Source organism: Pristiophorus japonicus, unplaced genomic scaffold (assembly GCF_044704955.1).
Source record: "Pristiophorus japonicus isolate sPriJap1 unplaced genomic scaffold, sPriJap1.hap1 HAP1_SCAFFOLD_569, whole genome shotgun sequence".
Classification (NCBI taxonomy): Eukaryota; Metazoa; Chordata; class Chondrichthyes; family Pristiophoridae; genus Pristiophorus; species Pristiophorus japonicus.
The window spans coordinates 49,499-121,587 of record NW_027254477.1 but is presented as its reverse complement, the minus strand read 5'-3'; the positions used below and the strand labels follow the sequence as shown (position 1 = coordinate 121,587).

Genomic DNA, 72,089 nt, shown 5'->3' with positions numbered 1-72,089 from the left:
CTGTGCCCCGGGGGTCTCACACTGTATCCCGGGCATCTCACACTGTACACCAGGGGTCTCACACTGTGCCCCGGGGGTCTCACACTGTGTCCCGGGTGTCTCACACTGTACCCCGGGGGCCTCACACTGTGCCCCGGGGGTCTAACACTGTACCCCGTGGGTAGGTCTCACACTGTGTCCCCGGGGGGGGGGGGGTGAGGTCTCACACTGTACCCAGGGGGGCTCACACTGTATCAAGGGGGGAGGTCTCACACTGTGTCCCGGGGGTGGGGGTCTCACACTGTACCCCGGGGGTCTCATACAGTGTCCCGGGGGTCTCACACTGTGCCCCGGGGGTCTCACACTGTGTCTGGGGGTGTCACACTGTGCCCCGGGGGTCTCACACTGTACCCTGGCGGGGAGAGGGGTCTCACACTGTGTCCCGCGATCTCACACTGTACCTCGGGGGGTCTCACACTGTACCCCGGGGGGTCTCACACTGTGCCCCGGGGGTCTCACACTGTACCCTGGGGGGGGGGGGGGGTCTCACACTGTGTCCCGGGGTTCTCACACTGTACCCCAGGGGTCTCACACCGTGTCCCGGAGATCTCACACTGTACCACGGGGGGTGCGGGGGTCTCACACTGTGTCCGTGGGTCTCACACTGTTCCATGGGGGTGGTCATCCCACTGTGTCCGGGGGTCTCACACTGTACCCCGGGTGAGGGGTCTCACACTTTTTCCTGAGGGTCTCACACTGTACCCCGGGTGTCTCACACTGTACCCCGAGGGGGGGGGTCTCACACTGTGTCCCGGGGGTCTCACACTGTACCCCGGGGGGTCTCACACTGTGTCCTCGGGGTCTCACACTGTACTCCGGGGGTCTCACACTGTACCCCGGGGGGGGGTTTCACACTGTGCCCCGGGGGTCTCACACTGTGTCCTGGTGGGGGCGGTCTCACACTGTGCCCCGGGGGTCTCACACTGCGTCCCGGGGGGGGGTCTCACACTGTGTCCCGGGGGGTCTCACACTGTGTCCCGGGGGCGGGTCTCACACACTGTGTCCTGGCGGTCTCACACTGTACCCTGGGGGTCTCACACTGTGTCCCGAGGTCTCACACTGTACCCCGAGGGGGGGGTCTCACACTGTGTCCCGGGGGTCTCACACTGTGCACCGGGGGGTCTCACACTGTGTCCTCGGGGTCTCACACTGTACCCCGGGGGTCTCACACTGTACCCCGGGAGGGGGTCTCACACTGTGTCCAGTGGTCTCACACTGTACCCCGGGGGGTTCTAGCACTGTGCCCCGGGGGTCTCACACTCTGTCCCGGGGGTCTCACACTGTACCCCGGGGAGTGTCTCACACTGTGTCCTGGGGGTCTCACACTGTGTCCAGGGGGTCTCACACTGTAACCCGGGTGGTGTGTCTCAAACTGTGTCCGGGGGTCTCACACTTTACCCCGGGGTGTTCTCACACTGTGCCCCGGGGGTCTCACGCAATGTCCCGGGGGTCTCACACTGTGTCCGGGGATGTCACACTGTGCCCCGGGGATCTCAAACTGTGCCCCAGGGGGGGTCTCACACGGTGTCCCGGGGGGGGATCTCTTACTGTACCCCGGGGGTCTCACACTGTGTCCCGGGGGTCTCACACTGTGCCCGGGGGGTCTCACGCTGTGTCCCGGGAGGAGTCTCACACTGTTTCCCGGGGGTCTCACACTGTGCCCCGGGGGGGGGGGTCTCACACTGTGCCCCGCGGGGGGGGTCTCACACTGTGTCCCGGGTTCTCACACAATGTCCCGCTGGTCTCACACTGTGTCCGGGGGTCTCACAAAATGTCCCGGGGGTCTCACACAATGTCCCGGGGGTCTCACACTGTGTCCCAGGGGGGTCTCACACTGTGTCCCGGGGGTCTCGCACTGTGCCCCGGGTGGGGGGGGTGTCTCACACTGTGTCCCGGGGGTCTCACACTGTGCCCGGGGGGTCTCACACTGTGTCCCGGGGGTCTCACACTATGCCCCGGGAGGGGGTCTCACACTGTACCCCGGGGATCTCACACTGTGTCCCGGGGGTCTCACACTGTACCCCGGGGGTCTCACACTGTATCCCGGGCGTCTCACACTGTACACCAGGGGTCTCACACTGTGCCCCGGGGGTCTCACACTGTGTCCCGGGTGTCTCACACTGTACCCCGGGGGTCTCACACTGTGCCCCGGGGGTCTAACACTGTACCCCGGGGGTAGGTCTCACACTGTGTCCCGGGGGGGCGAGGGGGTGAGGTCTCACACTGTACCCAGGGGGGCTCACACTGTATCAAGGGGGGAGGTCTCACACTGTGTCCCGGGGGTGGGGGTCTCACACTGTACCCCGGGGGTCTCACACAATGTCCCGGGGGTCTCACACTGTGCCCCGGGAGGGGGTCTCACACTGTACCCCGGGGATCTCACACTGTGTCCCGGGGGTCTCGCACTGTGCCCCGAGGAGGATCTCACACTGTGTCCTGGGGGTCTCACACTGTGCCCCGGGGGTCTCACACTGTATCCCGGGCGTCTCACTCTGTACACCAGGGGTCTCACACTGTGCCCCGGGGGTCTCACACTGTGTCCCGGGTGTCTCACACTGTACCCCGGGGGTCTCACACTGTGCCCCGGGGGTCTAACACTGTACCCTGGGGGTAGGTCTCACACTGTGTCCCGGGGGGGGGGGTGAGGTCTCACACTGTACCCAGGGGGGCTCACACTGTATCAAGGGGGGAGGTCTCACACTGTGTCCCGGGGGTGGGGGTCTCACACTGTACCCCGGGGGTCTCATACAGTGTCCCGGGGGTCTCACACTGTGCCCCGGGGGTCTCACACTGTGTCTGGGGGTGTCACACTGTGCCCCGGGGGTCTCACGCTGTACCCTGGCGGGGAGAGGGCTCTCACACTGGGTCCCGCGATCTCACACTGTACCTCGGGGGATCTCACACTGTACCCCGGGGGGCCTCACACTGTGCCCCGGGGGTCTCACACTGTACCCTGGGGGGGGGGGGGTCTCACAATGTGTCCCGGGGGTCTCACACTGTACCCCAGGGGTCTCACACCGTGTCCCGGAGATCTCACACTGTACCACGTGGGGTGCGGGGGTCTCACACTGTGTCCGTGGGTCTCACACTGTTCCCCGGGGGTGGTCTCACACTGTGTCCGGGGGTCTCACACTATACCCCGGGTGAGGGGTCTCACACTGTGTCCTGGGGGTCTCACACTGTACCCCGGGTGTCTCACACTGTACCCCGAGGGGGGGGGGTCTCACACTGTGTCCCGGGGGTCTCACACTGTACCCCGGGGGGTCTCACACTGTGTCCTCGGGGTCTCACACTGTACTCCGGGGGTCTCACACTGTACCCCGGGGGGGGGGGGGTTTCACACTGTGCCCCTGGGGTCTCACACTGAGTCCTGGTGGGGGCGGTCTCACACTGTGCCCCGGGGGTCTCACACTGCGTCCCGGGGGGGGTCTCACACTGTGTCCCGGGGGGTCTCACACTGTGTCCCGGGGGCGGGTCTCACACACTGTGTCCTGGCGGTCTCACACTGTACCCTGGGGGTCTCACACTGTGTCCCGAGGTCTCACACTGTACCCCGAGGGGGGGGTCTCACTCTGTGTCCCGGGGGTCTCACACTGTACACCGGGGGGTCTCACACTGTGTCCTCGGGGTCTCACACTGTACCCCGGGGGTCTCACACTGTACCCCGGGAGGGGTCTCACACTGTGTCCAGTGGTCTCACACTGTACCCCGGGGGGTTCTCACACTGTGCCCCGGGGGTCTCACACTCTGTCCCGGGGGTCTCACACTGTACCCCGGGGAGTGTCTCACACTGTGTCCTGGGGGTCTCACACTGTGTCCAGGGGGTCTCACACTGTACCCCGGGTGGTGTGTCTCAAACTATGTCCGGGGGTCTCACACCTTACCCCGGGGGGTTCTCACACTGTGCCCCGGGGGTCTCACGCAATGTCCCGGGGGTCTCACACTGTGTCCGGGGATGTCACACTGTGCCCCGGGGATCTCAAACTGTGCCCCAGGGGGGGTCTCACACGGTGTCCCGGGGGGGATCTCTTACTGTACCCCGGGGGTCTCACACTGTGTCCCGGGGGTCTCACACTGTGCCCGGGGGGTCTCACGCTGTGTCCCGGGAGGAGTCTCACACTGTTTCCCGGGGGTCTCACACTGTGCCCCGGGGGGGGGGGGGGGTCTCACACTGTGTCCCGGGTTCTCACACAATGTCCCGCTGGTCTCACACTGTGTCCGGGGGTCTCACACAATGTCCCGGGGGTCTCACACAATGTCCCGGGGGTCTCACACTGTGTCCCAGGGGGGTCTCACATTGTGTCCCGGGGGTCTCGCACTGTGCCCCGGGGGGGGGGGTGTCTCACACTGTGTCCCGGGGGTCTCACACTGTGCCCGGGGGGTCTCACACTGTCCCGGGGGTCTCACACTATGCCCCGGGAGGGGGTCTCACACTGTACCCCGGGGATCTCACACTGTGTCCCGGGGGTCTCACACTGTACCCCGGGGGTCTCACACTGTGCCCCGGGGGTCTAACACTGGAACCCGGGGGTAGGTCTCACTCTGTGTCCCGGGGGGGTGAGGTCTCACACTGTACCCAGGGGGGCTCACACTGTATCAAGGGTGGAGGTCTCACACTGTTTCCCGGGGGTGGGGGTCTCACACTGTACCCCGGTGGTCTCATACAGTGTCCCGGGGGTCTCACACTGTGCCCCGGGGGTCTCACACTGTGTCTGGGGGTCTCACACTGTGCCCCGGGGGTCTCACACTGTACCCTGGCGGGGAGGGTGGTCTCACACTGTGTCCCGGGGGTCTCACACTGTGTCCGGGGATCTCACACTGTACCCCAGGGGGGGTCTCACACTGTGTCCCGGGGGTCTCACACTGTGTCCCGGGGGTCTCACTGTACCTCGGGGGTCTCACATTGTGTCCCGCAGTTTCACAATGTACCCCGGGGTGGTCTCACACTGTTTCCTGGGGGTCTTACACTGTACCCCGGGGGTCTCACAATGTGTCCCGGGTGTCTCACACTGTACCCCAGGGGTCTCACACTTTGTCCCGGAGGTCTCACACTGTGCCCCGGGGGTCTCACACTGTACCCGGGGGGGGGTCTCACACTGTACCCCGGGGGTCTCACACTGTGTCACGGAGGTCTCACACTGAACCCCGGGGGGTGTCTCACACTCTGTCCCGGGGGTCTCACACTGTACCTCGGGGGGCGCGGGGGTCTCACACTGTGTCCGTGGGTCTCACACTGTACCCCGGGAGGTGTCTCACACTGTGTCCGGGGGTCTCACACTATACCCCGGGTGGGGCGTCTCACACTGTGTCCTGGGGGTCTCACACTGTACCCCGGAGGTCTCACACTGTACCCCGAGGGGGGGGTCTCACACTGTGTCCCGGCGGTCTCACACTGAACCCCGGGGTGTCTCACACTGTGTCCTCGGGGTCTCACACTGTACACTGGGGGTCTCACACTGTACCCCGGGGGGGGGGTTCACACTGTGCCCCGGGGGTCTCACACTGTGTCCTGGTGGGGGCGGTCTCACACTTTGCCCCGCGCGTCTCACACTGCATCCCGGGGTGGTCTCACACTGTGTCCTGGGGGTCTCACACTGTATCCCAGGGGTCTCACAATGTGTCCCGGGGGTCTCACACTGTACCCCAGGAGGGGGTCTCACACTGTGTCCGGGGGTCCCGCACTGTGTCCCGGGGGTCTCACACTGTGCCCCGGGGGTCTCACACTGTACCGTGGGGGGGGGTCTCACACTGTGTCCTGGGGATCTCACACTGTACCCCGGGGGTCTCACATTGTACCCCGGGGGGTGGTCTCACACTGTGTCCCAGGGGGGTCTCACACTGTACCCCGGGGATTGTCTCACACTGTGTCCAGGGGGTCTCACAATGGACCCCGGGGATCTCACACTGTGTCCCGGGGGTCTCACACTGTGTCCCGGGGGTGGTCTCACACTGTGTCCCGGGGGGAGGGTTCTCACACTGTGTCCCGGTGGTCTCACACTGTGTCCGGGGGTCTCACACAATGTCCCGGGGGTCTCACACTGTATCCAGGGGTCTCACACTGTGTCTGGTGGTCTCACACTGTGCCCCAGAGGTCTCACACTGTACCCCGAGGGGGGGTCTCACACTGTGTCCCGGGGGTCTCACACTGAACCCCGGGGGATCTCACACTGTGTCCTCGGGGTCTCACACTGTACACTGGGGGTCTCACACTGTACCACGGGGGGGGGGGTTTCACACTGTGCCCCGGGGGTCTCACACTGTGTCCTGGTGGGGGCGGTCTCACACTTTGCCCCGGGGGTCTCACACTGCATCCCGGGGTGGTCTCACACTGTGTCCTGGGGGTCTCACACTGTATCCCAGGGGTCTCACACTGTACCCCAGGAGGGGGTCTCACACTGTGTCCGGGGGTCTCACACTGTGCCCCGGGGGGGGGGTCTCACACTGTGTCCCGGGTTCTCACACAATGTCCCGCTGGTCTCACACTGTGTCCGGGGGTCTCATACAATGTCCCGGGGGTCTCACACAATGTCCAGGGGGTCTCACACTGTGTCCCAGGGGGGTCTCACACTATGTCCCGGGGGTCTCGCACTGTGCCCCGGGGGGGGGGGGTGTCTCACACTGTGTCCCAGGGGGTCTCACACTGTGCCCGGGGGGTCTCACACTGGGTCCCGGGGGTCTCACACTGTGTCCCGGGGGGTCTCACACTGTGTCCCGGGGGGTGGGGGTCTCACACTGTGTCCCGGTGGTCTCACACTGTGTCCGGGGGTCTCACACAATGTCCAGGGGGTCTCACACTGAGCCCCGGGGGGGGTCTCACACTGTGCCCCGTCGATCTCACACAATTTCCCGGGGGTCTCACACAATGTCCCGGGGGTCTCACACTGTGCCCCGGGAGGGGGTCTCACACTGTACCCCGGGGATCTCACACTGTGTCCCGGGGGTCTCACACTGTGCCCCGAGGAGGGTCTCACACTGTGTCCTGGGGGTCTCACACTGTGCCCCGGGGGTCTCACACTGTATCCCGGGCGTCTCACACTGTAAACCAGGGGTCTCACACTGTGCCCCGGGGGTCTCACACTGTTTCCCGGGTGTCTCACACTGTACCCCGGGGGTCTCACACTGTGCCCCGGGGGTCTAACACTGTTCCCCGGGGGTAGGTCTCACACTGTGTCCCGGGGGGGGGTGAGGTCTCACACTGTACCCAGGGGGGCTCACACTGTATCAAGGGGGGAGGTCTCACACTGTTTCCCGGGGGTGGGGGTCTCACACTTTACCCCGGGGGTCTCATACAGTGTCCCGGGGGTCTCACACTGTGCCCCGGGGGTCTCATACTGTGTCTGGGGGTCTCACACTGGGCCCCGGGGGTCTCACACTGTACCCTGGCGGGGAGGGGGGTCTCACACTGTGTCCCGGGGGTCCCACACTGTGTCCGGGGATCTCACACTGTACCCCGGGGGGGTCTCACACTGTGTCCCGGGGGTCTCACACTGTGTCCCGGGGGTCTCACTGTACCTCGGGGGTCTCACATTGTGTCCCGCAGTTTCACAATGTACCCCGGGGTGGTCTCACACTGTGTCCTGGGGGTCTTACACTGTACCCCGGGGGTCTCACAATGTGTCCCGGGGTTCTCACACTGTACCCCAGGGGTCTCACACTGTGTCCCGGAGGTCTCACACTGTACCCCGGGGGGTGTCTCACACTCTGTCCGGGGGGTCTCACACTGTGTCCCGGGGGTCTCACACTGTGCCCCGGGGGTCTCACACTGTACCCGGGGGGGGTCTCACACTGTGTCCCGGGGGTCTCACACTGTACCCCAGGGGTCTCACACTGTGTCACGGAGGTCTCACACTGTACCCCGGGGGGTGTCTCACACTCTGTCCCGGGGGTCTCACACTGTACCTCGGGGGGCGCGGGGGTCTCACATTGTGTCCGTGGGTCTCACACTGTACCCCGGGAGGGGTCTCACACTGTGTCCGGGGGTCTCACACTATACCCCGGGTGGGGGGTCTCACACTGTGTCCTGGGGGTCTCACACTGTACCCCGGAGGTCTCACACTGTACCCCGAGGGGGGGTCTCACACTGTGTCCCGGGGGTCTCACACTGAACCCCGGGGGATCTCACACTGTGTCCTCGGGGTCTCACACTGTACACTGGGGGTCTCACACTGTACCACGGGGGGGGGGGGTTTCACACTGTGCCCCGGGGGTCTCACACTGTGTCCTGGTGGGGGCGGTCTCACACTTTGCCCCGGGGGTCTCACACTGCATCCCGGGGTGGTCTCACACTGTGTCCTGGAGGTCTCACACTGTATCCCAGGGGTCTCACACTGTACCCCAGGAGGGGGTCTCACACTGTGTCCGGGGGTCTCACACTGTGCCCCGGGGGGGGGTCTCACACTGTGTCCCGGGTTCTCACACAATGTCCCGCTGGTCTCACACTGTGTCCGGGGGTCTCATACAATGTCCCGGGGGTCTCACACAATGTCCAGGGGGTCTCACACTGTGTCCCAGGGGGGTCTCACACTATGTCCCGGGGGTCTCGCACTGTGCCCCGGGGGGGGGGTTGTCTCACACTGTGTCCCAGGGGGTCTCACACTGTGCCCGGGGGGTCTCACACTGGGTCCCGGGGGTCTCACACTGTGTCCCGGGGGGTCTCACACTGTGTCCCGGGGGGTGGGGGTCTCACACTGTGTCCCGGTGGTCTCACACTGTGTCCGGGGGTCTCACACAATGTCCAGGGGGTCTCACACTGAGCCCCGGGGGGGGGGGGTCTCACACTGTGCCCCGTCGATCTCACACAATTTCCCGGGGGTCTCACACAATGTCCCGGGGGTCTCACACTGTGCCCCGGGAGGGGGTCTCACACTGTACCCCGGGGATCTCACACTGTGTCCCGGGGGTCTCACACTGTGCCCCGAGGAGGGTCTCACACTGTGTCCTGGGGGTCTCACACTGTGCCCCGGGGGTCTCACACTGTATCCCGGGCGTCTCACACTGTAAACCAGGGGTCTCACACTGTGCCCCGGGGGTCTCACACTGTGTCCCGGGTGTCTCACACTGTGTCCCGGGGGTCTCACACTGTGCCCGGGGGGTCTCACGCTGTGTCCCGGGAGGAGTCTCACACTGTTTCCCGGGGGTCTCACACTGTGCCCCGGGGGGGGGGGGTCTCACACTGTGCCCCGGGGGGGGGGTCTCACACTGTGTCCCGGGTTCTCACACAATGTCCCGCTGGTCTCACACTGTGTCCGGGGGTCTCACAAAATGTCCCGGGGGTCTCACACAATGTCCCGGGGGTCTCACACTGTGTCCCAGGGGGGTCTCACACTGTGTCCCGGGGGTCTCGCACTGTGCCCCGGGTGGGGGGGGTGTCTCACACTGTGTCCCGGGGGTCTCACACTGTGCCCGGGGGGTCTCACACTTTGTCCCGGGGGTCTCACACTATGCCCCGGGAGGGGGTCTCACACTGTACCCCGGGGATCTCACACTGTGTCCCGGGGGTCTCACACTGTACCCCGGGGGTCTCACACTGTATCCCGGGCGTCTCACACTGTACACCAGGGGTCTCACACTGTATCCCGGGCGTCTCACACTGTACACCAGGGGTCTCACACTGTGCCCCGGGGGTCTCACACTGTACCCCGAGGGTCTCACACTGTGTCCGGGGGGTCTCACACTGTGCCCTGGGGGTCTCGCACTGTGTCCCGAAGGTCTCACACTGTACACCGGGGGTCTCAGACAGTGTCGCGGGGGTGTCACATTGTACCCCGGGGGGGGTGTCTCACACTGTGTCCTGGGGGTCTCACACTGTAGCCCGGGGGTCTCACACTGTGTCCCGGGGGTCTCACACTGTACCCCGGGGGTGGCGGGGATCTCACACTGTGTCCGGGGGTCTCACACTGTAGCCCGGGGGTCTCACACTGTGTCTGGGGGTATCACACTGTACCCCGGGGCAGGGTTTCACAGTGTGCCCCGGGGGTCTCACACTGTGTCCCGGGGGTCTCACACTATACCCCGCGGGGGGGACTCACACTGTGTCCTGGGGGTCTCATACTGTACTCCGGGGGTCTCACACTGTACCCCGGGGGGGGGGGTTTCACACTGTGTCCCGGGGGTCTCACACTGTACCCCGGGGGGGTCTCACACTGTGTCCTTCCCGGGTGTCTCACACTCTGTCCCGGTGGGGGAGGGCGGTCTCACACTGTGTCCCGGTGGGGGGGTCTCACACTGTACACCGGGGGTCTCACACAGTGTCCCGGGGGTCTCACACTGTACCCCGGGGGTCTCACACTGTGCCCCGGGGGGGAGGTCTCATACTGTGTCCCGGGGGGGGAGGTCTCACACTGTACCCCGGGGGGTCACACACTGTGTCCCGGTGGGGGGGGTCTCACACTGTACCCCGGGGGTCTCACACTGTGTCCCGGGGGTGTCACACTGTACCCCAGGGGTCTCACACTGTGTCCCGGGGGTCTCACACTGAACCCCGGGGGGGCGGGGGTCTCACACTGTGTCCTGGGGGTCTCATACTGTACCCCGGGGGTCTCACACTGTACCCCGCGGGGGGGGTCTCACACTGTGTCCCGGGGGTCTCACACTGTACCCCGGGGGGTCTCACACTGTGTCCTGGGTGTCTCACACTGTACCCCGGGGTCTCACACTGTACCCCGGGGGGGTGGGTTCTCTCACTGTGCCCCGGAGGTCTCACACTGTGTCCTGGGGGGGGCGGTCTCACACTGTGCCCCGGGGGTCTCACACTGCGTCCCGGGGGGATCTCACACTGTGTCCCGGGGGGTCTCACACTGTGTCCCGGGGGGGGGGGGTCTCACACACAGTGTCCTGGCGGTCTCACACTGTACCCCGGGAGTCTCACACTGTTTCCTGGGGTCTCACACTGTACCCCGGGGGTCTCACACTGTGTCCCGGGGGTCTCACACTGTACCCCAGGGGGGGGGGGTCTCAAACTGTGTCCGGGGTTCTCACACTGTACCCCGGGAGGGGGTCTCACACTGTGTCCAGGGGTCTCACACTGTACCTCGGGGGGTTCTCACACTGTGCCCCGGGGGTCTCACACTCTGTCCCGGGGGTCTCACACTGTGCCCCAGGGGTCTCACACTTTTTCCCAGGGGGGTCTCACACTGTGTCCCGGGGGTCTCACACTGTGCCCCGGGGGGGGTTGTCTCACACTGTGTCCCGGGGGTCTCACACTGTGCCCGGGGGGTCTCACACTGTGTCCCTGGGGTCTCACACTGTGTCCCGGGGGGGTCTCACACGGTGTCCCGGGGGGGTCTCACACTGTATCCCAGTGGTCTCACACTGTGTCCGGGGGTCTCACACAATGTCCCGGGTTCTCACACAGCGTCCGGGGGTCTCACACTGTACCCCGGGGGTCTCACACTGTGTCCCGGGGGTCTCACACTGTGCCCCGGGGGGGGGCGGTCTCACACTGTGCACCGTCGATCTCACACTATGTCCCGGGGGGGGCCTCACACTGTGTCCCGGGCGTCTCACACTGTGCCCCGGGGGGGGGGTCTCACACTGTACCTCGGGGGTCTCACACTGTGTCCCGGGGGTCTCACACTGTGCCCCGAGGAGGGTCCCACACTGTGTCCTAGGGGTCTCACACTGTGCCCTGGGGGTCTCACACTGTATCCCGGGGGGGGGGGGGAGTTCTCACACTGTACCCAGGGGGGCTCACACTGTATCACGGAGGTCTCACACTGTACCCCAGGGGGGTCTCACACTGTGTCCCGGGGGTCTCACACTGTGTCCCGGGGGTCTCACACTGTACCCCGGGGGTCTCACACTGTGTCCCGCGGTTTCACACTGTACCCCGGGGGGGTCTCACACTGTGTCCCGGGGGGGGGGGGGCTCACACTGTGTCCTGGGGGTCTCAAAATGTACCCCGGGGATCTCACACTGTGTCCCGGGGGTCTCACACAGTGTCCCGGGGGGGGGGGGGTCTCACACTGTATCCCGGGGGTCTCACACTGTGTCCGGGGGTCTCACACAATGTCCCGGGGGTCTCACACTGTATCCGGGGGTCTCACACAATGTCCCGAGTGTCTCACACAATGTCCCAGGCGTCTCACACCGTGTCCGGGGTCTCACACTGTGCCCCAGGGGTCTCACACGGTGTCCCGGGGGGGTCTCACACTGTACCCCGGGGGTCTCACACTGTGTCCCGGGGGGGTGGTCTCACACTGTGTCCCGGGGGTCTCACACTGTGTCCCGGGGGGGGGTGTCTCACACTGTGTCGCGGGGGTCTCACACTGTGCCCTGGGAGGGGGGTAACACACTGTGTCCCGGGGTGGGGGGTCTCACACTGTATCCCGGGGGTCTCACACCGTGTCCGGGGGTCTCACACAGTGTCCCAGGGGTCTCACACTGTGTCCTTCCCGGGTGTCTCACACTGTGTCCCGGTGGGGGAGGGCGGTCTCACACTGTGTCCCGGTGGGGGGGTCTCACACTGTACACCGGGGGTCTCACACAGTGTCCCAGGGGTCTCACACTGTACCCCGGGGGTCTCACACTGTGCCCCGGGGGGGAGGTCTCATACTGTGTCCCGGGGGGGGGAGGTCTCACACTGTACCCCGGGGGGTCACACACTGTGTCCCGGTGGGGGGGGGTCTCACACTGTACCCCGGGGGTTTCACACTGTGTCCCGGGGGTCTCACACTGTATCCCGGGGGGGGGAGGTCTCACACTGTACCCAGGGGGGCTCACACTGTATCCCGGAGGTCTCACACTGTACCCCAGGGGGGTCTCACACTGTGTCCCGGGGGTCTCACACTGTGTCCCGGGGGTCTCACACTGTACCCCGGGGGTCTCACACTGTGTCCCTCGGTTTCACACTGTACCCCGGGGGGGGTCTCACACTGTGTCCCGGGGGTCTCACACTGTATCCCGGGGGGGGGGCTCACACTGTGTCCTGGGGGTCTCAAAATGTACTCCGGGGATCTCACACTGTGTCCCGGGGGTCTCACACAGTGTCCCGGGGGGGGGGGGTCTCACACTGTATCCCGGGGGTCTCACACTGTGTCCGGGGGTCTCACACAATGTCCCGGGGGTCTCACATTTTATCCGGGGGTCTCACACAATGTCCCGAGTGTCTCACACAATGTCCCAGGGGTCTCACACCGTGTCCGGGGTCTCACACTGTGCCCCAGGGGTCTCACACGGTGTCCCGGGGGGGGTCTCACACTGTACCCCGGGGGTCTCACACTGTGTCCCGGGGGGGTGGTCTCACACTGTGTCCCGGGGGTCTCACACTGTGTCCCGGGGGGGGTGTCTCACACTGTGTCGCGGGGGTCTCACACTGTGCCCCGGGAGGGGGGTCTCACACTGTGTCCCGGGGGTCTCTCACTGTGTCCCGGGGGTCTCACACTGTGTCCCGGGGGGGGTAACACACTGTGTCCCGGGGTGGGGGGTCTCACACTGTATCCCGGGGGTCTCACACCGTGTCCGGGGGTCTCACACAATGTCCCGGGGGTCTCACACTGTGTCCCGGGGGTATCACACTGTGCCCCGGGGGGGGAGGGGGTCTCACACTGTGCCCCGGGGATCTCACACTATGTCCCGGGGGGGGGATCTCACGATGTCCCGGGGTCTGACACTGTGCACCGGGGGTCTCACACTGTGCCCCGGGGGTCTCACACTGTGCCCCGGGGGTCTCACACTGTGCCCCGGGGGGGGGGCGGTCTCACACTGTGCCCCATCGATCTCACACTATGTCCCAGGGGGGGCCTCACACTGTGTCCTGGGGGTCTCACACTGTGCCCCGGGGGGGGGGAGTCTCACACTGTACCACGGGGTTCTCATACTGTGTCCCGGGGGTCTCACACTGTGCCCTGGGGGTCTCAAACTGTGTCTGGGGCTCTCACACTGTGCCCCGGGGGTCTCACACTGTACCTTGGGGGGGAGGGGGGTCTCACACTGTGTCCCGGGTGTCTTACACTGTGTCCCGGAGGTCTCACACTGTACCCCAGGGGTGTCTCACACTGTGTCCCGGGGGTCTCACACTGTCCCGGGGGTCTCACACTGTACCCCGGGGGTCTCACACTGTGTCCCGCGGTTTCACACTGTACCCCGGGGGGGGGGGTCTCACACTGTGTCCCGGGGGTCTCACACTGTATCCCGGGGGGGGCTCACACTGTGTCCTGGGGGTCTCACAATGTACCCCGGGGATCTCACACTGTGTCCCGGGGGTCTCACACAGTGTCCCGGGGGGGGTCTCACACTGTGTCCCGGGGAGTCTCACACTGTGTCCCGGGGGGGGGGTCTCACACACGGTGTCCTGGCGGTCTCACACTGTACCCCGGGAGTCTCACACTGTTTCCTGGGGTCTCACACTGTACCCCGGGGGTCTCACACTGTGTCCCGGGGGTCTCACACTGTGCCCTGGGGGTCTCGCACTGTGTCCCGAAGGTCTCACACTGTACACCGAGGGTCTCACACTGTGTTCGGGGGGTCTCACACTGTGCCCAGGGGGTCTCACACTGTGTCCCGTGGGTCTCACACTGTACCCCGAGGGTCTCACACTGTGTCCGGGGGGTCTCACACTGTGCCCTGGGGGTCTCGCACTGTGTCCCGAAGGTCTCACACTGTACACCGGGGGTCTCAGACAGTGTCGCGGGGGTGTCACATTGTACCCCGGGGGGGTGTCTCACACTGTGTCCTGGGGGTCTCACACTGTAGCCCGGGGGTCTCACACTGTGTCCCGGGGGTCTCACACTGTACCCCGGGGGGGGACTCACACTGTGTCCTGGGGGTCTCACACTGTACTCCGGGGGTCTCACACTGTACCCCGGGGGGGGGGGGGTTCACACTGTGTCCCGGGGGTCTCACACTGTACCCCGGGGGGGTCTCACACTGTGTCCTTCCCGGGTGTCTCACACTGTGTCCCGGTGGGGGAGGGCGGTCTCACACTGTGTCCCGGTGGGGGGGTCTCACACAGTGTCGCGGGGGTCTCACACTGTACCCCGGGGGTCTCACACTGTGCCCCGGGGGGGAGGTCTCATACTGTGTCCCGGGGGGGAGAGGTCTCACACTGTACCCCGGGGGGTCACACACTGTGTCCCGGTGGGGGGGGGTCTCACACTGTACCCCGGGGGTCTCACACTGTGTCCCGGGGGTCTCACACTGTATCCCGGGGGGGGGGGGAGGTCTCACACTGTACCCAGGGGGGCTCACACTGTATCCCGGAGGTCTCACACTGTACCCCAGGGGGGTCTCACACTGTGTCCCGGGGGTCTCACACTGTGTCCCGGGGGTCTCACACTGTACCCCGGGGGTCTCACACTGTGTCCCGCGGTTTCACACTGTACCCCGGGGGGGGTCTCACACTGTGTCCCGGGGGTCTCACACTGTATCCCGTGGGGGGGCTCACACTGTGTCCTGGGGGTCTCAAAATGTACCCCGGGGATCTCACACTGTGTCCCGGGGGTCTCACACAGTGTTCCGGGGGGGGGGTGGTCTCACACTGTATCCCGGGGGTCTCACACTGTGTCCGGGAGTCTCACACAATGTCCCGGGGGTCTCATATTGTATCCGGGGGTCTCACACAATGTCCCGAGTGTCTCACACAATGTCCCAGGGGTCTCACACCGTGTCCGGGGTCTCACACTGTGCCCCAGGGGTCTCACACGGTGTCCCGGGGGGGGGGTCTCACACTGTACCCCGGGGGTCTCACACTGTGTCCCGGGGGGGTGGTCTCACACTGTGTCCCGGGGGTCTCACACTGTGTCCCGGGGGGGGTGTCTCACACTGTGTCGCGGGGGTCTCACACTGTGCCCTGGGAGGGGGGTCTCACACTGTGTCCCGGGGGTCTCTCACTGTGTCCCGGGGGTCTCACACTGTGTCCCGGGGGGGGTAACACACTGTGTCCCGGGGTGGGGGGTCTCACACTGTATCCCGGGGGTCTCACACCGTGTCCGGGGGTCTCACACAATGTCCCGGGGGTCTCACACTGTGTCCCGGGGGTATCACACTGTGCCCCGGGGGGGTGGGGGTCTCACACTGTGCCCCGGGGATCTCACACTATGTCCCGGGGGGGGGATCTCACGATGTCCCGGGGTCTGACACTGTGCACCGGGGGTCTCACACTGTGCCCCGGGGGTCTCACACTGTGCCCCGGGGGTCTCACACTGTGCCCCGGGGGGGGTGCGGTCTCACACTGTGCCCCGTCGATCTCACACTATGTCCCAGGGGGGGCCTCACACTGTGTCCCGGGGGTCTCACACTGTGCCCCGGGGGGGGGAGTCTCACACTGTACCTCGGGGATCTCACACTGTGTCCCGGAGGTCTCACACTGTGCTCCGAGGAGGGTCTCACACTGTGTCCTAGGGGTCTCACACTGTGCCCCGGGGGTCTCACACTGTGTCCCGGGGGGGGGAGGTCTGATACTGTACCACGGGGTTCTCATACTGTGTCCCGGGGGTCTCACACTGTGCCCTGGGGGTCTCAAACTGTGTCTGGGGTTCTCACACTGTGCCCCGGGGGTCTCACACTGTACCTTGGGGGGGAGGGGGGTCTCACACTGTGTCCCGGGTGTCTTACACTGTGTCCCGGAGGTCTCACACTGTACCCCAGGGGTGTCTCACACTGTGTCCCGGGGGTCTCACACTGTCCCGGGGGTCTCACACTGTACCCCGGGGGTCTCACACTGTGTCCCGCGGTTAAACACTGTACCCCGGGGGGGGGGGGTCTCACACTGTGTCCCGGGGGTCTCACACTGTATCCCAGGGGGGGCTCACACTGTGTCCTGGGGGTCTCACAATGTACCCCGCGGATCTCACACTGTGTCCCGGGGGTCTCACACAGTGTCCCGGGGGGGGGTCTCACACTGTGTCCCGGGGGGTCTCACACTGTGTCCCGGGGGGGGGTCTCACACACGGTGTCCTGGCGGTCTCACACTGTACCCCGGGAGTCTCACACTGTTTCCTGGGGTCTCACACTGTACCCCGGGGGTCTCACACTGTGTCCCGGGGGTCTCACACTGTACCCCGGGGGGGGGTCTCAAACTGTGTCCGGGGTTCTCACACTGTACCCCGGGAGGGGGTCTCACACTGTGTCCAGGGGTCTCACACTGTGCCCCGGGGGTCTCACACTCTGTCCCGGGTGTCTCACACTGTGCCCCGGGGGTCTCACACTTTTTCCCAGGGGGGTCTCACACTGTGTCCCGGGGGTCTCACACTGTGCCCCGGGGGGGGTTGTCTCACACTGTGTCCCGGGGGTCTCACACTGTGTCCCGGGGGGGTCTCACACTGTGTCCCGGGGGGGTCTCACACTGTATCCCAGTGGTCTCACACTGTGTCCGGGGGTCTCACACAATGTCCCGGGTTCTCACACTGCGTCCGGGGGTCTCACACTGTGTCCCGGGGGTCTCACACTGTATCCCGTGGGGGGGCTCACACTGTGTCCTGGGGGTCTCAAAATGTACCCCGGGGATCTCACACTGTGTCCCGGGGGTCTCACACAGTGTTCCGGGGGGGGGGGTGGTCTCACACTGTATCCCGGGGGTCTCACACTGTGTCCGGGAGTCTCACACAATGTCCCGGGGGTCTCATATTGTATCCGGGGGTCTCACACAATGTCCCGAGTGTCTCACACAATGTCCCAGGGGTCTCACACCGTGTCCGGGGTCTCACACTGTGCCCCAGGGGTCTCACACGGTGTCCCGGGGGGGGGGTCTCACACTGTACCCCGGGGGTCTCACACTGTGTCCCGGGGGGGTGGTCTCACACTGTGTCCCGGGGGTCTCACACTGTGTCCCGGGGGGGGTGTCTCACACTGTGTCGCGGGGGTCTCACACTGTGCCCTGGGAGGGGGGTCTCACACTGTGTCCCGGGGGTCTCTCACTGTGTCCCGGGGGTCTCACACTGTGTCCCGGGGGGGGTAACACACTGTGTCCCGGGGTGGGGGGTCTCACACTGTATCCCGGGGGTCTCACACCGTGTCCGGGGGTCTCACACAATGTCCCGGGGGTCTCACACTGTGTCCCGGGGGTATCACACTGTGCCCCGGGGGGGTGGGGGTCTCACACTGTGCCCCGGGGATCTCACACTATGTCCCGGGGGGGGGATCTCACGATGTCCCGGGGTCTGACACTGTGCACCGGGGGTCTCACACTGTGCCCCGGGGGTCTCACACTGTGCCCCGGGGGTCTCACACTGTGCCCCGGGGGGGGTGCGGTCTCACACTGTGCCCCGTCGATCTCACACTATGTCCCAGGGGGGGCCTCACACTGTGTCCCGGGGGTCTCACACTGTGCCCCGGGGGGGGGAGTCTCACACTGTACCTCGGGGATCTCACACTGTGTCCCGGAGGTCTCACACTGTGCTCCGAGGAGGGTCTCACACTGTGTCCTAGGGGTCTCACACTGTGCCCCGGGGGTCTCACACTGTGTCCCGGGGGGGGGGAGGTCTGATACTGTACCACGGGGTTCTCATACTGTGTCCCGGGGGTCTCACACTGTGCCCTGGGGGTCTCAAACTGTGTCTGGGGTTCTCACACTGTGCCCCGGGGGTCTCACACTGTACCTTGGGGGGGAGGGGGGTCTCACACTGTGTCCCGGGTGTCTTACACTGTGTCCCGGAGGTCTCACACTGTACCCCAGGGGTGTCTCACACTGTGTCCCGGGGGTCTCACACTGTCCCGGGGGTCTCACACTGTACCCCGGGGGTCTCACACTGTGTCCCGCGGTTAAACACTGTACCCCGGGGGGGGGGGTCTCACACTGTGTCCCGGGGGTCTCACACTGTATCCCAGGGGGGGCTCACACTGTGTCCTGGGGGTCTCACAATGTACCCCGCGGATCTCACACTGTGTCCCGGGGGTCTCACACAGTGTCCCGGGGGGGGGTCTCACACTGTGTCCCGGGGGGTCTCACACTGTGTCCCGGGGGGGGGTCTCACACACGGTGTCCTGGCGGTCTCACACTGTACCCCGGGAGTCTCACACTGTTTCCTGGGGTCTCACACTGTACCCCGGGGGTCTCACACTGTGTCCCGGGGGTCTCACACTGTACCCCGGGGGGGGGTCTCAAACTGTGTCCGGGGTTCTCACACTGTACCCCGGGAGGGGGTCTCACACTGTGTCCAGGGGTCTCACACTGTGCCCCGGGGGTCTCACACTCTGTCCCGGGTGTCTCACACTGTGCCCCGGGGGTCTCACACTTTTTCCCAGGGGGGTCTCACACTGTGTCCCGGGGGTCTCACACTGTGCCCCGGGGGGGGTTGTCTCACACTGTGTCCCGGGGGTCTCACACTGTGTCCCGGGGGGGTCTCACACTGTGTCCCGGGGGGGTCTCACACTGTATCCCAGTGGTCTCACACTGTGTCCGGGGGTCTCACACAATGTCCCGGGTTCTCACACTGCGTCCGGGGGTCTCACACTGTACCCCGGGGGTCTCACACTGTGTCCCGGGGGTCTCACACTGTGCCCCGGGGGGGGACGGTCTCACACTGTGCCCCATCGATCTCACACTATGTCCCGGGGGGGGCCTCACACTGTGTCCCGGGGGTCTCACACTGTGCCCCGGGGGAGGAGTCTCACACTGTACCTCGATGGTCTCACACTGTGTCCCAGGGGTCTCACACTGTGCCCCGAGGAGGGTCTCACACTGTGTCCTAGGGGTCTCACACTGTGCCCTGGGGGTCTCACACTGTATCCCGGGGGGGGGGGAGGTCTCACACTGTACCCAGGGGGGCTCACACTGTATCCCGGAGGTCTCACACTGTACCCCAGGGGGGTCTCACACTGTGTCCCAGGGGTCTCACACTGTGTCCCGGGGGTCTCACACTGTGTCCCGCGGTTTCACACTGTACCCCGGGGGGGGTCTCACACTGTGTCCCGGGGGTCTCACACTGTATCCCGGGGGGGGGGCTCACACTGTGTCCTGGGGGTCTCACAATGTACCCCGGGGATCTCACACTGTGTCCCGGGGGTCTCACACAGTGTCCCGGGGGGGGCGGTCTCACACTGTATCCCGGGGGTCTCACACTGTGTCCGGGGGTCTCACACAATGTCCCGGGGGTCTCACACTGCATCCGGGGGTCTCACACAATGTCCCGAGTGTCTCACACAATGTCCCAGGGGTCTCACACCGTGTCCGGGGTCTCACACTGTGCCCCAGGGGTCTCACACGGTGTCCCGGGGGGGGGGGGGTCTCACACTGTACCCTGGGGGTCTCACACTGTGTCCCGGGGGGGGTGTCTCACACTGTGTCGCGGGGGTCTCACACTGTGCCCCGGGAGGGGGGTCTCACACTGTGTCCCGGGGGTCTCTCACTGTGTCCCGGGGGTCTCACACTGTGTCCCGGGGGGGGTAACACACTGTGTCCCGGGGTGGGGGGTCTCACACTGTATCCCGGAGGTCTCACACCGTGTCCGGGGGTCTCACACAATGTCCCGGGGGTCTCACACTGTGTCCAGGGGGTCTCACACTGTGCCCCGGGGGAGGGGGGGTCTCACACTGTGCCCCAGGGATCTCACACTATGTCCCGGGGGGGGGTCTCACGATGTCCCGGGGTCTGACACTGTGCACCGGGGGTCTCACACTGTGCCCCGGGGGTCTCACACTGTGTCCCGGGGGTCTCACACTGTGCCCCGGGGGGGGGACGGTCTCACACTGTGCTCCGTCGATCTCACACTATGTCCCGGGGGGGGCCTCACACTGTGTCCCGGGCGTCTCACACTGTGCCCCGGCGGGGGAGTCTCACACTGTACCTCAGGGGTCTCACACTGTGTCCCGGGGGTCTCACACTGTGCCCCGAGGAGGGTCTCACACTGTGTCCTAGGGGTCTCACACTGTGCCCTGGGGGTCTCACACTGTATCCCGGGGGGGGGGGAGGTCTCACACTGTACCCAGGGGGGCTCACACTGTATCCCGGAGGTCTCACACTGTACCCCAGGGGGGTCTCACACTGTGTCCCGGGGGTCTCACACTGTGTCCCGGGGGTCTCACACTGTGTCCTGGGGGGGGTCTCACACTGTGTCCCGGGGGGGTCTCACACTGTACCCCGGGGGGGTGTCTCACACTGTGTCCTGGGGGTCTCACACTGTACACCGGGGGGGGCGGGGGTCTCACACTGTACCCCGGGTGGGGGTCTCACATTGTGTCCGGGGGTCTCACACTGTACCCCGGGAGGGGGTCTCAAACTGTGTCCGGGGGTATCAAACTGTACCCTGGGGGGGGTCTCACACTGTGTCCTGGGGGTCTCACAATGTAACCCGGGGATCTCATACTGTGTCCCGGGGGGTCTCACACTGTGTCCCGGGGGGGGTCTCACACTGTGTCCCGGGGGGAGGAGTCTCACACTGTGTCCTGGGGGTCTCACACTGTACCACGGGGGTCTCACACTGTGTCCCGTTGGTCTCACACTGTACCCCGGGGGGCGGGGGTCTCACACTGTGTCCGGGGGTCTCACACTGTACCCCAGGAGATGGTCTCACACTGGGTTATCACAGTGTACCGCAGGGGGGGTGGTCTCACACTGTGTCCTGGGGGTCTCAAACTGTGCCCCGGGGGTCTCACACTGTGTCCCGGGGGGGGGGTCTCACGCGGTACCCCGAGGGTCTTACACTGTACCCCAGGAGGGGGGGTCTCACACTGTGCACCGGGGGTCTCACACTGTGTCCCGGGTGTCATACACTTTGCCCCGGGGGTCTCACACTGTCTCCGGGTGGGTCTCACACTGTACCCCGGGCGGGGGGGGTCTCACTCTGTGTCCCGACGGTCTCGCACTTTTTCCGGGGGTCTCACACTGTACCCAGGGGGGGGGGATCTCACACTGTGCCCCGGGGGTCTCACACTGTGTCCCGGGGGGGGGTCTCACGCTGTACCCCGGGGGTCTTACACTGTACTCCGGGAGGGGGGTCTCACACTGTGTCGCGGGGGGGTCTCACACTGTGCCCCGGGTGTCTCACACTGTGTCCCGGGGGGGGGGTTCACACTGTGCCCCGGGCGTCTCACACTGTGCCCCGGGGGTCTCACACTGTGTCCCGGGGGGGGGGGGTCTCACACTGTGTCCTGGGGGGGGGGGGTCTCACACTGTGCCCCGGGGGTCTCACACTGTGTCGCGGGGGGGTCTCACACTGTGCCCCGGGGGTCTCACACTGTGTCGCGGGGAGGGTCTCACACTGTGCCCCGGGGGTCTCACACTGTGTCCCGGGGGGGGGGGTCTCACGCTGTACCCCGGGGGTCTTACACTGTATCCCGGGGGGGGGGGGTCTCACGCTGTACCCCGGGGGTCTTACACTGTACCCCGGGAGGGGGGTCTCACACTGTGTCGCGAGGGGGGTCTCACACTGTGCCCCGGGGGTCTCACACTGTGTCCCGGGGGGGGGGGGGGTTCACACTGTGCCCCGGGGGTCTCACACTGTGTCCCGGGGGGGGGTCTCACACTGTGTCCTGGGGGGGGGGTCTCACACTGTGCCCCGGGGGTCTCACACTGTGTCGCGGGGAGGGTCTCACACTGTACCCCGGGGGTCTTACACTGTACCCCGGGGGATGTCTCACACTGTGCCTCGGGGGGGTTGTTGACCCAATGTTTGGGGGCGGGGCCGATGCAGACCCCGCCCCCTGGTTTCCGGCGGTTTACTCCAAGGCCCCGGGATGTGCGGCTCCTGCCCGCTTCCGAAACTGCTGCTCGCCGTGCTGGGGCCCGCGCTGTCGGTAAGGCTCGGCCCCGGTACCCCGGTACCCCGGTACCCGCTCCCCCCCGGCCCCCCACACCCCGGCTCCCGGCCCTCCCGCTCCCACTACCCCGGCCCCGGCCCCCCGCCACTTTCGTGCACCTTTGCTTGTTCTGCATTTTCCTGTTTTTTTAATCAAACTTTTGACTCTTAACAAAGATCCTGGTCTTGTGTTCCCCTCCGGTTGAGGTTTCGGGGATGAGGGAAGTGGCCGCCCGGCCCAGGCACTCGCTGCAGGTGGCATGAGAGGGGGCATGGGGCACAGGCTGCCTGAGGCCAGCTGCAGGAAGGCGAATGGAATGTTGGCCTTCATTGCGAGAGGGATGGAGTACAAAAGCAGGGAGGTCCTGCTGCAACTCTATAGGGTATTGGTGAGGCCGCACCTGGAGTACTGCGTGCAGTTTTGGTCAACTTACTTAAGGAAGGATATACTAGCTTTGGAGGGGGTACAGAGACGATTCACTTGGCTGATTCCGGAGATGAGGGGGTTACCTTATGATGATAGATTGAGTAGACTGGGTCTTTACTCGTTGGAGTTCAGAAGGATGAGAGGTGATCTTATAGAAACATTTAAAATAATGAAAGGGATAGACAAGGTAGAGGCAGAGAGGTTGTTTCCACTGGTCGGGGAGACTAGAACTAGGGGGACACAGCCTCAAAATACGGGGGGAGCCAATTTAAAACCGCGTTGAGAAGGAATTTCTTCTCCCAGAGGGTTGTGAATCTGTGGAATTCTCTGCCCAGGGAAGCAGTTGAGGCTAGCTCATTGAATGTATTCAAATCACAGATAGATAGATTTTTAACCAATAAGGGAATTAAGGGTTTATGGGGAGCGGGCGGGTAAGTGGAGCTGAGTCCACGGCCAGATCAGCCATGATCTTTTTGAATGGCGGAGCAGGCTCGAGGGGCTAGATGGCCTACTCCTGTTCCTAATTCTTATGTTCCTGTGTTGTTATGTTCCTGTGGGCTAGATGGCCTACTCCTGTTCCTAATTGTTGTGTTCCTGTGGTGTTGTGTTCCTGTGGTGTTGTGTTCCTGTGGTGTTGTGTGGTTATGTAAGGGTATCTCTTGGCCCTCGGTTGCAGGTCAGTGCAGCGGTGCCCATCCTTGGAGGGCTCTTCTTCCTATTGACCAACAGGAGCTACCAGCATTTCATTGGAAACGACTACCTGCTGCTGCCGGCCAGCCTCAGCTTTGTGGTTGCTGCACTGCTGGTTCTCACCGGGATCATTGCAATGTGCGCTGCAGTCAAGCAGTCCCATTGTCGACAAGGAACAGTAAGTACAGGCCAGGGACGCGGAAATCATCGGGCAGTCGGGTCTGAATTAGAACAGGGGAGGGAGGTGTAAATGATCAATATTACCGAGCATTAACTCTGTTACTGAACCCTATTACTTAACGTTTATTACAAATTTGGTTTGGGATGATATGATCATATGATTAGGTGGTTGAATGGGTGGGAATGTGATGAGGTGGGATGGTGTATGGGTATGGGCGAGGTTTCGGCGGGGCGGTGGCGGAGTTGCGTTGTGGCGATGGGCGAGGTTGTGACGTGTAATGAAGAACATTGGGGCAGGTGGTGAGGTTTGCTACAGTGTTTATGAACCAGTTATTACAAGAAACAAAGTGCACAGACCTGTAGTGAGTGGGAAAGGACGGAGACAAGCGCTTTCTGTGTTCACTGTTGATTCAATGCTTTAGGGCTGTGGCTGCTTCTGTCTGAAATTGTAAACCGTACCATCTCCTACCCTTCCTTTCACAGTTGCTCTACTTGATCCTGATCCTGTTTTGTCTTGAGGTGACAACAGGCGCCGTGGGTTATATCAACACTGTCCAAGTGAGTATGCTGTTTCTATAAACTCTCTTATGTCATTACCTGTGAATTGACCGTCACTACAGTTAGTGGATGGGAGAGGTGGCAGAGACTGAACCGGGATTTGTCACCTCTCTCACCAAAAGGCTGCCATGGTACTAAAGAGGGAGTTTGAACCAATCGTGTCGGTCTTGGCCCTCTGTAGTGCTCTTGCCACTGAGTCAAAAAGTCATGAATTCGGGCCCCACTCCAGAGACATGAGCCCGTAATCCAAGCCAATGCTCCCAGTGCAGTACTGAGGGAGTGCCGCACTGTCGGAGGGGCAGTACTGAGGGAGTGCCGCACTGTCGGAGGGGCAGTACTGAGGGAGTGCCGCACTGTCGGAGGGGCAGTACTGAGGGAGTGCCGCACTGTCGGAGGGGCAGTACTGAGGGAGTGCCGCACTGTCGGAGGGGCAGTACTGAGGGAGTGCCGCACTGTCGGAGGGGCAGTACTGAGGGAGTGCCGCACTGTCGGAGGGGCAGTACTGAGGGAGTGCCGCACTGTCGGAGGGGCAGTACTGAGGGAGTGCCGCACTGTCGGAGGGGCAGTACTGAGGGAGTGCCACACTGTCAGTGGTGCTGTCTTTCAGATGATACATTAAACCTCAGGTGATGTGATAGATCCCACAGCCTCATTTGAAGAAAGGCATGAGAATCCTCCCTGGTGTCCTGGCCAATATTTGTCCCTTAACTAAAACAGATTATCTGATCAATGTCATATTGCTATTTGTGGGAGCTTGCTGTGCGAAAATTGGCTGCTGCATTTCCTACATTACAACAGTGACTCCTCTTCAAAAATACTGATTAAAGGTCATCAACCTGAAACTTTAACTCTGTTTCTCTCACCACAGATGCTGCCTAAGCTGTTGAGTATTTTCAGCATTTTCTGTTTTTTTTCAGACTTCCAGCATCTGCAGTATTTTGCTTTTGTCTAATCATTGGCAGTAAACCGCTTTGCGATGTCCTGAGTTTGTGAAAGGCCCTATAGAAATAGAAGTTCTCTCCTTTTTTCCTTCTGGCTTGTGTGAGACCATGGCGTCGCTCTGTGCCTCAGTCTGTCTCCAGCTTCTCACTCTCTTGTGCCGTTCCTTTTCTGCCAGGTCGAGTCTGCTGACCTGGATGGCTTTGATGAGATCTTCAGAAAGTACAATGGGAATGACTCCACGACGGAGGGGGAGGCAGTGGACCGACTACAGCAACAGGTGCGACTCTAAATCAATATCAAACTCCGCCACATACAGACTCCAGGAGCACACCGAGACAGTTCACAGAGACAGACTCCTGTCGTAGAGTGTGGGTGTGACCAGAACGGGTCACAGTATTCAGAGTGTGGGTGTGAGCAGGTCCCTGTGCAGTTTGATCACAACTTCCTGAGACTTTATATTTTGATTGTGATGTGAATCAACATGCTATTGGTTATGTGATTGCTGCTCCTGATTGGGTGGAGATGTTGAGCTTTGCATTTACTGACACTCCCAGGTCTTTTGCTGCTTCATTCGGCTATTCCACCACCATTCATGTGTGGTTTTTTCCTTCTTGTCTGTATCAAACTTTATCTCCTGTTTCTCTGGCCACTTAAATATTGTTCGCAACTCATTCTGTCATTTCTGAGCTGCTGTTTCTGATTCCATGTCCTATCCTAGTTTAGTATAATCTGAAAATGTGAGCAATTTGCAGATTCTGAAGCCAGGTTATTGACATAGTTCCAACACCAACGTGTATGTCTCCCACTTCAGCATAACTCCTCTAACAACGGTCCATTGTTTGCTGCCCTTCACTCAATTTCTTGTGCCACCACAGTCTTTATCTTTCAGACTTTTCCTAGCCATGTCTTTGGGAGGGGGGAAGAGAGTGAGAGAGAGGAGAGACACGGAGCGGGAGGCGCACGCACGGGGCTCTATCCTGCTCCCAGCTCTCTCCCACCCTGTGTCCATCCCTGCTCCATGTCTCCACCCCCCCCCCCCCCACCCCCTGGTGTCGTGCCGTTGAGGTGCTGATTGTGTTTTTGTTCACTACAGAAGCGGTGCTGTGGAGTGAGGAACTACACTGACTGGGAGCATGTTCCCTGGTTCATTCACGGAAATGGCAGCATTCCTCACAGCTGCTGTGCCAGAAATTTCACAACCTGCACCGGAGACATGGAGGAGCCGGAGCTGCTGTTCACAGAGGTGGGTAATGGGGACCCGGCTCTGCTGCACACCATTACACCAGTGCTTAATGGGGACCCGGCTGTGATTCAAGGAGATTAACGGAGACATGGAGTGCATGGTATCCTGTGGTTAACAGGGACAAAGTTAGACACAGAGATTATCGCCAAGATTAATGGACAAAGGGCTGTGCTGAATGGTCTTGACACGTCGTTAATGGGGACAGATGGTTAATGCACACTTGACTGTGCTATTTGGTATCAGAGACACGCAGGTTATACTGCAAGTTACCATAAGTGGCTATTGGTGACATGGTCTCACTGCACACTGGAACTAAGATGGTTAATGTCAGGCGGGGAGCGCGGAGCGGGGTTAAAGCGAGCGGAGGCGGGGAGCGCGGAGCGGGGTTAAAGTGAGCAGCGGAGTAGGCCGGAGGCAACACAGGCAGAATTTGAAAGAGTGACATCAGAGTAAAAAATCTAAAGTGACGTCAGCACAAGGAAAGGAGCTGATTGGTGAGTAGCTGGTGAGTGTTTTAAAGCTTTGTTTATTTCTGCTAAGTTAGTTAATATATTAAACAGGGGCATGGCAGCGCAGCTCTGTCCCCTGGAATTCATATCTTGTGCCATGCAGGAAATCCAGGACGCTTCCCATGTCCTGGACAACCACGTGCAGCTGGAGGAGCTGAGCTGAGCTCCAGCCCACAGCTTGCGTAACTGCGGTGCATTCGTCAGGCTGAGGGCTACGTGAATAGCCCGTTTCAGGAGTAGTGCAGGAGTCCCCTGAGTGCATCTCACTCTCCAACCTGTATTCGACGAGGGCGATGGTTCCTCTAGGGAGTACAGCCAGAGCCAAGTCCATGGCACCGTGGGTGGCTCAGCTGTACAGGGGGGAGGAGGAAGATTGGGAAAGCAATAGTGATAGGAGATTCTGCAGCTGCAGACATGACTCCAGGATGGTATGTTGCCTCCCTCGTGCTAGAGTCAAGGATGTCAACGAACGGCTGTAGAATATTCTGAAGGGCTGGGTGTACAGCCAGATATCATAGTCCACATCGGTATAAACAACATGGGTAGAAAGAGGGATGATGTCCTCAGGCAGATTTTAGGGAGCTAGGAAAGAGATTAAAAAGCAGGAACTTGAATGTAGTAATCTCTGGATTACTCCCAGTGCCACGAGCGAGTGAGTACAGAAATAGGAGGATAGAGCAGATGAATGTGTGGCTGGATAGATGGTGCAGGAGGGAGGGCTTCAGATTCCTGGGGCAATGGAGCCGGTTCAGGGGGAGGTGGAACCTGTACAAGGCGGACGGGTTGCACCTCAACACAGCCGGGACCAATATCCTCGGGGGGGTAGGGTTTGCTAGTGCTGTTGGGGAGGGTTTAAACTAATTTGGCAGGGGGATGGGCACCAGGATGTAGCATTAGAAAGGAGAAACAATGAGCATAAAGGATTAGGAGAGAGATATAGCACTAGAGTAAGAAATAGTACGGTATTAGGTGGGGTCAGACAGAGAATACAAGAAGGTCTAAGTTAGGTTTACAGTGCATGTGTGCAAATGGCCAAAGTGTGATAATAAGGTTGGTGAGCTGCAGGTGCAAATAGACACATGGAATGTGATGTTGTGGCAATTACTGAGACCTGACTCAAAAAAGGGCAGGATTGGGTACTAAATATTCCTGGAAAGGAGGTGTTCGGGAAAGATAGGGAAGGAAAGAAAGGAGGTAGGATGGCAGTATTGGTTAAGGAGAATGTCACAGTGCTGGAGAGGGAGGGTGTCCTGGAGGGGTCAAGGACAGAATCTATTTGGTTAGAGTTAAGAAACAACAGAGGTGCCATTACACAACTAGATGTATTGTACAGACCACCATCTACTGGGAAGGATATCGAGGAGCAAATTTGTGGGAAATTACAGCGAGGTGCAAGAACTATAGAGTAGTGATAATGGGGGGCTTCAACTATCCGAATATAGACTGGGATAGTGATCGTGTAAAGGGCAGAGAGGGGGCAGAATTGCTGAAGTGTGTTCAGGAGAACTTTCTGGATCCGTACGTTTCCGGACCAATAACGAAGGAGGCATTGCTGGATGTGATTCTGGGTAATGAGATGGGTCAGGTGGAGCAAGCATCAGGGGAACAGTAACACAAAAGCAAACTCTGCGGATGCTGGAAATCTGAAATAAAAACAGAAAATGCTGGAAATACTCAGCGGGTTAGGCAGCATCTGTGGAGAGAGAAACAGAGTTAACGTTTCAGGTCGATGACCCTTCGTCAGAACTGGAAAGAGTTAGAGAGGTAACAGGTTTTAAGTGAGTGCAGGGGCAAGGGGGGAGGGGAGGAAAGAACAAAAGGGAAGGTCTGTGATAGGGTGGAAGGCAGGAGAGATTAGAGAGGCAAAAGGAGATGGTAATGGGACAAGTTAAGGTACAAAAGATGAGGCTAGATAGGGTGTAAATGGGAATGCAGAATCGTCAATAGCTTCCATGGGAAAGAGAAAAAAAAATAGGGGCTGGGTTACGGTTAGAAGAATTGGTTGAATTCGATGTTGAGTCCCGAAGGCTGCCAAGTGCCTAAACAAACGATGAGGTGTTGTTTCTCGAGTTTACGTTGAGCTTTGTTTGATCAGTGTAAGAGGCCGAGGACAGAGACCAAAGTGGGAGTGGAGCAGGAAATTAAAATGACCGGCGACCGGAAACTCAGGGTCACACTTACGGACTCAACGTAACCATGACCCCATGAGTTTTTTTTCTCTCTTTTCATATGCTTGGAGGCAGAGGGTATGGCTGAGGTACTAAATGGGGACTTTGTATCTGTCTTCACCAAGGAAGAAGATGCTGCTATAGACATAGTGAAGGAGGAAGTAGAGGAGATACTGGATGGGATAAAAATTGATAAAGACGAGGTACTAGAAAGGCTGGCTGTACTTAAAGTAGATAAGTCCCCAGGACCGGATGGAATGCATCCTAGGCTGCTGAGGGATGTGAAGGAAGAAATCGCAGAGATACTGGCCTTAATCTTCCAATCCTCCTTAGAAACGGGGATGGTGTCAGAGGACTAGAGAATTGCAAATGTTACACCCTTGTTCAAAAAAGGATGTAAGGATAAACCCAGCAACTGCAGGCCAGTCAGTTTAACCTCAGTAATGGGGAAGCTTTTAGAAACGATAATCCGGGACAAAATTAACAATCACTTGGACACGTGTGGATTAATTAAGGAAAGCCAGCACGGATTTGTTAAAGGCAAATCGTGTTCAACTAACATGATTGAATTTTTTGATGAGGTAACAGAGCGGGTTGATGAAGTTGACGTGGTGTATATGGACTTCCAAAAGGTGTTTGACAAAGTGTCACATAATCGGCTTGCAGCAAAGTTGAAGCCCATGGAATAAAAGGGACAAGGGCAGCATGGATACGGAATTGGTTCAGTGACAGGAAACCGAGAGTAGTGGTAAACGGTTGTTTCTGGGACTGGAGAAAGGTATACAGTGGTGTTTCCCCGGGGTCGGTACTAGGACCACGGCTTTTCTTCGTGTATATTAATGACTTGGACATGGGTGTACAGGGCACTATTTCAAATTTTCAGATGACGCAAAATTTGGAAGTATAGTGAACAGTGAGGAGGATAGTGATAGACTTCAAGATGACAAAGGCAGGCTGGTGGGATGGGCGGACACGTGGCAGATGACATTTAACCCCAGAAAAGTGCGAAGTGATATATTTTGGTGGAAAGAATGAGGAGAGGCAATATAAACGAAAGGGTACAATCCTAAAAGGGGTGCATGAACAGTGAGACCTGGGGGTATATGGGCACAAATTGTTGAAGGTGGCAGGGCAGGTTGAGAAATCCATTAAAAAGGCTAACGGGATCCTGGGTTTCATAAATAGAGGCATAGAGTACAAAAGCCAGAAAGTTATGATGAACCTTTATAAAACACTGGTCCAACCACAACTGGAGTATTGTGTTCAATTCTGGGCACCTCACTTTAGGAAGAATGTGAAGGCCTTAGAGAGGGCGCAGAAAAGATTTACAAGAATGGTTCCAGGAATGAGGAATTACAGTGAGTTGGATAGAGGAGAAGCTGAGGTTTTTCTCCTTCGAGCAGAGAAGATTGAGAGGAGATTTGATCGAGATGCTCAAAATCATGAGGGGTCTGGGACAGAGTAGATACAGAGAAACTGTTCCCGTTGGCGGAAGGGTCGAGAATCAGAGGACACAGATTTAAGATGATTGGCAGAAGATGCAAAGCTGACACAGGACGGGAGAGTGGAGAGCACCAGTTCCAACTGTCACAAGACATATGGGGATGGCAGGGCAGGTGGTGTGTCGCGACTGCAGCATGTAGGAGTTTGTGGAGAGCTATGTGATACCGGACAACCACGTTTGCAGTAATTGCCTGCATCTTGAGGAACTTCAGCTGAGAGTTGTTGAGCTGGAGTCTGAGGTGCAAACATTGCAGGATATCAGGGTGGGGGAGAGTTACCTGGACACTTTGATCCAGGAGGCAGTCACATCCCTTAAATTAGGTAGTGGTACAGGTCTGGTTAGTGGTCAGGAGGGCGTAACTCAGGCAGGTAAGGGGACCCCAGGTGTAGTGCTGGAGGAGCCTCTGCACTTGCCTTTATCCAACGGATATGAGGTTTTTGCTGCCTGTGTGGATGAGGGAAAAGCCTGCAGGACAGATGAGCAGGCTGACCATGGCACCATGGTGCAGGAGGCCATTCAAGTGGGGGGGGGAGTGAAAGGAAATGTTGTGGTATGGGACAGTATAGTCAGAGTGATGGGCACTGTTCATTGCAGCCACAAACAGGAGTTCCGAAGGTTGTGATGCCTGTCTGGTGCCAGAGTTAAAGACATCTCCTCGCAGCTGGAGAACTTGGAGGGGAAGGATCCAGTTTTTGTGCTCCAGGTAGGAACCAACGACATGGGTAGAACTAGGAATTACGTTCTGCTGAGAGAGTTTGAGGAGTCTAAATTAAAAAGCAGAACCTCAAAGGTAAGCTACGTGCCAATTGGCATAGAGATAAGCAGGTTAGAGGGTTAAATGCGTAGCTCAGAGAGTGGTGTGGGAGGCAGGGGTTTTACTCCATGGGGCACTGGCACCAGTACTGGGGAAAGAGGGAGCTGTTCCGATGGGGCGGACTCCACTTAAACCGGGCTGGGGACCAGTGTCCTGGCGAATCAAATAACATGGGCAGCAGACAGGGCTTTAAACTAATGGGGGGTGGATTCAGGAAAAAGAAAAGTTAACACCAGCAAGAGAAATATCAGGGCTCTAGAGCAGAGCAGAGTTTTGGGTAAAAATAAACAGAGTGGTTCGGGAGGCAGTCCCTCTGAGTCGAGGAAGACTTGCTTCCACACTAATACGAGTTCTCAGGTGACTGATGAGTCCAATGCGGGACCCACAGTCTCTGTCACAGGTGGGGCAGACAGTGGTTGGAGGGACGGGTGGTAGGGGGGCTTGGGTGGTCGTACGTTCCTTCCGCTGTTTGCGCTTGGCTTCTGCTTGCTCCCGGCAAAGAGACTCGAGGTGTTCGCCGCCTTCCCGGGTGTTTCTCCTCCACTTTGAGCGGTCTTGGGCCAGAGATTCCCAGGTGTCAGTGGGGATGTTGCACTTTTTCAAAGAGGCTTTGAGGGTGTCCTTGAAGCGTTTCCTCTGCCCACCTGGGACTCACTTGCCATGTCAGAGCTCTGAGTAGAGCGCTTGTTTTGGGAGTCTAGAATTGGGCAAACGGATGATATGGCCCGTCCCACGGAGCTGGTCGAGTGTGGTCAGTGCAATGATACTGGGGATGTTGATCTGAGTGAGAACACTGACAGTGCACCTATCCTGTCAATGGATTTTCAGGATCTTGTGGAGGCAGCATTAGTGGTACTTCTCCAGTGCTTTGAGGTGCCTACTGTACATGGTCCATGTCTCTGAAGCATATTGGAGGTTGGGTATCATTACTGCTCTGTAGACCATGAGCTTGGTGCCGGGTTTGAGATCCTGGTCTTCAAACACTCTCTTCCTCAGGCGACTGAAGGCTGCACTGGCACACTGGAGGCGGGTGTTTAACTTCGTTATTGACGTCTGCCCTTGTTGATAGTAGGCTCCCGAGGTATGGAAAATGGTCCACATTGTCCAAGGCCTCTCGGGACAGAGAGTAACAACGGTAATAGTGCATCACTGACTAAGGTGACACCAAGGAAAAATAGAAAAAAGTCAAAGCTAAAGACACTATATCTGAATGTGCGAAGCATTCACAACAAAATAGATGAATTAATAGTGCAGATAGAAATTAATAGGTTTGATCTAAGACATGGTTGCAAGGTGACCAAGGTTTGGAATTAAATATTCCAGGATACTTACAGAAGAGATAGGCAAATTGGAAAAGGAGAAGGTTGGGATAAAGACAATAGAGAGAAAGGATCTTAGCTCGGAAAATCAAGAAGTAGAATTAGTTTGGGTGGAGCTAAAAAACAGCAAGGGGCAGAAAACATTGGTGGGAGTTGTTTATAGTCCCCCAAACAGTAGTGGTAATGTAGGACACAGTATAAATCAGTTTTATACAGATTAAAAAGATAGTTTTCTAGATCAGCATGTTGAGAAACCAACTCGGCAGCTGGCTATTTTAGATCTAATGTGCAATGAGAAAGGGTTAATTAATAACCTTGAAGTAAAGGGGCCCTTGGGGAAGAGTGACCATAATATGATAGAATTTTATATTAAGTTTGAAAGTGATTTAGTTAAATCCGAAATTAGGGTCTTAAATCTAAACAAAGCAAACTACGTCGGTATGAGGGGAGAGTTGGTTAAGTTAGATTGGGAAACTACATTAGAAGGTATGATGGTAGACAAGCAATGGCTAGCATTTAAAGAATTAATACATCATTTACAACAAATGATGCACAAGGCACAAAACCCCCACAGGGAAAAGTGGTCCAACCGTGGCTAACAAGGGAAGTTAAAGATAATATTCGATCAAAGGAAGAGGCTTATATTATTGCCAAAAAGAGCAGTAAGCCTGAGGATTTTAGAATTCAGCAAAGGTCCAAGAAATTGATAAAGAAAGGGAAAATAGAATATGAAAGTAAACTAGCGAGAGACATAACAGACTGTAAAAGCTTCTATAGGTGTGTAAAAGAAAAGATTAGTGAAAGTAAATGTGGGTCCCTTACAGACTGAGACAGGAGAAACTATAATGGGGAATAAGGAAATGCAGAGAAATTAAACGAATACTTTGTGTCTGTATCCACGGAAGAAGACATGAAAAACCTTCCAGAAATATGGTGTCCCAAGGGTCCGCGAGAATGAGGAACTGAAAAAAAATTAGTATTAGTAAAAAAAATAGTACTGGAGAAATTAATGGGACTGAAAGCCGATAAATCCCCTGGACCTGATGGCTACATCCTAGGGTTTTGAAAGGTGGCTAATTCCATAGATTCTAGAATGGTTCCTGCAGATTGGAAGGTAGCTAATGTAACCCCGCTATTTAAGAAAGAAGGGAGAGAGAAAATGGGGAACTACAGACCAGTTAGCCTGACATCAGTAGTAGAGAAAATACTAGAATCTATTATTAAGGATGTAGTCAGAGTAGGAATCGCAGGATAGCGCAGATGAATACGTGGCTTGATCAGTGGTGCAGCAGGGAGGGATTCAAATTCCTGGGGCATTGGGATCGGTTCTGGGGAAGGTGGGACCAGTACAAACTGGACGGTCTGCACCTGGGCAGGACCGGAACCAATGTCCTAGGGGGAGTGTTTGCTAGTGCTGTTGGGGAGGATTTAAACTAATATGGCAGGGGGATGGGAACCAATGCAGGGAGACAGAGGGAAACAAAAAGGAGGCAAAAGCAAAAGACAGAAAGGAGATGAGGAAAAGTGGAGGGCAGAGAAACCCAAGGCAAAGAACAAAAAGGGCCACTGTACAGCAAAATTCTAAAAGGACAAAGGGTGTTAAAAAAACAAGCCTGAAGGCTTTGTGTCTTAATACAAGGAGTATCTGCAATAAGGTGGATGAATTAATTGTGCAAATAGATGTTAACAAATATGATGTGATTGGGATTACGGAGACGTGGCTCCAGGATGATCAGGGCTGGGAACTCAACATTCAGGGGTATTCAACAGTCAGGAAGGATAGAATAAAAGGAAAAGGAGGTGGGGTAGCATTGCTGGTTAAAGAGGAGATTAATGCAATAGTTAGGAAAGACATTAGCTTGGATGATGTGGAATCTATTTGGGTAGAGCTGCAGAACACCAAAGGGCAAAAAACGTTAGGAGTTGTGTACAGACCTCCAAACAGTAATAGGGATGTTAGGGAGGCCATCAAACAGGAAATTAGGGGTGCATGCAATAAAGGTGTAGCAGTTATAATGGGTGACTTTAATATGCACATAGATTGGGCTAGCCAAACTGGAAGCAATACGGTGGAGGAGGATTTCCTGGAGTGCATAAGGGATGGTTTTCTAGACCAATATGTTGAGGAACCAACTAGGGGGGAGGCCATCTTAGACTGGGTGTTGTGTAATGAGAGAGGATTAATTAGCAATCTCATTGTGCGAGGCCCCTTGGGGAAGAGTGACCATAATATGGTGGAATTCTGCATTAGGATGGAGAATGAAACAGTAAATACAGAGACCATGGTCCAGAACTTAAAGAAGGGTAACTTTGAAGGTATGAGGCGTGAATTGGCTAGGATAGATTGGCGAATGATACTTAGGGGGTTGACTGTGGATGGGCAATGGCAGACATTTAGAGACCGCATGGATGAATTACAACAATTGTACATTCCTGTCTGGCGTAAAAATAAAAAAGAGAAGGTGGCTCAACCGTGGCTATCTAGGGAAATCAGGGATAGTATTAAAGCCAAGGAAGTGGCATACAAATTGGCCAGAAATAGCAGCGAACCTGGGGACTGGGAGAAATTTAGAACTCAGCAGAGGAGGACAAAGGGTTTGATTAGGGCAGGGAAAATGAAGTACGAGAAGAAGCTTGCAGGGAACATTAAGGCGGATTGCAAAAGTTTCTATAGGTGTGTAAAGAGAAAAAGGTTAGTAAAGACAAACGTAGGTCCCCTGCAGTCAGAATCAGGGGAAGTCATAACGGGGAACAAAGAAATGGCAGACCAATTGAACAAGTACTTTGGTTCGGTATTCACTAAGGAGGATACAAACAACCTTCCGGATATAAAAGGGGTCAGAGGGTCTAGTAAGGAGGGGGAACTGAGGGAAATCTTTATTAGTCGGGAAATTGTGTTGGGGAAATTGATGGGATTGAAGGCCGATAAATCCCCAGGGCCTGATGGACTGCATCCCAGAGTACTTAAGGAGGTGGCCTTGGAAATAGCGGATGCATTGACAGTCATTTTCCAACATTCCATTGACTCTGGATCAGTTCCTATGGAGTGGAGGGTAGCCAATGTAACCCCACTTTTTAAAAAAGGAGGGAGAGAGAAAACAGGGAATTATAGACCGGTCAGCCTGACCGCAGAAGTGGGTAAAATAATGGAATCAATTATTAAAGATGTCATAGCAGTGCATCTGGAAAATGGTGACATGATAGGTCCAAGTCAGCATGGATTTGTGAAAGGGAAATCATGCTTGACAAATCTTCTGGAATTTTTTGAGGATGTTTCCAGTAAAGTGGACAAAGGAGAACCAGTTGATGTGGTATATTTGGACTTTCAGAAGGCTTTCGACAAGGTACCACACAAGAGATTAATGTGCAAAGTTAAAGCACATGGGATTGGGGGTAGTGTGCTGACGTGGATTGAGAACTGGTTGTCAGACAGGAAGCAAAGAGTAGGAGTAAACGGGTACTTTTCAGAATGGCAGACAGTGACTAGTGGGGTGCCGCAAGGTTCTGTGCTGGGGCCCCAGCTGTTTACATTGTACATTAATGATTTAGACGAGGGGATTAAATGCTGTATCTACAAATTTGCGGATGACACTAAGTTGGGTGGCAATGTGAGCTGCGAGGAGGATGCTATTAGGCTGCAGTGTGACTTGGATAGGTTAGGTGAGTGGGCAAATGCATGGCAGATGAAGTATAATGTGGATAAATGTGAGGTTATCCACTTTGGTGGTAAAAACAGAGAGACAGACTATTATCTGAATGGTGACAGATTAGGAAAAGGGAAGGTGCAACGAGACCTGGGTGTCATGGTACATCAGTCATTGAAGGTTGGCATGCAGGTACAGCAGGTGGTTAAGAAAGCAAATGGCATGTTGGCCTTCATAGCGAGGGGATTTGAATACAGGGGCAGGGAGGTGTTGCTACAGTTGTACAGGGACTTGGTGAGGCCACACCTGGAGTATTGTGTACAGTTTTGGTCTCCTAACTTGAGGAAGGACATTCTTGCTATTGAGGGAGTGCAGCGAAGATTCACCAGACTGATTCCCGGGATGGCGGGACTGACCTATCAAGAAAGACTGGATCAACTGGGCTTGTATTCACTGGAGTTCAGAAGAATGAGAGGGGACCTCATGGAAACGTTTAAAATTCTGACGGGTTTAGACAGGTTAGATGCAGGAAGAATGTTCCCAATGTTGGGGAAGTCCAGAACCAGGGGTCACAGTCTGAGAATAAGGGGTAAGCCATTTAGGACCGAGATGAGGAGAAACTTCTTCACCCAGAGAGTGGTGAACCTGTGGAATTCTCTACCACAGAAAGTAGTTGAGGCCAATTCACTAAATATATTCAAAAGGGAGTTAGATGAAGTCCTTACTACTCGGGGGATCAAGGGTTATGGCGAGAAAGCAGGAAGGGGGTACTGAAGTTTCATGTTCAGCCATGAACTCATTGAATGGCGGTGCAGGCTAGAAGGGCTGAATGGCCTGCTCCTGCACTTATTTTCTATGTTTCTATGTTTCTAACAGGGCACGTAGAAAATAATAATAGGATTGGGCAGAGTTAACATGGATTTATGAAAGGGAAATTATGTTTGACGAGTTTTTTAAGGTTGTAACCAGCAGAATAGATAAGCGATGCAATGGATGTGGTGTATTTGGATTTTCAGAAGGCATTCACTAAGGTTCCACACATTAAACAAAATTAGGGCTCATGGGATTGGGGGTAATATACGAACATGGATTGAGGATCGGTTAACAGACAGAAATCAGAGAGCAGGAATAAACGGGTCATTTTCAGTTTGGCAGACTGCAACTAGTGGGGTACCGCAAGGATCAGTATTTGGGCCTCATCAAAACAGAAACATAGAAATTTACAGCGCAGAAGGAGGCCATTTTGGCCCATCGTGTCCGCGCCGGCCGACAAGAGCCGCACGGCCCTCGGTCAGCAGCCTTGAAGGTTACATATAAACCTATGAACTATGGTGGAAAGGTAAAGAGCATCCGGCCCAACCAGTCCGCCTCACACAACTGCAACACCCCTTGTATCGCAACATTTTACACTCCACCCCACCTGGAGCCATGATCTCCTGGGAGAGGCAAAAAACCAATTAAAAACCCAGGCCAATTGGGGGGTAAAATCTGGGAAAATTCCTCTCTGACCCATCCAGGTGATCGAAACGAGTCCAGGAGATCACCCTGGCCGTATTTGATTCTCTGAACTACTTACCATCGTATCTGCGCCAGCCAACAAGAGATTATCCAGTCTAATCCCACTTACCAGCTCTAGGTCTGTAACCCTGCAGGTTACGGCACTTTAAGTGTCCATCCAACCATCTCTTAAATGTGCTGAGGGTTTCTGCATCTACCACCCTTCCAGACTCCCACAACCCTTTGCGTGAAGCTTCCCCTCAAATCCCCTCTAAACCTTCCACCAACCACCTTAAAACTATGCCCCCTCGTAATTGACCCCTCCACCAAGGGAAATAGGCCCTTGCTATCCACTATATCCAAGCCCCTCAAAATTTTATGCATCTCAATGAGGTCTGTTCTCAGCCTCCTCTGTCCAATGAGAACAAACCCAGTCTATCCAATCTGTCCTCATAGCTAGGATTCTTCATTCCAAGCAGCATCCTAGTAAATCTCCTCTGCACCCTCTAGTGCAATCACGTCCTTCCTATAATACAGCGACCAGGACTGCACGCAGTACTCCGGCTGTGGCCTAACCAGTGTATTATACAATTTAAGCATAACCTCCCTGCTTGTATTCTATGCCTCGGCCAACAAAGACAAGCATTCCATATGCCTTCTTAACCACGTTATCCACCTGGCTTGCAACTTTCAGGGATTTGTGGACAAGTACTCCAAGGTCCCTTTGTTGATCTGCACTTCTCAGTGGCCTACCGCTTAATGTGTATACCCTTTCCTTATTAGCCCTCCCAAAGTGCATCACCTCACACTTCTCTGAATTAAATTCCATTGGCCACTGCTCTGCCCACCTGACCAGTAGATTGATATCCTCCTGCAGTCCATGACTTTCCTCTTCATTATCAACCACACTGCCAATTTTAGTGTCGTCTGCAAACTTCTTAATCATACCCACTATATTCAAATCTAGACCATTAATGTGTCCCACAAAAAGCAAGGGACCCAGTACTGAGCCCTGCGGAACCCCACTGGAAACATCTTTCCAGTCACACAAACATCCATCAATCATTACCCTTTGTTTCCTACCTCTAAGCCAATTTTTGATCCAACTTGCCACTTTGCCCTGGTTCCCATGTGCTTTTACCTTCGTGCCATGTGGGACCTTATCAAAAGCTTTGCTAAGGTCCATATACACTACATCGTATGCATTGCCCTCATCGACCCTCCTGCTTACCTCTTCAGGTTAGTCAAACAAGATCTTCCCTTAACAATTCCGAACTGACTGTCCCTGACTATTGAGGGGCCCAGACGTAGTGGATAGTAAGGGCCTATTTCCATTGGTGGAGGGGTCTTTTACGAGGGGGCATAGTTTTAAGGTGGTTGGTGGAAGGTTTAGAGTGGATTTGATCGGGGGGGGGCCTCTTTATGCAGAGGGTTGTGGGATCAGGAACTCGCTGCCTGGAAGCGTGGTGGATGCAGAAACCCTCACCATTTTTAAGAGATGGTTGGATGGGCACTTAAAGTGCAGTAACCTGCAGGGTTACGGACCTAGAGCTGGTAATTGGGATTAGACTGGATGACCTTTTGTTGGACAGCGCAGATATAATGGTAAGTGTTGCAGGGAATAGAATACGGCCAGGGTGATCTCCTGGAGTAGTTTCGATCGCCTGGATGGGTCGGAGAGGAATTTTCCCAGATTTTTTCTCCCTAAATTGGCCTGGGTTTTTATCTGGTTTTTGCCTCTCCCAGGAGATCGCATGGCTCTGGTTGGGGTGGAGTGTAGAATGTTGCGGTGCAAGGGGTGTCGCAGTTGTGTGGGGCGGACTGGTTGGGCTGGGTGCTCTTTGCCTTTTCGTCATTGTTCATAGGTTTATATGTAACCTTCAGGGCTGCTGACCAAGGGCCGTGCGGCTCTTTGTCGGCCAGCGCGGACACGATGGGCCAAAATGGCCTCCTTCTGCGCTGTAAGTTTCTATGTTTTTATGACTAATCCTTGCCTTTCTAAATGTAGATCTATCCTGTTCTTCAGGATTTTTTCCAATAACTTGCCCACCACTGAAGTTAGGCTGACAGGACTGCAATTACTCAACCTATCCCTTTCTCCCTTCATAGGTACGGGTACCACATTAGCAGTCCTCCGGCACCGTACCCAAATCCAAAGAGGACTGGAAAAGTCAAGGCTTCCGCTATTTGCATGAGGGGACCAAATGTAATATATGCAAGTGTGCTAATGATACAAATCTCGGTGGGAATACAAATTGTGAGGAGGATGCAAAGAGGCTTAGAACATAAGAATATAAGAAATAGGAGCAGGAGTAAGCCATACGGCCCCTCGAGCCTGCTCCGCCATTTAATACGATCATGGCTGATCCGATCATGGATTCAGCTCCACTTCCCTGCCCGCTCCCCATAACCCCTTATTCCCTTATCGTTTAAGAAACTGGAGAACCAGTTGATGTGGTGTATTTGGACTTTCAGAAGGCTTTCGACAAGGTCCCACACAAGAGATTAATGTGCAAAGTTAAAGCACATGTGATTGGGGGTAGTGTGCTGACGTGGATTGAGAACTGGTTGGCAGACAGGAAGCAAAGAGTAGGAGTAAATGGGTACTTTTCAGAATGGCAGGCAGTGACTAGTGGGGTACCACAAGGTTCTGTGCTGGGGCCCCAGCTGTTTACATTGTACATTAATGATTTAGACGAGGGGATTAAATGTAGTATCTCCAAATTTGCGGATGACTAAGTTGGGTGGCAGTGTGAGCTGCGAGGAGGATGCTATGAGACTGCAGAGTGACTTGGACAGGTTAGGTGAGTGGGCAAATGCATGGCAGATGAAGTATAATGTGGATAAATGTGAGGTTATCCACTTTGGTGGTAAAAACAGAGAGACAGACTATTATCTGAATGGTGACAGATTAGGTAAACGGGAGGTGTAATGAGACCTGGGTGTCATGGTACATCAGTCATTGAAGGTTGGCATGCAGGTACAGCAGGCGGTTAAGAAAGCAAATGGCATGTTGGCCTTCATAGCGAGGGGATTGGAGTACAGGGGCAGGGAGGTGTTACTACAGTTGTACAGGGCCTTGGTGAGGCCACACCTGGAGTATTGTGTTCAGTTTTGGTCTCATAACTTGAGGGAGGACGTTCTTACTATTGAGGGAGTGCAGCGAAGGTTCACCAGACTGGTTCCCGGGATGGCGGGACTGACGTATCAAGAAAGACTGGATCAACTGGGCTTGTATTCACTGGCGTTCAGAAGAATGAGAGGGGATTTCATAGAAACGTTTAAAATTCTGGCGGGTTTTGACAGGTTAGATGCAGGAAGAATGTTCCCAATGTTGGGGAAGTCCAGAACCAGGGGTCACAGTCTGAGAATAAGGGGTAAGCCATTTAGGACCGAGATGAGGAGAAACTTCTTCACCCAGAGAGTGGTGAACCTGTGGAATTCTCTACCACAGAAAGTTGCTGAGGCCAATTCACTAAATATATTCAAAAAAGGAGTTTGATATAGTCCTTACTACTAGGGGGATCAAGGCGAGAAAGCAGGAATGGGGTACTGAAGTTGCATGTTCAGCCATGAACTCATTGAATGGCGGTGCAGGTTCGAAGGGCCGAATGGCCTACTCCTGCACCTATTTTCTATGTTTCTATGTCTTAAATGTATTCAATGTCCCAGCTTCCACAGCTCTCTGAGGCAGCACATTCCACAGATTAACAACATTCAGAGAAGAAATTCCTCCTCATCTCAGTTCTAAATGGGCGGCCCCTTATTCTAAGATTATGCCCCCTAGTTCTAGTCTCCCCTATCAGTGGAAACATCCTCTCTGCATCCACTTTGTCAAGCCCCTTCATAATCTTATACGTTTCGATAAGATCACCTCTCATTCTTCTGAATTCCAATGAGTAGAGGCCCAACCTCCTCAATCTTTCCTCATAAGTCAACCCCCTCATTTCCGGAATCAACCGAGTGAACCTTCTCTGAACTGCCTCCAAAGCAAGTATATCCTTTCGTAAATATGGAAACCAAAACTGCACGCAATATTCCATGGGTGGCCTTACCAATACCCTGTATAACTGTAGCAAGACTTCCCTGCTTTTATACTTCATCCCCTTTGCAAAAAAGGCCAAGATTCCATTGTCCTTCCTGATCACTTGCTGTACCTGCATACTATCCTTTTGTGTTTCATGCACAAGTATCCCCAGGTCCCGCTGTACTGCGGCACTTTGCAATCTTTCTCCATTTAAATAATAACTTGATCTTTGATTTTTTTTCTGCCAAAGTGCATGACCTCACACTTTCCAACATTATACTCCATCTGCCAAATTTTTGCCCACTCACTTAGCCTGTCTATGTCCTTTTGCAGATTTTTTTTGTGTCCTCACACATTGCTTTTCCTCCCATCTTTGTATCGTCAGCAAACTTGGCTATGTTGCATTCTGTTCCTTCTTCCAAGTTGTTAATATAGATTGTAAATAGTTGGGGACCCAGCACAGATCCCTGCGGCACCCCACTAGTTACTGGTTGCCAACCCGGGAATGAACCATTTATCCCGACTCTCTTTTCCGTTAGTTAGCCAATCCTCTATCCATGCTAATATATTACCCCCAACCCCGTGAACTTTTATCTTGTGCAGTAACCTTTTATGTGGCACCTTGTCAAATGCCTTCTGGAAGTCCAAATACACCACATCCACTAGTTCCCCTTCATCCACCCTGTTCGTTACATCCTCTTCAAGGGGATATAGACAGGTTAAGTGAGTGGGCAAGAACATGGCAAATGGAATATGTTATGTCTTTTGATACTCTAATAATGACTTCACGAGACAATGTGTTGTGCTTGAACTGTAGTGACCTTAGTCCATTTAATGTAACTCCAGAGTGAGGATCACACCTGGTGGCCTGCCTTTTATACAGGTAACCTACAAGTCTCCCACTGCAGTGCCCTCTGGTGGCACACCTTGTAATAGTACAAGCAGTAACATAGAAACATAGAAAATAGGTGCAGGAGTAGGCCATTCGGCCCTTCGAGCCTGCACCGCCATTAAATAAGATCATGGCTGATCATTCCCTCAGTACCCCTTTCCTGCTTTCTCTCCATACCCCTTGATCCCCTTAGCCGTAAGGGCCATATCTAACTTCCTCTTGAATATATCCAATGAACTGGCATCAACAACTCTCTGCGGCAAGGAATTCCACAGCATAACAACTCTGAGTGAAGAAGTTTCTCATCATCTCAGTCCTAAATGGCCTACCCCTTATCCTAAGATTATGTCTCCTGGTTCTGGACTTCCCCAACATCGGGAACATTCTTCCCGCATCTAACCTGTCCAGTCCCGTCAGAATCTTATATGTTTCTATGAGATCCCCTCTCATCCTTCTAAACTCCAGTGAATAAAGGCCCAGTTGATCCAGTCTCTCCTCATATGACAGTCCAGCCTTCCCTGGAATCAGTCTGGTGAACCTTCGCTGCACTCCCTCAATAGCAAGAACGTCCTTCCTCAGATTAGGAGACCAAAACTGAACACAATATTCCACGTGAGGCCTCACCAAGGCCCTGTACAATTGCAGTAAGACCTCCCTGCTCCTATACTCAAATCCCCCAGCTATGAAGGCCAACATACCACTTGCCTTCTTCACTGCCTGCTGTACCTGCATGCCAACTTTCAATGACTGATGAACCATGACACCCAGGTCTCGTTGCACCTCCCCTTTTCCTAATCTGCCGCCATTCAGATAATAACCCAAGTCTTTAGTGCAAATCACCTTTGCATTGACTGTGCTCTGGGCTTAGCCCTATCTGGTTGACCCTTGGAGGGTCGTTTCCATCTTGGGTGAGTGGGTGATGTTTCGTTGGCAGTAGAGTTGCTGGTGGTTTCTGTTTGTGCGTCCATGACCACTCCATTCTGTCTCCCCTCCCCCCACATACAGATTGTGCTGTTGGCTCATTACATTCATATACATTCAAGTCCCAAAAAAATTTGCATTGGTGGTACCATGGTGAGCTAAGTACATTTGAATAGTGAGGTATAAACTTGGAATATACTTGGCCTCAGTGCTGGGATAAGCACCAGTGCGTGAGGACAAACTAGTGCCAGAACTGCTGGATGGTGTCCAGGTAGTCTGGTGATGGCGCGGTGCCCAGTGCTGGCAGTGGGAACCCGGTTGGCTCAGGATGCCTGTTCTCGGGGCCTTTGCCGTTGCTCCTAGCGTCGGGCATGTTCACGGATGTCTGTGACCTCCCTGACCCCTCCTTGGGCCCCGGGTCGCTGCTGCTCCCTGAGGAGCAGTCGTCTGGCAGTGCACAGGGAAATGCTGACTCGCTTGCCTGGGCATTATTTGGTTTGGGATCCTGGCTGATCCCAGTTCCATTTGGGAGAACCATTGCAGGTGACTCTTCGTTCCCAGGTGTAGCCTTGGTGGCGATAGGGTCTGGGGGCTGCGCCTTAGCGCAGTTTGCTCTTTCGGGCTCGTGGCAGTTGGTGCCTGAGGGGTGGAGCCGATCGGGGGCCGGTGCCGTTGCCCTCCTGAGATCGCTTGCTCTGCAGCTTGTATATATTGGCTGTTTGTGACCACACTCCGTGGTGCAGGCTACAGCATTGGGTAGCTCGCTGGACCTGTGTGCTCCCAGTGGGTGTTTGCCCGCTACATTGACTGTATGCAGTTGAAATCCTACATCGCACAAGGTTTCATTACTTATTGTAAATAACCTGTAGCTCCGATCGCAATCGCGTGACCTTTCCTTGCTTATTGCATGTAATATAAGAACATAAGAATTAGGAACAGGAGTAGGCCATCTAGCCCCTCGAGCCTGCTCCGCCATTCAACAAGATCATGGCTGATCTGGCTGTGGACTCAGCTCCACTTACCCGCCCGCTCCCCGTAACCCTTAATTTCCTTATTGGTTAAAAATCTATCTATCTGTGATTTGAATGCATTCAATGAACTAGCCTCAACTGCTTCCCTGAGCAGAGAATTTCACAGATTCACAACCCTCTGGGAGAAGAAATTCCTTCTCAACTCGGTTTTAAATTGGTTCCCCCGTATTTTGAGGCTGTGCCCCCTAGTTCTAGTCTCCCCGACCAGTGGAAACAACCTCTCTGCCTCTATCTTGTCTATCCCTTTCATTATTTTAAATGTTTCTATAAGATCACCTCTCATCCTTCTGAACTCCGAGTAAAGAGCCAGTCTACTCAATCTATCATCATAAGGTAACCCCCTCATCTCCGGAATCAGCCTAGTGAATCGTCTCTGTACCCCCTCCAAAGCTAGTATATTCTTCCTTAAGTAAGGTGACCAAAACTGCATGCAGTACTCCAGGTGCGGCCTCACCAATACCCTGTACAGTTGCAGCAGGACCTCCCTGCTTTTGTACTCCATCCCTCTCTGATCATCAATTACACATTTTACATCTAACTCGCAGTTGCTGTGAGTTACATTGATTGAGAATGTGGAACTGTCCCTTTTAAGTGTGATGAGTTGTGGGCCTCCTTTGGGACAATCAGGTCGTTCAGCCTGATTGTCCCATAGCCTCCTTTAAGGGAGCCTTGCTATCTTTATCCCAATCCTCTTCTCCGTTTGGTGCCACGTGTTGCTCCATCAGCGCTGCATCTCGTGGTCTGGCCGCGGCCATCTTTGTCTTCAGCGCCTCACCTCGTGCTTTGGGCGCCATCTTTCTTTCATCCACGATGTCGACTGCTGTGATCCTCTTCTCCCCAGGTTCTGCCACCGAAGTTGGGAAGTCGCCTCTGGCTCCGATTTTCTTCCTCCGGAGTCCTGTCACTGGAGCCTGGAAGGTGTGTTCGGGTCGTCTCAGCTGGATCATCTCCACGCAGTCGTGCTGAGCGGTCTGTGCCTCGGGTGCTGTGCTGGTCTGCTCTCTGGTGCCGGATCCACCCTCGGGTGAGGGCTTGCTTTGCCTCTGAGCACAGGGCACGTTGATCGCTGGAGGAGTGAAATCTTCCCAACTTCAATGGATTTTCTCCATCCACCTTCTTCCGAGTAGCATTGGTCCATCCCCTGCAACAATCCACAATGGTAACTTGTGCACCGCGCCATCATGGAGTACCTTTACATCCGCACTACCAACGACTGGGATAAGTTCATTGGTGTAGGTGTGCAGCTTTGCCTGAACCGGGACCAACTTGGGTCGTTCAGCCTGATTATCCCATAGTCTCTCAAAGGCTTCTTGATTCATTACTGATTGGTTCGCCCCCATGTCCACTTCCATGAAGACTGGAATGCCATTTATCTCGACTTCCATCCTCAACGGGGAACACTCGGTGGTGCAGGTAAACATGCTGTGTACCTCATCGTGGGGCTGAGCTGCCTCTCTGACTATCGCTTCATAATCCTTGTTGGATTCATGGCCATCTGCAGACTCTTCATCAACACAGTAAGTCATATTTCTTTTACACATGCGCTGGAAGTGGCCCTTTGTGCTGCAGCCTTTACACACATAGTCTTTAAAACGGCACTGGTGAGCCCTGTGATTCCCTCCACAACGCCAGCATGGTACTACTCGGTTAGCCCCTCTCGGCGGACTCTGAGTTAAGGGACTCGGGGGCCTGTTCTCTCTTCCCTGAGAACGTTCACGTTCTACAGTCCAGCCTCTAAAAGGCACCACTCTGTGTACAGTACTTGCCGGGTTTGAATCCTGAGGATGAGTCATCTGCCTAGAGCCGCAGGTCGAGGTCATGAATGCCTGGCTCACGGAGATGGCCTTCTACAGTGTGACTGTGTGGTATCTGCAGACGGTAGCCTGCGAAGAAGGTCCTCATGGCCGATTCCGATGACAAAGATATCCCGCAGCGCTTCGGTGAGGTGGTCGCCGAAATCACACGGTGCCGCCAGCCTCCTGTGGTCTGCAGCATATTTCGCGATCTCCTGGCCTTCAGGTGTCAGTGGGTTTCAAACTGGTGTCTGGCTGTGAGGATGCTCTCTTTGGGCTTGAGTTGTTCTTGGATCAGTGTTACAAGCTCCTCGCACGTCTTGGTCGTTCGCTGGTGCCAGCAAGTCCCTGATGAGACCATAGATGGTGGGCCCACAACTGATTAGCAGGATAGCTCTGCGCTTATCAGCCAGTGTGGCCGGATTGTCGCCTGCCAGGTTGTTTGCTGTGAAGAAGCGGTCGAGCCTCTCCACAAAGGCGTCCCAATCATCACCATCGGCGAACTGCTGCAACGTACCAAGGTTAGCCATTTTCACGTGAAGGTCCGTAATCTCGTCGCCAATTGTTATGTCTTTAGATGCTCTAATAATGACTCCACGAGACATTGTGTTGTGCTTGAATTGTAGTGACCTTAGATCATTTAATGTAACTCCAGAGTGAGAATCACACCTGGTGGCCTGCCTTTTATACTAGGCCAGGCACACCTGTACAGGTAACCTACAAGTCTCCCACTGCAGTGCCCTCTGGTGGCACACCTTGTAATAGTACCAACAGTACCCATGTTGGATACATGACAGAATATGATGTGGAGAAATGTGAAGTTATCCACTTTGGTAGGAAAAATAGAAAAGCAGAGTATTTTTTAAATGGTGAAAGATTGGGAAATGTTGGTGTTCAGAAAGACCTGGGTGTCCTTGTACACCAATCACAAAGTTAACATGCAGGTACAGCAAGCATTGGTGCAGGGAGGATGTTTCCTCTGACTGGGGAGTCTAGAACCAGGGGGGTCACTCTCAGGATAAGGGGTTGGCCATTTAGGACTGAGATGAGGAGACATTTCTTCACTCAGAGGGTGGTGAATCTTTGGAATTCTCTGCCCCAGAGGGCTGTGGAGGCTCAGTCTGAGTATATTCAAGACAGAGATCGATAGATTTTTGAATATTAAGGGATTCAAGGGATATATGGACAGTGCAGGAAAGTGGAGTTGAGGTAGAAGATCAGCCATGATCTTATTGAATGGCAGAGCAGGCTCGAGGAGCCAAATGGCCTACTCCTCTAGTCTCGTCGCAGAGAGTATGCAGAAAACAAGCGCAGGCAGTGGAAGGAGCTTGCGGCAAACCAGACTCCCCACCCACCTTTTCCTTCAATGACTGTCTCATTGGATTTCAGAAGAATGAGAGGTGATCTTATCGAAATGTATAAGATTATGAGGGGGCTTGACAGGGTGGATGCAGAGAGGATGTTTCCACTGATACGGGAGACTAGAACTAGGGGGCATAATCTTAGTTTTAAATGGGCGGCCCCTTATTCTAAGATGAAGAGAAATTTCTTCTCTGAGGGTTGTAAATCTGTGGAATTCGCTGCCTCAGAGAGCTGTGGAAGCCAGGACATTGAATAAATTTAAGGCAGAGATAAACAGTTTCTTAACCAATAAAAGGAATAAGGGATTATGGGGAGTAGGCAGGTAAGTGGACCAGAGGCCATGATTGGATTAAATGGCGGAGCACGCTCGAGGGGTCAAATGGTCGACTCCTCCTATTTCTTATGTTTTTATGTCCATTGTGCCCCTGAGTGGACAAAATCTGCACTGCGACTCTGGGAGGAGCTCTTCAGCCACAGGGAGAAGACAATTGAGGAGGATCCTTGCGATAATTTTCCCTGTAGTTACCACAGTTAGACTTGTCCCCTTTCTTGAAGATGGTCACGATTATGGCGTCTGAGATCTCCTGGCTTGCTCTCCTTCCAGCTAAGAGAAATGAGGTCATGGATCTGTGCCAATAATGCTTCTCCGCCATGTTCTAGTGCTTCGGTGGAGATTCCATCTGCTCCTGTTCTTCAGTTGTCGGATGGCCTTTTCTCCCTCGTGCCGGGCTGGGGTTGTGCTGAGATGGTGGCGGGTGGCATGCTGCGGGATGGAGTCGAGGACACTCACGTCGAAGACAGAGTCTCGGTTAGGGAGATCTTCGAAGTGCTCCTTCCAATGATGAGCATTGTCCTTGATGAGCATCTCTCCGTTCTTGGCCAGCAATCGGGTAGGGCCTTTGGTGTTTGGGCCGTAGGTGGTCTTGACTGCGCTAAAGAATCCTTGCACGTCGTGGTTGTCGGCCAGTTGCTGGATCTCCTGTGCTTTCTCCACCCACCATCTGTTCTTTAGGTCGCGGGTTTTTTGTTGGACCTCGGCCTTCAGCTGTCTGTAGAGCTGCTTTCTTGCACCCGAGTTGGGTTGCTGTTTTAAGTTCATTTGTGGCTTATTAGCTCTTGGATCTCCTGGCCGTTCTCGTCAAACCAGTCTTCATGTTTCCTGGTCGAGTGACCGAGCGTCTCTTCACAGTTGCTAACTATGGAGGCTTTGAGGTAGTCCAGGCACTGTGGACACTCTGCGTCTCTGAGTCACTGGGAGTCGCCAGGTTGGCAGTGAGGTGCCGGCTGAATGGGGCTTTCTTAGCAGGGTCTTTGAGTGCCCCAGCGTTAGCAGGATCGTTAGCAGACAAAATTGAACACCGAACCACATAGGGAGATATTAAGAAAGACTTATATTTAAACAGTGCCTTCATGACCACCGGATGTCCCAAAGCATGTTACAGCCAATGAAGTACTTCTGAAGAGGCGAGGGCCCAGGGGGCACGCACCAGCCCACACTGCGATATGTGTGCGCATTAGGTCTGTGCAGCAGAGCTGGTCTCCAGTTGTCTTGCCACTGGACCAAGACCCAGCTCTGTCAAGCCTGTGTGGTGGCTGGTCTGCAACAGCCACCCCACATTAAAAGAATCCACGCACAGGCATCTTCCATCCTTCAAGATGTAGTTCGGGATCTGGAATATTAGGTCTTTCATTGAAACACCTGTGAACTCATCCCTTTTTGGTGTGGAAGCAAGTCATCCTCGATACAAGGGAGCGCCCAATACTATACTTCTGAAGTGTGGTCATTGTTGTAATGTGGGAAACACGGCAGCCAATGTGCGCACAGCAAGCTCCCACACACAGCAATGTGATAGTGACCAGATAATCTGTTTTTACTGATATTGGTTGAGGGATAAATATCAGCGCAGCCTTCGGTCACCTGAGAAAGAGTGTATTCGAAGACTAGGCCCTCAAATCTGGCACCAAGCTTACCCGCCCTCCTGTATGTCTGAGACATGGACCATATGTTGTAGACACACCAAAGCCCTGCAAAAATACCACCAACGATGCCACCGCAAGATCCTGCAAATCCCCTGGGAGGACAGACGCGCCAACATCAGTGTTCTCGCTCAGGCCAACTTCACATATTTATAAACATATGCATATATTTATGACAAATATCAGAAACATTTAAACAATACAGGTCAAGTTGTTAATAAAATGCTTGATTATGCTTCGAAACACTGACCACACTTGACCAGCTCCGTTTGGCGGGCCACATTGTCCGCATGCCTGACATGAGACTCCTAAACATAGAAACATAGAAAATAAGTGCAGAAGTAGGCCATTCGGCCCTTCGAGCCTGCACCACCATTCAATAAGATCATGGCTGATCATTCACCTCACTACCCCTTTCCTGCTTTCTCTCCATACCCCTTGATCCCTTTAGCCGTAAGGGCATATCTAACTCCCTCTTGAATATACCCAATGAATTGGCATCAACAACTCTCTGTGGTAGGGAATTCCACAGGTTAACAACTCTCTGAGTGAAGAAGTTTCTCCTCATCTCAGTCCTAAATGGCTTACCCCTTATCCTAAGATTGTGTCCCCTGGTTCTGGACTTCCCCAACATCGGGAACATTCTTCCCGCATTTAACCTGTCCCATCCCGTCAGAATCTTATACATTTCTATGAGATCTCCTCTCATCCTTCTAAACTTCGGTGTATAAAGGCCCAGTTGATCCAGTCTCTCCTCATACGTCAGTCCAGCCATCCCTGGAATCAATATGGTGAACCTTCGCTGCACTCCCTCAATAGCGAGAACGTCCTTCCTCAGATTAGGAGACCAAAACTGAACACAATATTCCACGTGAGGCCTCAAAGAGGCCTCACCAAGGCACTGTACAATTGCAGTAAGACCTCCCTGCTCCTATACTCAAATCCCCTAGCTATGAAGGCAAACATGCCATTTGCTGCCTTCACTGCCTGCTATACCTGCATGTCAACTTTCAGTGACTGATGAACCATGACACCCAAGTCTCGTTGCACCTCCCCTTTTCCTAATCTGCCATTCAGATAATATTCTGCCTTCATGTTATTGCCTCCAAAGTGGATAACCTCACATTTATCCACATTATACTGCATCTGCAATGCATTTGCCCACTCACCTAACCTGTCCAAATCACCCTGCAGCCTCTTAGCGTCCCCCTCACAGCTCACAGCTCACACCGCCACCCAGTTTAGTGTCACCTGCAAACTTGGAGATATTACATTCAATTCCTTCATCCAAATCATTGATGTATATTGTAAAGAGCTGGGATTCCAGCACTGAGCCTTGTGGCACTCCACTAGTCACTGCCTCCCATTCCAAAAAGGATCCGTTTATCCCGACTCTCTGCTTCCTGTCTGCCAACCAATTCTCTATCCACGCCAGTACATTACCCCCAATACCATGTGCTTTGATTTTGCACACCAATCTCTTATGTGGGACCTTGTCAAAGGCCTTTTGAAAGTCCAAATACACCACATCCACTCGTTCTCCCTTGTCCACTCTACTCGTTACATCCTCAAAAAAATTCCAGAAGATTTGTCAAGCATGATTTCCCTTTCATAAATCCATGCTGACTTGGACCGATCCTGTCACTGCTTTCCAAATGCGCTGCTATTTCATCCTTAATAATTGATTCCAACATTTTCCCCACTACTGATGTCAGGCTAACCGGTCTATAATTACCCGTTTTCTCTCTCCCTCCTTTTTTAAAAAGTGGTGTTACATTAGCTACCCTCCAGTCCATAGGAACTGATCCCGAGTTGATAGATTGTTAGAAAATGATCACCAATGCATCCACTATTTCTAGGGCTACTTCCTTAAGTACTCTGGGATGCAGACAATCAGGCCCCGGGGATTTATCGGCTTTCAATCCCATCAATTTCGCCAACACAATTTCCCATCTAATAAGCATATCCTTCAGTTCCTCCTTCTCACGAGACCCACAGTTCCCTAGTACAGTCAGAAGCTTATTTGTGTCTTCCTAAAGCAAGCGATCTATTCGGAACTCCTACATGGCAAGCGATCCCCAGATGGGCAGAGGAAACGTTACAAGGACACCCTCAAAGCCTCCTTGATAAAGTGCAACATTCCCACCGACACCTGGGAGTCCCTGGCCAAAGACTGCCCTAAGTGGAGGAAGAGCATCCGGGAGGGCGCTGAGCACCTCTGGTCTCATCGTCGACAGCTTGCAGTAAACAAGCGCAGGCAGCAGAAGGATCGTGCGGCAAACCAGACTCCCCACCCCCCATTTCCTTCAACGACTGTCTGTTCCACCTGTGACAGACACTGTAGTTCCCATGTTGGACTGTACAGCCACCTGAGAACTCGCTTTGAGTGGAAGCAGGTCTTCCTCAATTTCAAGAGACTGCCGATGATGATGATGATGATGAAATATTGGCCATGACACCGGGGAAAGCTCCCCTGCTCTTCTTCGAACTCGTGCCATGGGATCTTTTACATTCACCCGAGAGGACAGATGGGGCCTCGGTTTAACGTTTTAAAGGAGAGGTAGAGAGTCGGAGAAGTTTAGGGAGGGAATTCCAGCGTTTGAGGCCCAGGCAGCCAACGGTGGAACAATTAAAATGGGGGATGAGCAAGAATTACAGAAGTGCAGAGATCTCGGGGGGGTGGGGGGGGCGGCGGGGCGCTGGAACTGGAGGAGGTTATAGAGGTAGGGAGGGGTGAGGCCATGGAGCAATTTTAAGACAAGGATGAGATTTTTAAATTGAGACATTGCCAGACATGAAGCCAATGTAGGTCACAGGGGTGATGGCTGAATGAGACTTGGTGCAAGTTAGGATACGGACTGCAGAGTTTTGGATGACCAAGTTTCCAGAGGGTGGAAGATGGGAGGAGAGCATTGCAATCCCAGTCTAAAGGTGACAAAGGCATAGATGAGGGTTTCAGCAAGGGTTATAGGCAGCCTTGGTGATGGCGTGGGTATGTTGTCGTGGTGGGTCACATATAACGCCCATGTTCCAAACAGTTAGGTTCAGCCTCACAGTTACCAGGGAGAGGAACGGAGTTTGTAGCGGGGACCGAAGGCAATGGCTTCGGTCTCCCTAATACTTAGTTGGAGGAAATTACTGCCCATCCAGTACTGGATGTGGGACAAGCAGTCTGACAATGTTAGGACAATGGAGTGGTGGTGAGGTTACTCACTGTCTGGGCAAAGGGTTACTCACCGTCTGGGCAAAGGGTTACTTAACGTCTGGGCAAAGGGTTACTCACCGTCTGCTGGTGCTGCCAAGCACAGCTGGTTAACTCTGCCGGGAACAGTAATGTGCGGGGGACGATGCTGCGCTGGATTATGATGTCAATCTGACCTTTCTCTCTCCAGGGCTGCCTCCTCACTCTGCGAGATGATCTCCGATGGATTTTCTTCTTCACACTCAGTTGGATCATTGCTGTTTGCAGTTTACAGGCAAGAAACCAGCATTAACACGGCCGAATATACACACACTCTACTGGGGAGGGGGGGCAGACTGGTCCGCACATGTACGCGTGCACTGTACCCAGGAGGGGAGGGGGGCTCAGACTGAATTATTGGGAATTATAGACCGGTTAACCTGACATCGGTAGTGGGGCAATTGTTGGAATCAATTATTAAAGATGTAATAGCAGCGCATTTGGAAAGCGGTGACAGGATCGGTCCAAGTCAGCATGGATTTATGAAAGGGGAATCATGCTTGACAAATCTTGAGTTTTTTGAGGATGTAACTAGTAGAGTGGACAAGGGAGAACCAGTGGATGTGGTGTATTTGGATTTTCAAAAGGCTTTTGACAAGGTCCCACACAAGAGATTGTTGTGCAAAGTCAAAGCACATGGTATTGGGGGCAATGTACTGACGTGGATAGAGAACTGGTTGGCAGACAGGAAGCAAAGAGTCGGGATAAACGGGTCCTTTTTGGAATGGCAGGCAGTGACTAGTGGAGTGCCGCAGGGCTCAGTGCTGGGACCCCAGCTATTTACAATATACATTAATGATTTAGATGAAGGAATTGAATGTAATATCTCCAAGTTTGCAGATGACACTAAGCTGGGTGGTGGTGTGAGCTGTGAGGAGGATACTAAGAGACTGCAGGGTGGCTTGGACAGGTTAGGTGAGTGGGAAAATGCATGGCAGATGCAGTATAATGTGGATATATGTGAGGTTATCCACTTTGGTGGCAAAAACAGGAAGGCAGAATATTATCTGAATGGTGACAGATTAGGAAAATGGGAGGTGCAATGAGACCTGGGTGTCATGGTACATCAGTCATTGAAAGTTGGCAGGCAGGTACAGCAGGCGGAGCAGAAGGCAAATGGCATGTTGGCCTTCATAGCGAGAAGATTTGAATGTAGGAGCAGGGAGGTCTTACTGCAATTGTACGGGGTCTTGGTGAAGCCACACCTTGAATATTGTGTACAGTTTTGGTCTCCTAATCTGAGGAAGGACATTCTTGCTATTGTGGGAGTGCAGTGAAAGTTCACCAGACAGATTCCCGGGATGGCAGGACTGACATATGAAAGACTGGATCGACTAGGCTTACATTCACTGGAATTTAGAAGAATGAGGGGGGATCTCATAGAAACATATAAAACTCTGACGGGACGGGACAGGTCAGATGCATGAATAATGTTCCCAATGTTGGGGAAGTCCAGAACCAGGGGTCACAGTCTAAGGATAAAGGGTAAGCCATTTAGGACCGAGATGAGGAGAAACTTCTTCATTCAGAGAATTGTGAACCTGTGGAATTCTCTACCACAGAAAGTTGTTGAGGCCAGTTCGTTAGATATGTTCAAAAGGGAGTCAGATATGGCCCTTATGGCTAAAGGGATCAAGAGGTATGGAGAGAAAGCAGGAGGTGAATGATCAGCCATGGTCATATTGAATGGTGGTGCAGGCTCGAAGGGCCAAATGGCCTACTCCTGCACCTATTTTCTATGTTTCTATGATCCATGCACTGTACCCAGGGGAGGGGGAGGGGGAGGGGGAGGGGGCCAGACTGATCCACACACTGCACCCGGGGGAGGGGGGGGCAGACTGATCCACACACTGTACCCAGGGGAGGGGAGGGGGGGAGGGGGGGGGGGGGGGCAGACTGATCCACGCACTGTACCCAGGGGAGGGAGGGCAGACTGATCCACGCACTGTACCCAAGGGAGGGGGGGCCAGACTGATCCACACACTGTACCCAGGGGAGGGGGGCCATACTGATCCACACACTGTACCTGGGGGAGGGGGAGGGTGGGGGCCAGACTGATCCACATACTGTACCCGGGGGAAGGTGGGGGAGGAGGGGGAGGGCCAGACTGATCCACACACTGTACCCGGGGGAGGGGGGCCAGACTGATCCACGCACTGTACCCAGGGAATGGGAGGCCAGACTGATCCACACACTGTACCCAGGGGAGGGGGGCCAGACTGATCCACACACTGTACCCGGGAAGGGGTGGGGGGGGTGGCCAGACTGATCCACACACTGTACCTGGGGGAGGGGAAGGGTGGGGGCCAGACTGATCCACACACTGTACCCGGGGGAGGGGAGGGGAAGGGTGGGGGCCAGACTGATCCACATACTGTACCCGGGGGATGGGGGGGGGGGGGCCAGACTGATCCACACACTGTACCCGGGGGAGGGAGGCCTGACTGATCCGCACACGCACTCGGTGTAGTCCCAGTAATGAACTTGGTCACGGCACCTGAACCAGAGGATCTGTATGTTTGAAGCTTGTTAATTCGTTCTTTTACTGAAAGCTCTTTTCTGTGTTTTCAGAGCGTGAGTGCTTTAATGGTCTGTCTCCTGACAATGCCAGCTGCTGCTCCATACCAGCTGCTAAACGCTGACAATTTCTCCTCGTGATCGATGCTGTCTCTGCCACTAACCGAGCACCAACCCCGGAGCCACAGGAGCAGGAGGCACCGTGTCCCAACAATACCCCCCCGTAGTGACCCCCCCCCCCCTCCCGTAGTGATTTGGGTCGACAGACATCACTGAAAGCTAATCAGAAAGTAGAAACAGTGATCAAAAAGGCTGGAATGCCTCGGTCAGAGCTCCGGACACTGCCTTCAGTCTGGGCCTGTCCCTCGGGGAGGATGGACCGGCCTCGGAGGGGAGCAATGCAGATTCACCACAATCACACCGGGGCTGAAGGGGTTAAATTGAGGAGGGGTTGCACAGACTGGGCTTGTAATTCCTTGAGTTTAGGTTGAGGGGCGATCGGATCGAGATGTTTAAAATGTTAAAAGGATTCGATAGGGTAGGTAGGAGGTATTTCCTCTGGTGGGGGATCAAGAACATGAGGGCCTAACCTTAATTAAAGTTCAGCAGTGAAATCGGGAAGCACTTCTTTACACAAAGGGTGGTAGAGATCTGGAATTCTCTCCCCCAGAAGGCTGTGGATAGGGGTCAGTTGGAGTTTCCAAGACTGAGATTGCCAGGTTTTTGTACGGGTGGCAAGATACACGGAGCAACGGTGGGTGAATGGAGGCAAGATACCGATCAGCCATGATCTGATTGAACAGGCTCAAAAGGGCGCAATGAATGGCCTTAGAAGAACTTAAGAATTAGGAGCAGGAGTCAGCCTTTCGGCCCCTCGAGCCTGCTCCACCATTCAAAGATCTTCGACCTCCCCATATCCCGGGATTCCCTTAAAGTCCAAAAGTCTATCAACTTCAGCCTCCACGACTGAGCCTCCACAGCCCTGAGGGCAGAGAATTCCAGAGATTCACCGCCCTCACTGAAGAAATTCCTCATCTGTCTTAAATGACTGATCCCTTATCCTGAGACGATGACCCCAGTCATCGACTCTTCACCAGGGAAACAGCCTCTCCGCATCTACCCTGGCAATCCATCTCAGAATCTTGTATGTTTCAAAGCGATCGCCTCTCATTCTTCTAAACTGCAGAGAGTATTGGCCCAATCTACTCAATCTCTCCTCATAGGACAGCCCTCTCCACCCAGGGATCAGTCTGGTGAACCTCTGTTGCACCGTCTCCCAGGCAAGTGTATCCTTCCTTAGATAAGGAGACCGACACTGTGCACAGTACTCCAGGTGTGGTCTCACCAAGGCCCTGTACAATTGTAGCAAGACTTCCTTACTCTTATACTCCAACCCCCTGCAATAAAGGACAACATGCCATTTGCCTTCCTTATTGCTTGCTGTACCTGCACACTAACTCTGTGTTTCTTGCACAAGGACACCCAAATCTCTCAACTCCCAACATTTAATAGTTTCTCACCATTTAAAAAATATTCTGTTTTTCTATTCTTCTGACTGAGGTGAATAACCTGACATTTCCCCACATTATACTTCAGCTGCCCACTCACTTAAGCTGTCTATATCCCTCTGCAGGCTCTTTGGCCGAGAAGTTGGCCTTAGTTCTGCGGGTGCTAACGACTTACCGAGCGGGCGCGGCGAAGTGAACGACTCGTGCTAAATTGGCCGAGAGGTTTGTGACGGCAGTAACACATTACATCATTGTCATCGCCGTGCATATGGCTCCGGCAGCAACCCGGACCCGAACTTCGGTTGTGCCCCCTGCGGCATCGCCGGGCGACAACACCGATACTCTCAGCCTGCTGATTGAGAGGCGAGCGAGGCGAGAGGTCTGGTCTAATTACACCAGCACCTTGCATTGGCAAGTGTCGCTGCAGGGGAGGGGGGCAGGGACGAGGTTTGTGGAATGGTGGTTCCGGGGGTCCTGTGCACAGCTTGGTTTGTACGAGACGCTACTAAATACTGCCGACTTAATCTGGTGTCAGAACCATATACCTATGAAAAGGAATGTTTGACAGGTCATCTATAAATATGTGACAATTACTGTTCCCATTAAGCCATGCAGCAGTCTGGAACTCCCGTGTAAGCTACTCAACAGTTTTAAAATGGAAAAAAATCGCGCATGCACAGAAATGGGAATGGGCTGTGCGATCCATTAAAAAGGCCGCTCAACCCGAAAAACCTTAGAGGATTGGTGATAATCATAGAATTATAGAAAGTTACAGCACGGGAGCCCACCGAGTCCGCACTGGCCGACCGAGAGCTATCCAGCCTAATCCCACTGTAGGTTACAACACTTTAAGTGTATCCAAAGTATTTTTGAAATGTGGTGAGGGTTTCTCACTAAGTGATACAAAGGCATCGAAACATCGATGTCATTTCAGTTTGTGAGCCGTGTAATAACTGGGCTCCAGAGTTTGGTGCTGTACCTGCAGTGAGGTCTATCTGAAGCATCGATGGTACTTACAGCTCACAGCAACTGAACAAAGTTTTCTCCTTTTCCATCACAGCCGTGAGCGGGTGAAGTTAACCCCAAGTTTTTCTCTACAGATGCTGCCTGACCTGCTGAGTGTTTCCAGCACCTGATGTTTGAGTTGTTGCTGGGTATACGGTGACCTCTGTACCTGTCTCTGCACTTCGTTAATAACTTCTTACGTGAAGTACTTCAGGACTTTTGTGACATATCAGAAGGCGCTATATATTTTGCCAGGTTTTCCATGCTTCCCTCCCTCCTGCTATTCTGCTGTTGCCATTTACACCTGCTCTGGATCCATCTTTTGTTTCTATACTTGTCCCATCAAAATCACCTTTTGCCTTGCACCTTCATCCCCTTTGTTATTTAATCACTCCTGCCCTCCATCCTATCACAGACTCCCTCTGCCTTTTCCCTGGCTCTGTATTTGCTTAAATGTTCATTTCTAACATCTTCCAGTCATCAATTTGTTAAGGGAAGGTTGTGTCTGACTAACCTGATTGAATTTTTCGAGGCGGTAACCAGGATGGTCGATGAGGGTAGTGCGTACAATACAGTGTATATGGATTTTAACAAAGCTTTTGCTAAGGTCCCACATGGCAGACTGGTCACAAAAGTAAAAGCCCATGGATCCAGGGCAAAGTGGCAAGTTGAATCCAAAATTGGCTCAGAGGCAGGAAGCAATGGTTGCTGGATGTTTTTGTGACTGGAAGGCTGTATCCAGTGGGGTTCCGCAGGGCTCAGTACTGGGTCCCTCGCTTTTTGTGATTTACATCAATGATCTAGACTTGAAGATAGGGGGTATGATTAAGAAGTTTGCAGATGATACTAAAATCGGCTGGGAGGGTGATAATAGAAACATAGAAAATAGGTGCAGGAGTAGGCCATTCGGCCCTTCTAGCCTGCACCGCCATTCAATGAGTTCATGGCTGAACATTCAACTTCAGTACCCCATTCCTGCTTTCTCGCCATACCCCTTGATCCCCCTAGTAGTAAGGACCTCATCTAACTCCTTTTTGAATATATTTAGTGAATTGGCCTCAACAACTTTCTGTGGTAGAGAATTCCACAGGTTCACCACTCTCTGGGTGAAGAAGTTCCTCCGCATCTCGGTCCTAAATGGCTTACCCCTTATCCTTAGACTGTGACCTCTGGTTCTGGACTTCCCCAACATTGGGAACATTCTTCCTGCATCTAACCTGTCTAACCCCGTCAGAATTTTAAATGTTTCTATGAGGTCCCCTCTCATTCTTCTGAACTCCAGTGAATACAAGCCCAGTTGATCCAGTCTTTCTTGATAGGTCAGTCCCGCCATCCCGGGAATCAGTCTGGTGAACCTTCGCTGCACTCCCTCAATAGCAAGAATGTCCTTCCTCAGGTTAGGAGACCAAAACTGTACACAATACTCCAGGTGTGGCCTCACCAATGCCCTGTACAACTGTAGCAACACCTCCCTGCCCCTGTACTCAAATCCCCTTGCTATGAAGGCCAACATGCCATTTGCTTTCTTAACCGCCTGCTGCACCTGCATGCCAACCTTCAATGACTGATGTACCATGACACCCAGGTCTCTTTGCACCTCCCCTTTTCCTAATCTGTCACCATTCAGATAATAGTCTGTCTCTCTGTTTTTACCACCAAAGTGGATAACCTCACATTTATCCACATTATACTTCATCTGCCATGCGTTTGCCCACTCACCTAACCTATCCAAGTCGCTCTGCAGCCTCACAGCATCCTCCTCGCAGCTCACACTGCCACCCAACTTAGTGTCATCCGCAAATTTGGAGATACTACATTTAATCCCCTCATCTAAATCATTAATGTACAGTGTAAACAGCTGGGGCCCCAGCACAGAACCTTGCGGTACCCCACTAGTCACCGCCTGCCATTCTGAAAAGTACCCATTTACTCCTACTCTTTGCTTCCTGTCTGACAACCAGTTCTCAATCCATGTCAGTACACTACCCCCAATCCCATGTGCTCTAACTTTGCACATCAATCTCTTGTGTGGGACCTTGTCGAACGCCTTCTGAAAGTCCAAATATACCACATCAACTGGTTCTCCCTTATCCACTCTACTGGAAACATCCTCAAAAAATTCCAGAAGATTTGTCAAGCATGATTTGCCTTTCACAAATCCATGCTGACTTGGACCTATCATGTCACCTCTTTCCAAATGCACTGCTATGACATCCTTAATAATTGATTCCATCATTTTACCCACTATCGATGTCAGGCTGACCGGTCTATAATTCCCTGTTTTCTCTCTCCCTCCTTTTTTAAAAAGTGAGGTTACATTGGCTACCCTCCACTCCATAGGAACTGATCCAGAGTCAATGGAATGTTGGAAAATGACTGTCAACGCATCCACTATTTCCAAGGCCACCTCCTTAAGTACTCTGGGATGCAGTCCAGGCCCTGGGGATTTATCGGCCTTCAATCCCATCAATTTCCCCAACACAATTTCCCGGCTAATAAGGATTTCCCTCAGTTCCTCCTCCTTACTAGACCCCCCGACCCCTTTTTTTTCACCGGAAGGTTGTTCGTGTCCTCCTTCGTGAATACCGAACCAAAGTACTTGTTCAATTGGTCCGCCATTTCTTTGTTCCCCGTTATGACTTCCCCTGATTCTGACTGCAGAGGACCTACGTTTGTCTTTACTAACCTTTTTCTCTTTACATATCTATAGAAACTTTTGCAATCCGTCTTAATGTTCCCTGCAAGCTTCTTCTCATACTCCATTTTCCCTGCCCTAATCAAACCCTTTGTCCTCCTCTGCTGAGTTCTAAATTTCTCCCAGTCCCCAGGTTCGCTGCTATTTCTGGCCAATTTGTATGCCACTTCCTTGGCTTTAATACTATCCCTGATTTCCCTTGATAGCCACGGTTGAGCCACCTTCCCTTTTTTATTTTTATGCCAGACAGGAATGTACAATTGTTGTAGTTCATCCATGCGGTCTCTAAATGTCTGTCATTGCCCATCCACAGTCAACCCCTTAAGTATCATTCGCCAATCCATCCCAGCCAATTCACGTCTCATACCTTCAAAGTTAGCCTTCTTTAAGTTCTGGACCATGGTCTCTGAATTAACTGTTTCATTCTCCATCCCAATGCAGAATTCCACCATATTATGGTCACTCTTCCCCAAGGGGCCTCGCACAACGAGATTGCTAATTAATCCTCTCTCATTACATAACACCCAGTCTAAGATGGCCTCCCCCCTAGTTGGTTCCTCGACACATTGGTCTAAAAAACCATCCCTTATGCACTCCAGAAAATCCTCCTCCACCGTATTGCTTCCAGTTTGGTTAGCCCAATCTATGTGCATATTAAAGTCACCCATTATAACTGCTGCACCTTTATTGCACGCACCCCTAATTTCCTGTTTGATGCCCTCCCCAACATCACTACTACTGTTTGGAGGTCTGTACACAACTCCCACTAACGTTTTTTGCCCTTTGGTGTTCTGCAGCTCTACCCATATAGATTCCACATCATCCAAGCTAATGTCTTTCCTAACTATTGCCTTAATCTCCTCCTTAACCAGCAATGCTACCCCACCTCCTTTTCCTTTTATTCTATCCTTCCTGAATGTTGAATACCCCTGGATGTTGATCATCCTGGAGCCACGTCTCCGTAATCCCAATCACATCATATTTGTTAACATCTATTTGCACAATTAATTCATCCACCTTATTGCGGATACTCCTTGCATTAAGACACAAAGCCTTTAGGCTTGTTTTTTTAACACCCTCTGTCCTTTTAGAATTTTGCTGTACAATGGCCCTTTTTGTTCTTTGCCTTGGGTTTCTCTGCCCTCCACTTTTCCTCATCTCCTTTCTGTCTTTTGTTTTTGCCTCCTTTTTGTTTCCCTCTATCTCCCTGCATTGGTTCCCATCCCCCTGCCATATTAGTTTAACTCCTCCCCAACAGCACTAGCAAACACTCCCCCGAGGACATTGGTTCCGATTCTGCCTAGGTGCAGACCGTCCGGATTGTACTGGTCCCACCTCCCCCAGAACCGGTTCCAATGCCCCAGGAATTTGAATCCCTCCCTGCTGCACCATTGCTCAAGCCACGTATTCATCTGAGCTATCCTGCGATTCCTACTCTGACTAGCACGTGGCACTGGTAGCAATCCCGAGATTACTACTTTTGAGGTCCTACTTTTTAATTTAGCTCCTAGCTCCTTAAATTCATTTCGTAGGAACTCATCCCTTTTTTTTACCTATGTCATTGGTACCAACGTGCACCACGACAACTGGCTGTTCTCCCTCCCTTTTTAGAATGTCTTGCACCCGCTCCAAGACATCCTTGACCCTTGCACCAGGGAGGCAACATACCATCCTGGAGTCTCGGTTGCGGCCGCAGAAACGCCTATCTATTCCCCTTACAATTGAATCCTCTATGAAGAAAGTTGCAGACTGCAGGAAAATATCAATCAAATGGGCAAATGGAATTCAATCTGGAGAAGTGTGAGGTAATGCATTTGGGGAGGGCTAACAAGGCAAGGGAATACACATTAAATGGTACGACACTGAGAAGTGTAGAGGAACAAAGGGATCTTGGAGTGCATGTCCAGACAAGGTGGTTAAAAAGACTTAAGGAATGCTTGCCTATATTAGCCGAGGTATGGAATACAAGAGCGGGAGGTTATGCTTGAACTGTATAAAGCACTAGTTAGGCCTCAGCTGGAGTACTGTGTGCAGTTCTGGTCACCACATTACAAGAAGGACGTGATTGCACTAGAGAGCAGAGGAGATTTACAAGGACGTTGCCAGGATTTTAGCTACAAGAAAAGATTGGATAGGCTGGATTTGTTTTCTTTGGATAAGAGGCTGAGGGGAGACCTTATTGAGCTGAATAAAATTATGAGGGGGCTAGATAGAGTGGATAGGTAGGATCTATTTCCATTGGCAGAGAGGTCAACAACTGGGGGACATAAATTTAAAGTAATTGGTAGGAGGTTTAGAAGGAGATATGAGGGGAAATGTCTTCACCCAGCAGGTGCTGGGGTCTGGAACTCACTGCCTGAAAGGGTGGTAGAGGCAGAAACCCTCACCACATTTAACAAATACTTGAAGTGCTGTAACCTGCAGGGATACGGACCGAGAGCTGGAAAGTGGGATTAGGCTGGGTAGCTCTGTATCGGCCGGTGCAGACACGATGGGCCGAATGGCCTCCTTCTGTGTTGTAAGTTTCTCTGATTCTCTAATCCACCTGGAAGGTCGATATTATCCCCCACGATGGGCTGCAGAGGGTCGGGGGAACGAGGGGTTTAAAAATTCGGGAAACATGTTTTTACGGTGGCGTGTTGTAACGTGTGAGGGTCTTGCACAGGCAGGACACTTCAGTATTAGGTGCCAGACATGGTTCAGTGGGCAACATTCTTGTCTGAAGTCTGAAGAGACTTGAGCACAAACTCCAGGCTGACACAGTGCCGTGCTGAGGGAGCACCACGCTCCATGGTTTTTATAATGGTTCCCACAGATTGAAAGGCAGCAAATGTAACCCCCCCCCCCACCTGGCCCCTACCCCCTGCCCATCCGCCCCCTGAGCCCTCACTCCTCCACCCCCACCCTGGCCCCTCACTTTCCCCCCCCTCCCCAGGCAGGAAACTATGATAATGAGGATCTCGTGTTAAATCCGCCAGAGCCTCCACATCTCCAGGACTTTAAGATATCCCTCCCCTTAAATCTCGGGGCCCAAATCTCTGTTTCTTTCCACAGATTCTGCCGGACCCACTGAGTGTTTCCAGCATTTTGTTCTCAGTTCAGATTTCCAGCATCCACAGTTGGTCGTGTTTATATTACAAAGCCCGGCCCTTTCCTCTCTCTGTTTCTCTGCACTTCAGCCCATTGTTATTCTTTCAGTCCGAGGCACACTTTGCTTCCTTCAGTCACAGGGCCGTTCCTGGCTCACTGCTCTTCCTCACTCTCTGTGCAATTCACAATCTCCCACTCACACTCCAAAACATCTAAACTCTCAGGGAAGTTTAAAAACTTATAACTAAAAAAAAGCCAGAGGGTCCATCAGCAAGTAAAAATATTCACAGTTGGAGGTTAAGCCCTTGGCATAAGGAAGGAAACAAAATGCTTCCGACAAGGAGCAGGCCTCTAAATCACAACGTCGCCGACAACAGAGAATCAAGGGCCAAAGTTCACCATATCCCCACAATCTCTGCCAGTCTGTGACCTTCCAATCAGAGAATGGTTACAGCACGGAAGGCCATCCGTCTCTGTGAACTTTAACCAGTCCCACTGCCCCGCCCTTTCCCCTGCATTTTTTTTCTTTCAGGTACTTATCCAACTCCCTTTTGAAAGCTGTGCCTCCACCACCCTCTCAGGCCGTGCATTCCAGATCCTAACTACTCGCTGCGTAAAAAAGGTTTTTCTTATTTCACCTTTGGTTCTTTTGCTGATCCTCTGGTTCTCAACACTTCCCCAATGGGAACATTTTCTCGCTACTCTGTCCAGACGCCTCAGGATTTTGAACACCTTTATCAAATCTCTCAACCTTCTCTGCTCCAAGGAGAACAACCCCAGCTTCTCCAGTCTCCCCGCAACTGAAGTCCCTCATCCCTGGAATCATTCTCTTAAATCTTTCCTCAGGCCCAGAATTAGACACAATACTCCAGTTGGGGCCGAACCAGTATTTTCTTTTACAACCTGCCCTGCCATCTTCAACGATTTGTGCACATTACCCCCAGGTTTCTCTGTTCGTGCACCCTTGCAAAAGGGATTGTACCCTTTAGATTATATTTCCTCTCCTCATTCTTTCTACCATTTTTCTCTGTTAAATTTCATCTGCCGCATGTCCACCTTGTCATGTATTCAACTATCATTGTAACCCATGTAAAAACCTAAGTTGTACACCTTGAGAACATTGACCATAAGGGGGTGAACTTGTGGGAGACACTCCTAACCTGGACTTTCAGGTATAAAAGGGGAAGCTCCACCCACCTTCATCTCTTGAGGTCTTAGTAATAAAGGTAACTGGTCACAGAGTGACCTCTCAAGTATGGGCCTCGTGCATTTATACTGTATAGTAAGGACATATCATTGGCGACGAGAAACTGGGATTTAAACCACGCAAGCATAGCCACTAGCAGCACAGGAGAGAGGTACTGTGTTGGTGATGATTGGGACGACTTTATTGAGAGACTACAGCAAAGTTTCGTCACTAAGGAATGGTTGGGACAGGATTCGGCTGACAAACGCAGGGCTCATCTCCTGACGGTTTGTGGATCCAGGATGTACTCCCTGATGAAGGACCTTCTAGTGCCAGAGAAGCCGGCGGACAAGACGTTCGAAGAGCTCAGTAAGTTGATCGGAGAACACCTTAAACCGGCGAGCAGCATGCACATGGCAAAACACAGGTTTTACACGCACCGGCGGCGAGAAGGGCAAAGCGTTCCAGACTTCGTGGCAGATCTCTGGCGAACCTTTGTAAGTTCCTAGATGCATGCAAAGCGGAGATGCTGCGAGACTTTTTTTATTGAGGGCATCGGGCACGCTGGGGTTTTCAGGAAACTGATTGAGACCAAAGACTTGACCTTGAAAGCGGCGGCTCTGATAGCCCAGACATTTATCTCAGGGGAGGAAGAGACCAGAATGATGTATGAGAAAAATCTTGGCACAAATGCGGCAAACGACCAGGGAGTCAACGTTGTTAACGCAGCACAGAGTTCTCTAGGCAGACAAGGGCAATCGGACACATGTAGAAACATAGAAAATAGGTGCAGGAGTAGGCCATTCGGCCCTTCGAGCCTGCACCGCCATTCAATGAGTTCATGGCTGAACATGCAACCTCAGTACCCCATTCCTGCTTTCTCGCCATACCCCTTGATCTCCCTAGTAGTAAGGACTATATCTAACTCCTTTTTGAATATATTTATTGAATTGGCCTCAACAACTTTCTTTGGTAGAGAATTCCACAGGTTCACCACTCTCTGGGTGAAGGAAGTTTCTCCTCATCTCAGTCCTAAATGGCTTACCCCTTATCCTTAGACTGTGATTCCTGGTTCTGGACTTCCCCAACATTGGGAACATTCTTCCTGCATCTAACCTGTCTAAACCCGTCAGAATTTTAAACATTTCTATGAGATCCCATCTCATTCATCTGAACTCCAGTGAATACAAGCCCAGTTGATCCAGTCTTTCTTGATATGTCAGTCCCGTGAACCTTCGCTGCACTCCCTCAATAGCAAGAATGTCCTTCCTCAAGTTAGGAGACCAAAACTGTACACAATACTCCAGGTGTGGCCTCACCAAGGCCCTGTACAACTGTAGCAATACCTCCCTGCCCCTGTACTCAAATCCCCTCGCTATGAAGGCCAACATGCCATTTGCTTTCTTAACCGCCTGCTGTACCTGCATGCCAACCTTCAATGACTGATGTACCATGACACCAAGGTCTCGTTGCACCTCCCCTTTTCCTAATCTGTCACCATTCAGATAATAGTCTGTCTCTCTGTTTTTACCACCAAAGTGGATAACCTCATATTTATCCACATGTCTGCCATGCATTTGCCCACTCACCTAACCTATCCAAGTCACTCTGCAGCCTCATAGCATCCTCCTCGCAGCTCATACTGCCACCCAACTTGGTGTCATCTGCAAATTTGGAGATACGACATTTAATCCCTTTGTCCAAATCATTAATGTACAATGTAAACAGCTGGGGCCCCAGCACAGAACCTTGCGGTACCCCACTAGTCACTGCCTGCCATTCTGAAAAGTACCCATTTACTCCTACTCTTTGTTTCCTGTCTGACAACCAGTTCTCAATCCATGTCAGCACACTACCCCCAATCCTATGTGCTTTAACTTTGCACATTAATCTCTTGTGTGGGACCTTGTCGAAGCCTTCTGAAAGTCCAAATATACCACATCAACTGGTTCTCCCTTGTCCACTCTACTGGAAACATCCTCAAAAAATTCCAGAAGATTTGTCAAGCATGATTTCCCTTTCACAAATCCATGCTGACTTGGACCTATCATGTCACCCCTTTCCAAATGTGCTGCTATGACATCCTTAATAATTGATTCCATCATTTTACCCACTTCTGCGGTCAGGCTGACCGGTCTATAATTCCCTGTTTTCTCTCTCCCTCCTTTTTTTAAAAAGTGGGGTTACATTGGCTACCCTCCACTCGATAGGAACTAATCCAGAGTCTATGGAATGTTGGAAAATGACTGTCAATGCATCCGCTATTTCCAAGGCCACCTCCTTAAGTACTCTGGGATGCAGTCCATCAGGCCCTGGGGATTTATCGGCCTTCAATCTCATCAATTTCCCCAACACAATTTCCTGACTAATAAGGATTTCCCTCAGTTCCTCCTTCTTACTAGACCCTCTGACCCCTTTTATATCCGGAAGATTGTTTGTGTCCTCCTTAGTGAATACCAAACCAAAGTACTTGTTCAATTGGTCTGCCATTTCTTTGTTCCCCATTATGACTTCCCCTAATTCTGACTGCAGGGGAGCTACGTTTGTCTTTACTAACCTTTTTCTCTTTACATATCTATAGAAACTTTTGCAGTCCGTCTTAATGTTCCCTGCAAGCTTCCTCTCGTACTCTATTTTCCCTGCCCTACTCAAACCCTTTGTCCTCTGCTGAGTTCTAAATTTTTCTCTGTCCCCAGGTTCACTGCTATTTCTGGCCAATTTGTATGCCACTTCCTTGGCTTTAATACTATCCCTGATTTCCCTTGATAGCCACGGTTAAGCCACCTTCCCTTTTTTATTTTTACACCAGACAGGGATGTACAATTGTTGTAGTTCATCCATGCGGTCTCTAAATGTCTGCCATTGCCCATCCACTGTCAACCCTTTAAGTATCATTCGCCAATCTATCCTAGCCAATTCATGCCGCATACCTTCAAAGTTACCCTTCTTTAAGTTCTGGACCATGGTCTCTGAATTAACTGTTTCATTCTCCATCTTAATGTAGAATTCCACCATATTATGGTCACTCTGCCCCAAGGGGCCTTGCACAACGAGATTACTAATTAATCCTCTCATTACACAGCACCCAGTCTAAGATGGCCTCCCCCCTAGTTGGTTCCTCGACATATTGGTCTAGAAAACAATCCCTTATGCACTCCAGGAAATCCTCCTCCACCGTATTGCTTCCAGTTTGGTTAGCCCAATCTATGTGCATATTAAAGTCACCCATGATAACTGCTGCATGCACCCCTAATTTCCTGTTTGATGCCCTCCCCAACATCACTACGACTGTTTGGAGGTCTGTACACAACTCCCACTAACGTGTTTGCCCTTTGGTGTTCTGCAGCACTACCCATATAGATTCCACATCCTCCAAGCTAATGTCCTTCCTAACTATTGCATTAATCTCCTCTTTAACCAGCAATGCTACCCCACCTCCTTTTCCTTTTATTCTATTGAACCCAAAGGGGGAATTCAACAGAGACAATGGCTAGATGAACGGCGATTCATGCCATCGCAATGGACAATGCAGCCAGAAATGGGGCCATCAACACCTGTTAATGATGCACTTAAGGACAGTTCTCGAGACAGTCAGAGACGATCAACTGGAAATGGACCTTTTGCTTTCAACAACGGGGCCTCCAGCTCGTGCTGGAGGTGTGGAGGCAAACACCCAGCCAGAGCTTGCAGGTATCAGCAATATACCTGCAGAAACTGCAACGTCAGCGGTCACTTGGCGCGTATGTGCAGGAAGCCTGCAGTCAGGTTGATGTACAAGGAGGACGGGCCCGATGTAAGCCCTACAAGGCCAAATGAATACTGGGGGAAATCGCTGGAAGCTGAAGTTCAGCGAGTTCATGTGGAGCACATATACAGTTCATATACCAGGACGCCACCGATAATGATGAAAGTGCTCCTCAATGGCATCCCAGTATTAATGGAGCTAGACACGTGGGCCAGCCAGTCCCTGATGAGTATCAAACAGTTCAAAAAGTTGTGGGTGTCCAAGGCCAGGAGGCCAAAATTATTGCCGATTGATACACAACTACGGACATATACAAAGGAGATCATTCCGGTGCTAGGCAGCGCCACAGTAGTCGTGACCCACAAAGATTCAGAGAACAGGTTGCCACTCTGGATTGTCCCAGGGGACAATCCCGCACTACTGGGGAGGAGTTGGCTTGCTGTCATGAACTGGAAATGGGGCGATGTCAATGCAATTTCTTCTGTGGAGCGAGTATCATGCTCTCAACTCCTGAACAAATTTGACTCATTATTTCAATCCGGCATCGACACTTTCATGGGGGCCAAGGTAGTGATTCACATAAACCCGGATGCCAGGCCAGTACACCACAAGTACGTGATGCGGGAAAAGATAGAATGCAAATTGGACCGCTTGCTGAGGGAAGGCATCATCTCGCCAGAAGAAGTCAGTGACTGGGCGAACCCGATTGTGCCGGTGCTCAAGACGGATGGATCGGTCAGGATATGTGGCGATTACAAGGCCACTATCAATCGGCTGTCACTCCAAGACCAGTTCCCGCTACCGAGAGCGGAGGACCTCTTTGCAACGCTATCCGGTGGCAAACTTTTTTCAAAATTGGACCTGACCTCAGCTTACATGACCCTGGAGCTGGCGAGTGAATTGAAGAAGCTGACCACCATTACGACACACAGGGAGTTGTTTAAGTATAACAGTTGTCCGTTCGAGATTCGTTCGGCTGCCGCTATCCTTCAGCGAAATATGGAAAGCCTCCTCAAGTCGATTCCAAGGATGGTGGTTTTTCAAGACGGCATCCTGATCACTGGTCACGATACTGAAGAACACCTCCACAATCTGGAGGAGGTGCTACGCAGACTGGACCGGGTAGGTCTGCGACTGAAAAAGGCAAAGTGCGTCTTCTTAGCTCCAGTGGGAGAATTCCTGGGGAGGAGGATAGCAGCAGACGGGATCAGACCTACTGCGTCCAAAACGGAAGTGATCCAGAGAGCACCCAGACCCTGTAACACAACGGGGCTGCGTTCGTTCCTGGGGCTCCTGAACTATTTTGGTAACTTTCTTCCCAAATTGAGCTGCTCCTATGCAAACATCACGATTGGGTCTGGGGGGACAGCCAGGAAAGGGCTTTTGATAGAGCACGCAATTTGTTATGCTCCAACAAACTGTTAACGTTATATGACCCATGTAAGAAACTTGTTTTAACGTGCGATGGGTCATCCTATGGGGTCGGGTGTGTGTTGCAGCATGTGAATGCCAATGGTCAGTTACAGCCGGTAGCTTATGCCTCCAGAAGTCTGTCCCAGGCAGAAAGGGGCTATGGGATGGTAGAAAAGGAAGCGCTAGCATGTGTATATGCAGTTTAAAAAAAAATGCACCAGTATCTGTTTGGCACGAAATTTGAGCTGGAGACAGATCACAAATCCCGAGCGTCCATTTTGGCTGACAACAAGGCCATAAATGCGAATGCATCGGCCCGCATACTGAGGTGGGCACTCACGTTAGCCGCCTATGACTACACAATTCGACACAGACCAGACACTGAAAACTGTGCCGATGCAGTCAGCAGGCAACCACTAGCCACCACTGAGGGGGCAACTGAGCATGATGCTGAGATGGTCATGGCTATTGAAGCTTTCGAAAGCGATGGCTCACCTGTGACAGCCCGTCAGATTAAAGTCTGGATAAATAAAGACCCGCTACTGTCTTTAGTTAAGAAATGTGTCCTGAATGGGGACTCGGCAGCCATGTACGGGGCATGCCCTGAGGAATTTAAACTGTTTCATAGGCGCAAGGATGAACTCTCGATTCAGGCCGATTGCCTACTGTGGGAAAACCAAGTAGTCATGCCCCAGATGGGCAGAGAGGCGTTCATCCGAGAACTTCACAATGAACACCCGGGCATTGTCATGATGAAGGCAATTGCCAGGTCACATGTTTGGTGGCCAGGGATAGATGCAGACCTGGAACTTTGTGTTCGCAGGTGCAATACGTGTGCCCAGCTGGGCAACACACCCAGGGTACCAGGGTAGCCCCACTTAGCTCCTGGCCCGCCAAGCCATGGTCACACATCCATGTGGACTACGCAGGTCCTTTCATGGGAAAATGTTTTTTGGTTGTGGTAGGCGTCTACTCCAAATGAATTGAGTGTGCCATTTTAAATTCAAGCACATCCTCTGCCACGGTAGAAAGTCTACGTGCAATGTTCGCCACCCATGGTCTATCGGACGTCTTGGTCAGCGACAATGGCCCGTGCTTTACAAGCACTGAATTCCAGGACTTCATGGCAGGCAATGGAATCAACCATGTCAGAATGGCACCGTTCAAGCCGGCCTCAAACGGCCAGGCAGAACGAGCAGTGCAGATAATCAAACAGGGAATGCTCAGAATCCAAGGGGGTTCCCTACAAAGCCGCTTATCACGCCTCCTGTTGGCCAATAGATCCCGACCACACTCGCTCACAGGGGTTCCACCCACAGAGCTGCTAATGAAAAGGACGCTCAAAACCAGGTTATCCCTTATACACCATACTATGAAAGAAATTGTTGAGAGCAGGCGTCAGTCACAATGTGACTACCATGACAGGAATGTGAGGGCGCGATGTATTGATGTAAATGATCCTGTTTTTGTCTTTAATTACGC

General features: G+C 53.5%; 1 protein-coding gene across 1 annotated transcript; it reads left to right on the top strand.

Moving 5' to 3' along the window:
• The first annotated feature begins 22,619 nt into the window (after positions 1–22,619).
• On the top strand, positions 22,620–57,391 carry LOC139254653 (tetraspanin-36-like). Its single transcript, XM_070873784.1, has 7 exons — positions 22,620–22,707; positions 23,813–24,004; positions 24,490–24,564; positions 25,682–25,783; positions 26,600–26,749; positions 53,600–53,683; positions 56,020–57,391. Exons 1-7 carry the CDS (start codon positions 22,648–22,650, stop codon positions 56,104–56,106), a joined length of 750 nt encoding a protein of 249 aa, XP_070729885.1. The 5' UTR covers positions 22,620–22,647; the 3' UTR covers positions 56,107–57,391.
• The last annotated feature ends 14,698 nt before the right edge of the window (positions 57,392–72,089 follow it).

Coding starts and splice junctions, on each gene's coding strand:
- LOC139254653 (XM_070873784.1), top strand. CDS start 22,648: ATGTGCGGCTCCTGCCCGCTTCCGAAACTGCTGCTCGCCGTGCTGGGG. Junction 24,005..24,489: donor CCCATTGTCGACAAGGAACA/GTAAGTACAGGC, acceptor TTCCTTTCACAG/TTGCTCTACTTGATCCTGAT. Junction 24,565..25,681: donor GTTATATCAACACTGTCCAA/GTGAGTATGCTG, acceptor CTTTTCTGCCAG/GTCGAGTCTGCTGACCTGGA.